The following is a 72,089-nucleotide window of genomic DNA, read 5'->3' on the forward strand; positions in this document are numbered from 1 at the left end:
ATTCTCTTGTAGTATTTGTCTTCTGATGCAGGAGTGGAATGCAAACCTTCCATTTGAATGGACCATCACTTCTTGGTGGCAGCGCAAGTTTGAGTGGAGGTTCCAACATATTGCTTTCTCTGTCCTTGTCTTGGCAGGTGAGAACAAGGGCAAAGGAAAAGATAGGGAAAAAGCATGATATGAGATACCTTTGCTTTTGCCCTTGATGATATGAGATACTTTTGCTTTTGAAGAAGCAGCGAATGAATCAGCACATATATTTGTTGTGCTTGTCTCCACGTGCTTCGATTTACCGTTTCTTCCTGCCTCATCTGTACTCCAACCATCTGGTATCTTCTTTGGGGAAGAAGAAAAATTGAGTATTTCGAGAGGCTTTGCTGGGAGTGCGCCCTCAGAGGTGAGGAAGAGTTGGGCATTTGGTATCTTCTTTGGGGAAGAAGAAAAATTCAGTATTTCGAGAGGCTTTGCTGGGAGTGCGCCCTAAGAGGTGAGGAAGAGTTGGGCATTTTTTTTTTCAGGTCTGCCTTGCCATAAAAGATGAAGGTCGACATATATAGGGATTTCCCAACAGCAAGTGGTGGTACTATTCTTTTACCCTTGTCGACAAACGTCTCTTCGATTTTTGAACAAGCGTCTCTTCGATTTCTGAGCGAGCGCCTTTTCGAAAAAGTAGTCACGGGTGCGGCTCTGTCACCACGCTTGTTGGCAAAGGCTCGTAGTTGGGATGATAACCTTCACGTGTTTTCAACTTTGTCAGAGATCTTTTGACAAAGTTGAACGCGTTATCTGAAAAGCCGCGAAAGCGTCGCCGAACTTCACTCAGGAAAATCCGGTTTTTTGAATCGGTGGTCGTGTCGCCTTGGCTTTTTATAGAGGTATCGATCACCTCCAACATGCACACTTTGAAGATCGCCCGTTTGTGAAAATCGTCTTCGGCCCTTTCTGATTTTACTCCATCCACCTTTCTCTTTTAACCCTTTGACAATGGCTAACCCGTCTAACATTTGCTTAGATTTGAGTCTCAACAGTGATCCGAGTGCGCCGCGTCAGGTAAATGTATGGTGCCCTTCTTTCTTATCTTCTAATGGCCCTTTGACAGGTGAAGATTCTGTGATGAAGGACGCAACAACAACTACGATAGTAGCTAGGAACCTCCTCACTCCTAAGGATAGTAGGCTGCTTTCAGGACGGTCCAATGAGTTGGCCGTTCAAGAGTCCCTGGCTCTTAGTGTTCAGTGTGCGGGCTCTGTGTCCAACATGGGCCAACGCCTACTTGCTCGCTCCCGTCAGGTTGAATCGTTGATGACCGAGGTGGAAAATCTTAAGCAGGAGATCAAACAGCTTAAGTACGAGAATAGAAGTTTGCATGTGCTTGCCAACAACTATTCGACGGGCATGAAGAGGAAGCTTGATGAGCTGCAAGAATCTGAAGGTCGGATTCAAAGTGACCGTCAAAGGCTTGCTGCTTATCTCCAGAGGCACCTTTTTCCTGGGTCATCCATCGTTCCACCAAGTATTGTGGCCTCGAATGATCTAGCTCCGATGCCTCCCGCTTCGATGCCTTCCGCTCCGAGAGTTTTGCCAAATAATGGGGCTTCACGTGAACATCCTTTGTGAAAGCTCCATCTTTTTTTTTTTTTTTTTGTACGCACTTGTCTGTAATTTATCCGAGATATCAATAAATAAACTTTATTTTATTTAGCGTAATGTGCTAAATACAGTAGAGCGTATATATATATATATATATATATATATATATATATATATATATATTTCACATGGTGCCGGTGCACCAAGATCCCTTTTTTTATTATTATTATTATTTTATTTTTTTTTATTTTTTTACCTTCATCATTGCTTCCCAACATCATCATTGCTTCCTCTTTTCCTTTTTCTTTTGACTTGCTAATAGTAGCATGCATCATTTTTTATTTATTTTTTATTTTTTATTTATATATATGGTGCTCTGCAAGGCTAGGTTTGTGGGTGAAAACCCAGGCCGAGTTCGAGAGAAGACGGAGGAGGAAGGGGTGTCCGTGCTGCTGAAGCTGATCGGTAGAAGGAGAGGGCTCGCAGAGGAGGACGAAGACGGACAGAGAGCTGGAGTCGATCTCGGAGTAGTAGGAGGTAAGAGACGGAGAAAATCTTTGGGTGTGAGTTGACAAACTTTGGTTTTGTCAATCACATTCAAAGGCAGCAGCAGAGGCAAGCAGATGTGAGTTGATAAACTTTGTTTTTGTTAATCACATTCACAGGTAGCGCCATGGCGGAAGTGCAGAAGCAGCCAGAGCTTGAAGTAGTGCAAAGCGTCGAGCTTCACGATCGGCTAGTCGTTTGACAGCGGTCACTGAAGTTCTTCGCCGATTTTGACCACGGTGGCCGGAGTGAGGAGCTCGAGGTAGTGCAAGGCGTCAAGCCTGAAGTGGATGTTGTTGCTGCGGCTATGGAGTTTGGAGAGCTGAAGCAGCGGAGTTCGGAGAGTTTGAAGATGAAGCACAGCCGTGAGGAGGTCGATGATCGAAGGAGGAGTGACCTCTCGGACTCCCAAGCCACGCCCAGCTTCCTTTGCAGCTCCGAAAGTCGGAGCTTTTAGTCCGAGCCGTCCCTCAGTGTGTAGCTTTTGCAGGACCCTTCAACGAAACAAAGTAGCTATGGATGACATTGTCAGATCAGCAACAAGTAATGCCTATTGCTCCATGTTCTGCAGATCTCAGTAGGATTGCTACCCTTAAGAAAGATGTGGTTTAGGAAAAAGATTTTGAGACCCTTTTCTATATGCACTGAACCACTGATTTCTCCAATTTCCCCTCTTATCATTCGTCGCCCCCATCATCGCTAATGCTAGCCACCCGGCTTTCACCATCTGATGCTCCCCAGCGATCAGAGGAGTGGTTTGCCCTACGCAAGGATAAGCTGACCACAAGCACCTTCAGCACCGCCTTGGGATTTTGGAAGGGGACCCGCCGCTGTTCCTCAGCGAGTTGAGTGCCACCAGTCCTCCGAACTGCTTCTCGTTGAAGAAAATCTGAGGTACAGACGAGCTACCCGTCCTTTCCACCAGCTCCTTCTCGCGATTCGGATACACGTCGATGTTGATCTCCACAAATTTCAGCCCCTTCTCTCTCAGAAACCTCCGCACCGCCGTGCAGTCCCTGCAGTTCGACCGGGAGAAGAAACTGATTCGACCTTTCAGCGCCACTTGTCCCTGTGGCTGCTGGTGGTCGTAAGACTCGTTCTTGAGCTTGACTGTCACCTTGAGGCCGGAGAGATGAAACTCCGTCACGTCTTTCGATTTCAGATTTTATTCTCCGTTGCTACTGAGGTGCTGGTCCTTCATGCTCATGGTGACTCTCGTCTGTCGCTTTTTGTGGGATTTTACTACGGCGATTTGGAGTGGCGGGGTGATGAATGGGGAGGATTTGGAGGAGAAGAAGACATTGGAGAGGAGAACGGAGGAAGAAGAGAGCTTGGAAATGATGGCGGCGAACTTGATGTTGCTATCGACGGAGAAAATCTTGGTCTCACCGCCGACGTAGCAGAGCTGGTTGTCGTGCGGGCGAAGGAGGATCTTTCCGCCGTAGCTGCATATGAACTTGGCCTTGTATCTTTGGGTCTGAGGATTGGCTGCGTCGACCTCCCATGGCGGAGTGTTCTCGAAATCGATATCTCGGGACCGTGGGGACGAGTTACCGGACTCGGGATTGAGAAGCTGAGCATTGGAGACGTTCAGAGGCTGCACTGGGAGAGGAACCGGATCAGGTGCTCCATGCTCTGCAGTCTTTGCGATGCGGCTTCCTGGATGGCCTTTTAATCCTCCATCTTCGGGAAGTTCATCAGCTCCAAATACTCTCCGGCGCAACGTAACGGCACGACGTTGGAGGAGCTCAGGTCGATCTTGACGCCGTAGCAGAACTTGGCGGCGATCTCGAAGGTCTCAAAACCGCCGGGGAAGTCCGAGAGCGATATTTGGCACTGGACTTCTTCGATTTCGTCGTCTACGTCGTTATCAACTTGCTGGGTTCCTCAAATTGAAGCCGAAAGCTTCAAACTTTTAGCAGATAGGAGTCCTTTTGCTGGGTTCTGGATGCATATCAGTTAACGACGTCGCAGCAGCTGACAGTAGGGGGCTTTCAAAGTGAAAGTTTTGCAGGGAAGAACGAGGAGAGAGAGAGGAAAGGCAAAGACTTTGGGGAGTTTGTGGGGGAAAAGAGAGAGACGATGTTGAGATGCAAGTCACAGAAAGAAATGGAAGGAGCAGGGATTTGGAACTTGGTGTGCAACATGTGGGCCTAGCTATTGGGTTGTGTTCCTTAGCTGGGGCTTGTGTGCGGATGGGCTTCATGCGAGGGACACACATAACACATATACACATTTTTTTATTTTATTTTATCTTCTTCTTTTTTTGTTCTTTTTTTTTTTTAATACAAAGTAATATTTTTTTCCTTGTAATAAAATTGACTTTTATTTGTAAGTCTTTAATAAAAACCCTTTTTAATTTTTTTTTTTATTTTGATGTGACTGTACTTGAAGTTTTGAAGTTTCAAGTTGCCTACGTACTCTTCCAAAAAAGAGATCAAGTCATAACGTTGTTCAAATGAGTGATGGTTTTGATGATGATTTTGCCGTACACAGTTTATGCTCTTGCGGGCCAGGAGCGTTTGGTTATAACCTTTTAGGCTCGTGCGAACGAGGAGCTTGTGGTGTCGTTTGCAGTTTCAACTCGTGCAGACAAGGAGCTTTTGGTGCCGTTTGCAGTTTCAGCTCATGCAGACAAGGAGCTTTTGATATCGCCTTTTATGCTCGTGCAGACCAGGAGCATTTGGTGCTGTTTGCAGTTTCAGCTCGTGCAAACAAGGAGCTTTTGGTTGTTACCTTTTAGGCTCGTGCGAACGAGGAGCTTGTTGTTGTGGATTTGTCAAGCGGTCTGGGAGAGGCATTCCTTGCAATCTTCATAGAAAGGAGTCTTGACTGAGTGATTGAAGAAGTCTTTGGGGAAGAAATCGCGCATCGTGATGGCAACGGACGATCTTTGTGTCATAACTTCATCATCCTCAACACTTTCATGTAGCTTTGAAGGTTGACGGTAGCTGCTTTGCCCCCTTTCCGATTGGTGAACTTGTGGAGGAGACCTATGTTTCTTGTGCATTTTCTTTGGAGTGACATAAGTCCATCCTTCAACTTCACTTGACTTGACTGACATGGTTTTGGAGCATGCCCCCAGCGGTTGAGGTGAAGATTTTGAGTTCAAAGAGCCAGAAGTGACGGTGGTATAGTTTGACTTCACCACATCATTAAGATCTAGCTCGATGATCCCTTTCTGAGCCAACTTCATGATGAGATCTTTTAGCACAAAGCACTTTTCCGTCGGATGACTAATGAAGCGGTGGAATTTACAGTACCTTGGACTGTCAGTACGGTTCATATCTTCTGGCCGTTTGCACTCAGGTAGGTCGATCACCTTTTTGTCAAGCAAGTCTTTCAACATGGCAACCACGTCAGAGTCGGGGAATGGATAAGTCTTCTCCTCAAGCTCCTTCAAAGTGCGTTTACGTATCTCTTGATCACGAAAAGCTTCGGTTTGAATCGCCTTGCTTCGTGTATGGATTTTGACTGGAGTTGTGTTGACCGTCATTGTTTCCTTGGTGGGTTTCCACGCAGCCTTATCCACCTTTGGCCCCAAAACTTTGTCATTCTTGTAGTCGGCGATCTGTTCTTTCTTCCTATGATGGGTGATGCTTAACTCCATATCATGGGCGCGGGTGGCTAACTCCTCAAATGTTCATGGTTTGATGCCTTGAAGGATGTAGTGTAGTCCTCACTGCATGCTTTGAACGCACATCTTAATGGCGGAGGTTTCAGAAAGCCGATCTTTGCAATCCAGGCTTAATGAACGCCATCTATTTATGTAGTCGACGACAGGTTCATCTCTCCACTGTTTCGTACTGGTCAGCTCTAGCATGCTTACAGTACGACGAGTGCTGTAGAAACGGTTGAGGAATTCCCTTTCTAGTTGGTCCCAACTGTTGATAGACTCAGGTTCGAGGTCAGTGTACCAGTCAAAAGCGTTACTTTTCAGCGAACGCAGGAACTGTTTGACGAGGTAGTCTCCCTCTGTCCCAGTATTGTTGCAAGTTTCAACGAAATGGGCGACATGTTGCTTCGGGTTGCCTTTTCCATCGAACTGCATGAATTTTGGGGGCTGATAACCCCTTGGCATCTTCAAAGCATCAATCTTGTTGGAGTAAGGCTTTGAGTACAGTACAGAGTCATGCGAGCTTCCTTCATACTGTGTCTTGATAGTGTTTGCGATCATCTCCTGTAGCTGCTGGATAGAGAGAGATCCCATGAATGCCGTTGCTTGGTCTAGCTTCGGCTTCTCTTCAACTTTCTCCGCTGGTGGCTCCTCTTCTTCGTCGACTTCTTTCTTTAATAGGCCAACATTTGGGTCGACTTTCACGTCGGGCAGCGCATCTAGTTGGTTGACGAGTGCGGCAATCTGCAAGTCCTTCTCTTCCACAGTCCGTGTGAGCTTTGCGATTGCTTCATTCATCTGAGCTAGCTGCTCCTCGATTGAAGTTGCTCTAGTGGTCATGACTTGCATGGTTGTACTGCCGCTCGGATCAGCGTCGGAGAGTAGGGACTCTGAGTATTTCCTCGGGCTTTCGTCTTCTTTACCTTCTTGAACCGTGATGTAGAAAACATCTTGGATCTCTTCTTCAGTGCCGTTCTCTTGAGTTTGTTGGCATGAAGATTTGCCAGTGTGGACGATGATGCGCCTCCTTACCTTCAGTGGTCCTTTTGTGTCGACCTCTAGGATTGCTTGGCGCTTCATCCTTGAAGGAATCAAGCTTCGAGCGTCGTCTTTTTCTCCTAACTCATCGAGCTTTTCTTCCTTTGGTGTTGTCTTCCTCTTTCCAAAAGGCTTACCATTATCTTCAAATCTTTCTGAAGCTGATCGTCGCAGAGGAGAGATAGTTGTGTTGCTTTGTTTCTTAGGCTTTAACAACCTTTAAAAAACAGAGCTTTGGGATGTCGGCGCGTTAAGCCTCTTGAAGACAGAGGTTCGGTCTTGACCACCAATGCGATTAAGCACTGAAGTTCTGGAGCTTGAATGGCTCATCCTATCGAAGACCGACGTCCGAGGGGAAGGTTTAGGCTCTTCTTGGTCTTGTTCAATGCTCACGCTGATGTGTTGAGCGCTAGCTTTCTTCACTTTGCTTGAAATCTTCGCAGGTGCATTTTGTGTGAAGCCAAGTCCAGCTTTGTTGTTGTCAACTCCATAATCATGCTCCTTCAACTTCCTTTGAGTCTCGGTGAGGTCGCGATCTTTGTCGTTGACGGTGTTTGAAACCTTCTTTCCAAGATTTGAAGAGGAAGCAAAGTCATACCTAGCCTTTGACATGAGTTCGTTGATAGGAGCATATTTAGGCGACTTACTTTGCTTGTTCTCGTGCATTTACGTTGTGTTTCTTTAGTTATTTTAGTCCTTTATGCTTCTTTTGTGTGTTTTCAGGATAATAAGACGTGTTTGACGAAAGGATGCATTGTGGAGTGTTTTGGAGCACTATTGGGCTAAGGATGGATAGCTTATACTTGGAGCCCAAGTGTTGGATGAAATTGAAGGCCTTGTATGCACTTGAAGACACAAAACAATGGCCCTAACCCAATCACATAACACCTTGCCATGGGCTTAACACAAACACCATTCCTTGCCATGCAAGGATGAGCAATTTGGGTCCATTTCATGTACTTAAACTCTAGCCCAATCCACAATCACTTCAAAGCCATGCAAGACCTTTCAACACCCTTTAATCATCCCCCTTTAAGTTATGATTTTATTTCCTAACCCTACATGCATTATTTATTAGCATCTTCACATGCATTCACACACACTTTACACATTCAAACACTAGCCAAAACCGTGAGCTCCCATTCCCTTATGCCATTTTCAGATTTCCACCCACTAACCTAGTCATCAACACATGCATTCCCTTCACATTCACCCACATGCACTCCCACTCTTTAATCATATGCACTCCCATCATAAATCCATCCCATTTTCAGCCATTACACTTCATCATTGCAGCCACATTTCCAACCCACATGCACATTCAATCATTCACACTTGCACCCTTTATTCTTCATCATTTCAGCCATGTATAAGTAGTCTTGCATTTGCAGAAAATCCACTTCCTTTACACATGCATTCACCATCATCACTCTAGTTTTAATTCACATGCAAAACCATCAACACATGCACCCATCACCAAAACACTTATCTTTGCCGTGAGTTCCCTTGAAATTCCAGCTTTCCCATTCATCATTTCACCAACAATTCAGCCACATTCCACATGCATAACCAACCTAGTGTCACTCCCATTCATTCCCTTTAATCATTCAGCCACCATCATACATTTATTCTCTTCCCAAACACATACACAACCTGCCATCATTCCAGAAAACACACTCAATGCCGTGGGCTTTCAATGCAATTCCAGCATCTTCACATGCAATTCCAGCTTTCACATGCTTTCCTAGCTGTTTGTTCATCATTAATTAGCCACTTGCATGCTTAAACAAACAGCCATTTACACCTTCATTCTCCTATAAAAGCCCTTGCATTCACTCCCCATAACATCTCATTTTTCCATTGTACATACCACAACACAAACACACACCATCTTCACATCCTGAAATTCCCTTCCTTGCCGTGGGTTTCTTTCCAATTTCTACCATTCCTCATCCATTTCCATAATTCCCCAATCCATTCAACACACCAACAACATCCCTTAGACCTTGTGCTACAATAAAGAGGAAGAGAAGAGGGCCTAAACGTTCATACAATTCAAGTTTGAGTTGTAGGAATGTTTAGGTGTTTCTTTGATTTCAATGTTTAAATTCAATTCTCCTTGTTTTGTATGTTTGAGGAATGGAAGAAAAGAGTGCTTAAACATTCATACAATTCAAGTTTGAGTTGTTGGAATGTTTAGGTGTTTCTTTGATTTCAATGTTATGAAGAACTAATCCCCCTTTAGCTAGGGGGTAATTCGAAATAAATGTTTATGCTTGCATTTTGATTTGATTACTTCTAATTGCATTTCATAAGTTGTGGATTCAATTCGTTTAACTGTTTGATTGATAATTTATTTATGTATGTTTATTGAGAGTGCACACTTAATTTTCATGCATGAATATGACGCTAGACTATAAGTGAGTTTCACCTAATAGTTACGAACTTATATTCACAAGTAGTGGAGGTTGCTTATAAACAATCGCGTTAAACGAATTCTTGGCATAAGTTTCATGCAATCATAGTAACGAATGCCTCGTCAACACTTATAATCTTCATAGAGCGTAATGATTCTTGCTTGTATCTCTATTATGCAATCATGTAGGGGACTTGTGGGGAATGTTTTGGGTTGTCGTATGCAATCATCCAATTCAATAACGTTAGGAAGATTTGAAGGTTAATTAGTGCATCACGGTTAACTTGGGGAGTTGAGAATTAATGATTTATTGAAACGCAATTGGAAATCGTTTTATTATGCAAGTATAACATATGTGGAGATGACCCCCTTAGCTAGCATTCATCCATTCTATTTCATCAATTTCATATTTACATTCTGTTTTAATTTGTTCATTTAATTGAATTTAGTATAAACTTAAATCCCCCTTTACTTTAATGTCAATTTAGTTAGAAATCATTTTAGTTTGTGTTTTTAAAAGCATTTTGAGTCTTTGGTTTGTCTTAGTGTTTTAAAGTTTAGTTTTACATTCTTTGAGTCTAGTTTAGTGTTTTATATTACGTTTTTACGTTTTTGAGTCAAATCCAAGTGATTAACAATCCCTCCTAATCCCCGGTCCAGAACGATCCCTACTTATACTTATACTACAAATCGACAAAAAGAGGGTTTAATTTGTATGCGTATAATTATCGCATCAAATTTTGGCGCCGTTGCCGGGGATTAGAAAATTTGCTAATCCCTTGGATTGTTTTATGTTTGTTTGTTTTTATTCCAGATTCTTAATCTTGTTTTGTTTCTTGTGTTAGGTACTAGTTTATGACTCGGAGTTCTCATCCGATTCGTGAACATATCCTGGAGTGTTTGGGTTCTTCGTCCGGCTGCAAGACGTAAAAGAAAGCGCTACTTGGGAGGCAACCCAATGCACTGAAAAAAAAAAAAAAAAAAAAAAATTTATATATTAAATAAAATACTAAACATGGAGAAAGATGGTGCTTCACAAAGGTTGTTTGCTTGAGGCCCCACTACGTGGCTTTACTCTTGAAGCGGAAGGCGTAGGAACAGAAGGTGTCGGAGCGGAAGGCATCGAAGCGGGAGGCATCGGAGCTAGAGCATTCCAGGCCTCAATACTTGGCCAAGCGCTCGATGATCCAGGAAAAAGGTGCCTCTGGAGGAAAGACGAAAACCTTTGACGGTCACTTTGAATCCGACCTTCAGACTCTTGCAGCTCATCAAGCTTCCTCTTCATGCCCGACGAATAGTTATTTGCAAGCACATGCAAACTTCTATTCTCGTACTTAAGCTGCTGGATCTCTTGCTTAAGTCTTTCCACCTCTGCCATCAACGATTCCACTTGGCGGGACCGAGCAAGTAGGCGTTGGCCCATGTTGGACACAGAGCTCGCACACTGAACACTAAGTGCGAGGGACTCTTGAACGGCCAACTCATCGGACCGTCCTGACAGCAGCCTACTATCTTTTGGAGTGAGGAGGTTCCTAGCTACTATTGTAGCTGTTGTGGTGTCCTGCATCACAGAGTCTTCACCTGAAAGAGGACCGTTAGAAGATAAAAAAGAAGGGCGCCATACATTACCTTGACGGGGCGCAACCGGATCGCTGCTGAGACTCAAATCTAAGCTAAGGTTCGATGAGTTTGCCATTTTTTTCAAAAGTGTTCAAAGAGAAGGGGTGGATGGAGTTAAAATTTTTCAAAGGGCCGGAGATGATGTTCAAGAATGGGAAATCTTCAGACTGTGTATGTTGGCGGTGATCGATAGCTCTATAAAAAGCCAAGGCGACGCGTCCACCGATTCAAAGAGCCGGATTTTCCGGCGTAAGTTAGGCGACGCTCCCTCGGCTTTTCAGAAAACGCGTTCAACTTTGTCAAAAGATTTCTGACAAAGCTGAAAACACGTGGAGGCCATCATCGCAACTACACATCTTTAGCCGACAAGCGCAAAGTTCGGCGACGCTTTCTCTGCTTTTCAGAAGACGCGTGCAGCTTTGTCAAAAGGAGCCGCATCTGCACTACCACGTGTCGTTCAGAAAGCGAAGGGGCGTCGTTCAGAAATCGAAGGGGCGCCTGCTCAGAAATCGAAGAGGCGTATTCAAAGATCGAAGAGGCGCCACTATTTCAAAAAGCCGGATTTGCGGGATCAAAATATTTGTCGACAAGGGTAAAAAGTACCACCACTTGCTATTATCTCTATATATGTCGACCTTCATTTTCTTATGGCAAGGCAGACCTGAAGAAAAAGCCCAACTCTCCCTCACCTCTGAGGGCGCACTCCCAGCAAAGCCTTTCGAAATACTCATTTTTTTTTCTTCTTCCCCAAAGATGATACCAGATGCCTGGAGTACAGATGACCCAGGAGGAAACAGCACAACAAATACATGTGTTGATTCATTCACCGCTTATTCAAAAGCAAAGGTATCTCATATCATCAAGGTCAAAAGCAAAAGTATCTCATATCATGCTCTTTCCCTGTCTTTTTCTTTGTCCTTGTTCTTACTCGCATGGCAAAGTAAAAGAAGCAATCAGCCGGCACTTGGAGTCAGTCTTCCGTTCTGGAGCCAACTGCCTGGAATCTATCCCTGATTGCTTACCTAGCGTTGCTCTCGAGTAGTCATCTTCAACGGTTGATACACTTCCAGAGAAGGGACCACTCCTGCAAAGATTGAACAAAGAAACAGACAAAAGGGGTAAGCTCAGACCTTCGGGGGAAACCAAAAGAACCATCCTGCTGCCCAGTTCAAGAAGTAGCACAAAGGAAAATCAACGATGGGCAGAAACCAGTTCAAGAGTAAGCCTGTGGAATCACAAAGATCAAAGCCTCAATGCAATCACCAAAGAGAAGATGGAATTTACACTCCATAACCAGATTTGCATCTCTAAACTCTTCTCTTTGTTAGTTACATTCTACCATGTTTAGTATGTTTAGTGTTGTTTGTGTGTTTACTTATGTTTTGTGTGAATCTATGCTTAAAACATTGAGGACAATGTTTGATTTAAGTGTGGGGGGGGGGGGGGTAACTAAGTTTGTTGATGTAAATTCGTTGAATTTTATCACCCATAACTTCAAGTGTTGTTCCTTGCTGTTTTAAATGTTTTTAAGTTGTGTTTTAGTATGTTTTGTTTTTATAACTCCGAAAATCACATAAAATTTTGAAAAAAAAAAAAAATGTTTTGAAAAGCCTAAAAAGAGTGTTTTGAGTCGTTTTTGTGTGTTTGTGTCTTAGGGTACCTTCCAACAAAATGATAAGGATTTGGTTTGTAATTGCATGACTGTTAAAAAAGAGTTATGAACATAGAGAAAAGTTTGATTTACTCTTGGTATATGCTTGGTTATGGTTATAATGTATGACTTCACATGCAATCCAGATGATTAACTTTAAAAGCATTTTGAGTCTTTGGTTTGTCTTAGTGTTTTAAAGTTTAGTTTTACATTATTTGAGTCTAGTTTAGTGTTTTATATTACGTTTTTACGTTTTTGAGTCAAATCCAAGTGATTAACAATCCCTCCTAATCCCCGGTCCAGAACGATCCCTACTTATACTTATACTACAAATCGACAAAAAGAGGGTTTAATTTGTATGCGTATAATTATCGCATCATTCGTAGGCATTTGGGTTGAAGCCTTCTTCGGTCCTCTTAGTTGGAAGAGAGCTTGGTTTCACTATGACACCATGTTGCGCCTCCAGACGGTTGATGAGTCCGGCGGTTTGCAAGTTTTTCTCCTCTGCAGTTTTCATCAGCCTTGCAATTGTTTCCTTCATCTGAACCAGCTGTTTTTCAATGGAGGTAGTGCCGATAGTCATGACTTGTTCTTTGTTTGAAGCCATGGACTGTGCTTGAATATCTTGGACGGAGACAGAGATGAGAGGTAGAGATTGTCCCACTGGGCGTGCCAAATTTGTAAACACGAAAAAATTCCTGCAACAAGAAACAAGAACAACGTGTACAAAATATATTTTTTTGTGTTTAATGATTTTGGGGTTAAAATCTCTTTGTAATTTGATCCTCTGATTCTATCTTCGTAGGGTGTAGGTTTGTGGATGAGCTGTTGATCCAAAGGGCCGTCGGGGCTTGATCTAAGGATGAACGGATGATGAACGATGAACACTTTCTTCAAGGGCCGTCGGGGCTTGATCTTGAATAATGGTTGTGTGGATTTCTTCAAGGGCTTTTGGGCTTGATCTTGAAGAAGGATTTGACGAAGAACGAAGAGTGTTTTCTTGAGCCTTCGGGATTTGCTTGAGAGCTTTAGAGTTTCAAAGCTTCAAGGTTTTGGTGTGATGTAAATTCCTTTCCTTCTCCTTCTTTCTTTTCTCCTCCAAAATGAATGCCTTGGCTTCCTATTTATAGAATTCCAAAACTTGATTTTTGGATTTAAATAATCAGATGAAATAAATCATTTCTTCCATGTATTGACACGTGTCCTATTTGATGACTTTTCCAATTTATTTCGATTTTTTTGTTGAGTCACACGCTACATATAAAATTTATGTGATACGTGAGCGTTGAAATTTTAATTATTGGTCAACATTCATTCCACCGAAATTTTGATGTCTACAGCCACACAGGACTCTCATTGACCTAGGACACAAGTTTGGCCCTGTAATTTGGCTCACACTTGCTGTGAGAAACATTGTCAATTCAATCTGCCAAGGCAGCTGCAGACTTTTTCAAGAACCATGACCTCTCATTTGTAGAGCGCACAATAAACGAAACCGCAAGAGTTTATGACTACCTCAAAGGTTCATTGAGCTCGGTACGGCACACACTGGCGCGTGATGAGGCGGTTAGTGACAGTGGAGATGGTGGCAAACAAGCGCATCAACGAGACTGCTTTCATACGAAGAAAGTGCATAGAAAACATGCAGCTGTGCGTTGAAGAGGAAGCCTCCAAAGTCAAAGAAGAGCGTGGCGTTCACGTGGTGCGTTTCGTGTTTCTTATGACTTTCAACCTTCTTGGCAACCTCATGTTGTCTAGGGACTTGGTGGTTCCGAATTCGGAAGAAGGGTTGGAGTTTTTAAGGCAATGAATGGACTGATGGAATGGAACGGGAATGCCAGCGTGGTAGATTTCTTTCCATGGCTGAGGTGGCTTGATCCGCAAGGCTTGAAGAGGAAGATGAAAAGGGAGCTTGGAAAAGCTATACAAATTGCCTCTAAGTTTTTCAAGGAACGCATCCAAGAGAGGGACGTAAGTGGAGAGAAAACTATGGACTTCTTGGATGTGTTGCTTGAATTTGAAGGAGACGGAATTGACGAACTGGCTAAAATTTCTGATCATGATCTCATTATTTTCGTACCGGTAAGTTCTCTTTTTAGCCCCTAAACCTTCAAATTTCTTTAAAATGCTGTACTATTCATTAGGTTGATTCTTGTGTTAATGTGCGATCCAGATTCACAGTTTTGCAATATACATACTCGTCATCAATTGTGACGTAACAAACATATATCTCGCAAGAGAACAGTAGTTACCCTTCACATTTCACTTCTCAAAGCCTGAATAGTGAAAAATTGAAAATGTGTGGTCCGGTGCAGGAAATATTTCGGGCTGGTTTGGAAACAACAAGCAGCACCACAGAATGGGCATTGACCGAGCTGTTATGCAACCCAGCAACGCTAATTGAGGCGAAAGCTGAGCTCACTCGAGTAGTAGGTCCGAGTAATGCATGACACCAGCAATGGCTCATAGAATGCTGCATCTTACATTGGGGATGTTGCTTCACCGATTTGATTGGTCACTTGACGCAAATGTTACTAGAGAAACTATGGATTGGAAGGACAAGTTGGGGATAACAATGATAAAATCTGAGCCATTGCTAGCAGTGCCTAGGAAGTTGGGGATCCAAATGTTAATAGAGAAACAATGATTGCTGCTAGACAACAATTTGGTGTTCTTGAATGAGTTATCTTAATCGACTTGTTTAATATTGAAATATCATACTGAATGTCAAATGTATTCATTGAATAATGTGACATTGTTTCATTGATTCAAATTACGTAAAATACTGACGCAAGCATTGCCCCACCTAATTTGATGATTCAAACGATAATACTGATAGTATTATGTCAAATTGTTGCTCAACTATGTGCTACAACAACGCTAGCTATAAGTTTTTTTTTTTTTTTTTTTTTTTTTTGGGGTTTTTGGTGGGGTGGGGTGGGAAGTCTTAAAGAAGTAAGTTGTATGGCATTACTGAAGAATCATTGGGTAGAAAAAGAAGATCAATCGATTGATCATGCATGGTTTTTGATTAAAAATTTACATAAGAAAAAGTTAATCTTTTTTTTTTTTTTTTTTTTTTTTTTTTGGGTTTTTGGTGGGGTGGGGTGGGAAGTCTTAAAGAAGTAAGTTGTATGGCATTACTAAAGAATCATTGGGTAGAAAAAGAAGATCAATCGATTGATCATGCATGGTTTTTGATTAAAAATTTACATAAGAAAAAGTTAATCATCTGGATTTTTCCTTGTAGTTGGTATGATAAGGGGAAAAGAGGGGGGTGGGGGGTGGGGGTGGGAAGTCTTAAAGAAGTAAGTTGTATGGCATTATTGAAGAATCATTGTGTAGAAAAAGAAGATCAATCGATTGATCACGCATGGTTTTTTTATTAAAAATTTACATAAGAAAAAGTTAATCATTTGGATTTTTCCTTGTAGTTGATATGATAAGGGGAAAAGAGGGGGGCCGCGGGGGGGGGGGGGGGGGGGGTGGGGTGGGGTGGGTGGGGTTGGGGTGGGGTGGGAAGTCTTAAAGAAGTAAGTTGTATGGCATTATTGAAGAATCATTGTGTAGAAAAAGAAGATCAATTGATTGATCACGCATGGTTTTTGATTAAAAAATGTACATTAGAAAAAGTTAATCATTTGGATTTTTCCTTGTAGTTGGTATGATAAGGGGAAAAGAGGGGGGCCTGGGGGGGTGTGGGTGGGGGTGGGGTGGGGTGGGAAGTCTTAAAGAAGTAAGTTGTACTTCATTACTGAAGAATCATTGTGTAGAAAAAGAAGATCAACTGATTGATCACACATGGTTTTTGATTAAAAATTTACATAAGAAAAAGTTAATCATCTGGATTTTTCCTTGTAGTTGGTATGATAAGGGCCCAAACAATAGGGACAACGTGATCAGCACAGTCAATTTCTGACCGTTGATACATATGAAGAACATAATTCATTGATACTATTACAAAAAGAGGAGTGATTTCCGCCCTTTCACCTCTTTGACTCCCCTTTTTTTGTGATCATTAGATTGAATATATCAAATGAGAATCAATTGATAAAATTAGGAGTGCAGGAGGTCAAAAGGGAGTGCTGCAATCATTTACCCTTCCGAAAAACAGAGGACAAAAAGAGGAGAAAATAACTAAAAAGAAGCAATCAATCTAATTAAATGAACGTAGCTACGGATATGTCAAAAGATCGGTGCAAATATACCTATCCGTGATGCCACTGAGTTTCGTATTACAAGATAAGCTTTACAAGAAACTGACCATAGGCCACCAGTTCATCCAACATATGAACAAACGAATGAATCGTTGAGTTCCTTTGAAGAAAAACTAAACAGCAAAACAGAAGCGAAACATGTTAATTTGATGCGTTAGACATCTCAAGAGTGGAGTAATTCGATTTCTGATCACTTAAAACTATTTCTTGGAAGTGTTGTCTAGTAACTCATGCTTCTCTAAACCACTTTATTGATGAACATCTCCATGTTATATACCTGTGCAAGTCCAAAATCCGCCAATGCCATCTGCAGAATTTGTTAAGCAATTTCATCCCGCTTGAGGATATAATCATCGTATGGCCAGCTGCCACCAGCGTCTCGCATAGCCTTCCTATTAAGTTCGTCAACCATGCACATATAGTTCAGACCAATGAGAAGCTCTGTAATTGCATCTTCAGTTTTAGCCTGACTTGCAAAGTAAAGGGTCTGGACCAGAAGCACATTTGTCTTGGAAACTTCCTGCTGCTTCACAATATTGTGGTCAGAATGCCACCGTATCATGTTATGGGCGAGTGGAGCAAGCCATCCCAAGATGTGCTCCATTGCTCGATTCCACTCTCCTGCAAGGGCAGGATTATACACAGACGAGCCCATAGTTTTGGCATATGACTTTAGTCTAGCTCTCAGAGCAGCTCTTATGGTTGTGGTCAACATATTGTAAAGATCAGATCTTACGTCAAGGCTGATCAAGTGAGGTGATGAAGCTATCTTTTCAATCAAAACTATCAAATATGCGTAATGGAGAGCTAGAGCAGCATCGCCAAGGGTAGATGGTGGAGCATTCAATAGTGTGCATTTTGAACTAAACAGGGACAGTTTAGAATAGATGCCGTGGCTGAAAGATTGAGATCCCATATGTGTGTACTTTAAGTTATCAAAATGTTTGATACCGGTAATTCTCAACCTCATAGAACCACCCATATCTGGCTTGCAGCTCTCAAGAACAGGAGAATTGCTTCCACCCGTCACACATTCTTTAAAAGACCGAACATGAGCAAACCGTTTGGGTTTTAGATGGGAATAACTTCCATGTTGGACGGATGACTGGTGATGAGCTTGCTGCTGCTTGTTTGTTCTATTCTTGCCAGCATTAAGCCTCGGCTTTGTAAGCGACCTCCCAAGAGGTCCAGAATAGAAGCCACATGGATTACCATCAGATGGATGAACGGAAGAGTGCATAAGAGCAGAAAATGAATGACTGCGGGAAAGACAAACAGAATTGATAACTTCAGAGCTATCCATTCCCTCTCCCAAAGCCATTTGATTAAATCCAAAGACCAGCTTTATCCTCTCTAACATTGTAAAAAGGGATCTTGCCAAAAGTCGGACAATGTAATCATACGTTCTACTCCAAGGAGACATATCTTGTAAAATTTTCACTTCTTGATGCCGCCACATTACCTTCTGTTGAAACTCAAGCAATTTTACCCGATTTACTTCAGGATTAGCACGCATTCTCCTCAGAGTTTGCTCAAGCTCTGCCAGCACTTCCAGCTCCTGCGATAATTGCATTGTAGCCTCAACAAATTTCTCCATTTTCTTCACTTTCCTCTCCATTTTGCTCCAACTGTAAGCCCATCCAAGCCACTGAAAACCATTCTCGACAGGGTCCTCGAAAATTTCTTCAAAACGGTGATACACAGGGTCAGTGCACTTCTTCCCAAGCCTGACGACAGACATTGCCAGATATCCCAAATCCTCAATTATCTCATTCAGTGCAAGTTCCATCAAGTAATCATCGTTTTCAGACACGAGCCTTCTGACCCCAATCAAGTTAACAATCTCTTCCCTCAACCTAAGCATCTCATTCTCACTCACACTATTCCATAAATTAACCATCTTTAACATCAACCCCGCAACTTCAAATGCCAGAATTCCAATCACCGGCTTGTCAGCCTCCGCCAAACGACTCCATGAGAACCTCAAATTACCAAACCAGGACCCAGACACTATTTCACCCCCCATTTAAGCACATACACCGCAAAGTGCGAAACTAACCCTAAACAGAAACCTCAGTAGATCCCTTTCCTGTCCCAGAACAAGAAGTACAACTATATTATATTGTTAAACACGAAACAAAATCACAATTTCTTGACCCCGAAAAAACACAGAAATTTCATGGAATTAACCCTAAATCCCAAAATATATCTTAGCTCAATAGTAAAACCATACACAAATATAAAACAATCATGGCTCTAACCCTTCATTTGGTTGCTCGGATAGACATTAAATACCCAAAAATCAAATAAAGAAATTGATAATTTCCCGGGTCCAGAACACAAGAATTACAACATTTTCTTACCAACCAAACAGCCCTCACAGATTCAAACAACAATACACTAACACAAGCATATACACTGGTACTAACGCTGTTCATACCTACAGTTACAGTAGGAAGAACACTCACCGTTTTACTCGAACAAGGTGGAAGCTTGACATTGATCTGAAGCGCAGAATTAAACAAACATGGCTGAGCTACAGAAAGAGAGGAAGGAGGAGGAAGGTTTGAGCGTTTGGGGGTTGGAGTGGGAGGTAGTGCGTAGGTTTTGACCGTACGTGCCACCTGCGTACAAATAGCCGCGCCCGCAACGCGGAGAAAAACAGGGGAGACAAATCTTAAGTCGAAAAGAGTCCGAAACGAGTCGTAACCGGTCCAATCGAGGTGAAAAGCAGGATATTACGTCGCCCCTTGGGGAATGCCAATGGTCCGGTTCTTTACATTTTTAATATTATTTTTATAACAGCAATTCCCACTTAAATACTCTGTAGGCCGGAGGTAATTCAATTCCTTCAAGTGAGCGATAACTGTTTTTAATAAACAGTAACTAGCTAAGTGCATCTCTACTTCTAAACTAAATAACCTTGAATGTTGGTATAAAAATATTACTATGATTTAGTACAAGATAATTTTATTTTTAATTTCGAATAATAATAAAAGATTGGTTGGTTAAAAGTATTTGAAAATATTGAAATATGGTGTTAGGTGGAAAAACATGGTTAGGTATTTATAAAAAAAAAATACATATATTTAATTTTTTGTATTTTTAATTATGTTTATATAATTTTTAATTATTTTTTTATTTGTGGTTGTCAGCTTTGCGTCACATGGCCTAAGGGCTGGCCCTGTCGATTCTTGGAGGAACTACATGGAGCCCAGTGAATATTTTGTTTTTTAATAAACAATATTATTTACCTTAAGTGGGAGTGGGCAGCTTGAAGGGTTTTTAGGTGGGGAAATGGATTTAATTGACTATCCCCTAGGGGAGTTTTTTTGGGCTAGTGCTCAAAGGGAGTTCAAATTTTTTTTAACAAACAATATTATTTACACTAAGACCATCTTCAACCCTTAGAATTTTAGGTTTTAAACTAACTCAATCATTCTCCAATGGTTGAGCTTAAAATAAGTTTTTTTTTAGTTAAAACATTAAAATTTGAGCAAATATAACCCATAATTTAAACTAGGGATAAAATTGCATGCATTAGCACTCCTAAACAACTCTTATATTAAAAGATTAAAGGCTTATTCTTAAACCATTGAATGTGCCCACAATATCAAGAACCGAAGGATAAGTTGAACAGCCTAAATATACCAAAATACGTATCCAAAATTTTAGATACTTGATGTTATCTTTTATTCTATGATCCTAACATATTCTTATTTTTTATGAGGAAAAAAATAAAAACATGTATGTTATTTATATAATAAATGTGACATTGTCAAGGCAAATTAAGTATATTTTTGGATGATTTGGTTGGTGGGTTGATAGGGACGTGTAGTTGCGAGTGGGTGTTCTTGGACATGGGTGGTTTGTGGTTGGCAAGAGCATTGGGCATTTCACTGTGGGATTGCGTTGGGTCGCCAGTGATCCAGGCCGACAACAACAAAGAAGAAACAAAGAAAGGGTGACAACAACAAAGAAGAAACAAAGAAAGGGTGTTTTGCATTGTTGAATGTTGAATGTTTTTGTTTGAGTTACTTTGCTGGTTTTGTTGTTAGTGAATTGTGTTTGGGGTATTTCCAGGCGCATATACTTGTCACCTAAGATAAAATTTGATTAACTCTCCTCTTCTAAACGGGAGATATTATAAGGATGAGAATCTTCTCCGGATCCTCTTTGTGAGGATTTTGGGGATCACTTCATCGTGTTTTTTCATCGTACATTATGCGGCTAGTTTTCGTCAGGTACTGTTTGTGTTAAATTTTAAATAAAAAAATTCAAAATGATTTATGGCCGTATAATGACAGATGAACGGAAATGATGAAGTGATTCTCAAAATCCTCACAAAGAGGATCCGGATAGAATCTTATTCCATATTATAATGATAGGGTGTGCAATGGATTTTAGAGAGAGAGACTTCTCATATCAGATGGTACATTTGTTTTGTTCTACACTTGGTTTAATGAGGGATAATCGACTGAATTTAAAGTTAAAGGAGAAATGGGCAGGGCCTTATAAATTCAAGATGAAAATCAGCAAATACCTCTTTTTAAAAAAACACAAGTTTTGTCTAGATTTGGGAAACTTCGACCCTTCTTTCATAAGCCTTTCCCCTATGTTTTATTGTTTTGGTACTCCTAGCATGGTTCTTAGTTGAAGTACCATACCAACTAATCATTTCTCAAGGAATCAACCCATAAACATAGCCGGAGAAAGCTCAGTTTAAAACACAACACTCTTTGTTTCAACCTTGTCACTGTTAAAGTGATGCGTTTGGCCTTGTTTTACACTTACATGTATGATTTGATTTACCCTTTTACATTTCCAAATTGTATAAAGTTCATATTATTTAGTTTTCTTTTTGCGTCATCGTCATTGATTGATTGCACTGCTGTAGTGAGACAACGACAGAAGCAAGGGTTACAAGAAGATTTTGTAGCGGAGCGAGTTTCCGATCGGATCCATCATTTCTCTCATCTCATTGCAACTATATCCTCCATATCGCCATTTCAAATGGCGCTCTCACATCTGTATGAGTCGCCATCGTCTCTGTCCTAGGTCTTCTTCCACAGGCTTTTCTTACTTCTTGAATCGGATCTACGGCCCCAAATCCTCTGTATTAACTACACACATCCATGCTGATATATAGTTTTTAGTGGAGACATAAATTAATCACATTGAATAGGAGAATGACACATGGAATTTTTGCTTGATATGACAACTTTATCCTTGACATTGTGAGCAGATTGATAGGAGCATATTTGTGCGACTTTGTTATCTTATTTCTTTGCATTTACTTAGTTAATTTCCATTTATTATAGTGATTTAGTTTATTTTCGTATTATTGTAGGTTCAATTGGTAAAGATGACAATAAATGGCCAAAATGAGCAATTTGGAGCAGTTTTGGACTTGGATTGGATATCATCTGTATGGAGCATAATTGATGGACGTTTTTGGTGACAAATGACGCTAAAAATGTGCTACAAATCTGGAAGAATTAAATTAAGGCTTGGAAGACAAGGAATCAGCTGAAAACAAGGAGATCTTATCCAACCTTATCCTATCTTATCCAGTCTTATCTTATCTTATCTCATATTATCCAAACATTATCCTATTTAATCCAACATTATCTACACTTATCTCCAGCTGTAAAAGGAGTCCTTATCCTATCCTAAATACTTCCCATCTGATTCTAGGAGTCCTAATCCATCCAAACAACTCAATCCCTTTCCTCCTTGGATTCAGCCATTTTAACCATATATATATATATATGAAGTTCCTACAAAGATATGGAGAGTTTTTAGAGAGAATTTCAGAGAGAAAAATACAAAGAGTACCGCAACTTTGCAAGGAAGGAAGGAGAAGAAGAAGCTTCGAGCCGTGCCTGCCATCTAAAGCCTTTTGGATTGCTGGAGTGTTTCTAGGTGTATTTTGTCCTTAGTTTTAGTCCAATGTTTGTTTTAATTTGGTTTTCAATTATGATGAACATGTGGAACTAATTTCTTTTTAGCTAGAGGTGAATTCAAAGCCATGAACATATATGTGATATGAATTGATTACATCCAGTTATTGTTTCATAAAACATGAATGTGATTTACTTATCTATTTGATTGATAACTTATTCTTGTATGTTGATTAAGGATGCATACTTAGTTTGCATGCATGAATTTGAGGCTAAAATATAAGGGAATTTCACCTAATTGTTATGAACTTATAGTTACAAGTAGTGGAGGTTGCTAGTCACGATCGCGTTAAGTAAATTCCTAGCAGGAGTATCATGCAGTTCATAGTTACGAATGCCTTGTCAATGCTTATGATTTTCATAGAACTTAATAATGTTTGATATGTATCTCTATCATGCAGTTCATATAGGAAACTTGATAAGAATAATTTGATTGCGTTGCTAAGTCCAATTCAATGAATTGAGGAAAATCTGATGGTTAATTTGTGCAGTTCACAGTTAACTTAGGACATTGTCATTCATGGTTTATTGGAATAATAATTGGAAATCGATTTGTATGCATATGTGTCATGTGTGGAGAAGGACCCTCTAGCTAGCCATTCACGCATTAAAACACCCAATTTCGTCCAAAGTTGTTTAGAGTCATTAAATATGTTTGCTTTTACTTTAAATTCGTCAAAAACCACTTCCCCCTTTATATTTCATGTCTTTTAGTTATAATCTGTTCAAACTGGTTTCTTTTTAGTGTTTTGAGTCAACATACGTTAGAATTCATCCATACACATTGTTTTGAGTCAATTTGTTTGTTTTGTGTAGTTTTGAGTAGTTTGAGTCAGTCTTGAGTCGTAAGAGTCTAGTTAAGTGTAATTGAGTCTAATTTGAGTAGATTAGCATCCCTCCTAATCTCCGGCCTAGAACGATCCCCACTTTCACATACTACAACTATCTAAAAAGGGTTTAATTTGTGTGTTAAGAAATATCACATCACAGACCACACCAGACCTCAAAGGGCTAAGCATTTTCCTACTTTATAAGTCTTGGGGCTTCCGTCCCACACACAAATCAAGGTGTTCTTCGAGCCCATGTGTTAGAAGTACGCTCATAAAGCCACTCATTTGATGCAATAGCTTTTGAAATACTTATGTTAATCTATATATTTAGTTTAATGGAAGAGCAATATTTTGTTGTTAATCACTACTTGATGTATTATGTGTTTAATCAATAATGGAATCCAAGGAATGTAATCAACGTGAGAGATAAGTAATCTAAACATGTTAGATCAATGAGAGCCTTCTCTTATATTCATTCCCAAACCTTGCTAGCCATAGGATTGTTAATTACGCATTGACAATCCGCTAAGGCTAGTATGTGTGATGTCAACTCAATTGAGTGTATGACTTGTCTCAAGTCAATAGTGTTAGACACTAAGACAAACACATAAGTTCTCAAAAAGTTGTTGAGTACACTGAACAATGATCAACAGAGAGTTCTAACAAATTTTTCATGTAAGAACTCATAAGTTGTAATTAAATAGTTTAATTGTGTGATTTAGTTGGCGATTACAATTAAATAGTTTATTTGATGCATTACGAATGTGACACATAAATTAAACCCTATTTGTGACAATTGTAGTAATGATGTAAGTAGGGATCGTTCTAACCGGTGATTAACTAGAGGTGCTAAACACTTTAAACTGACTCAAATAAATAAAACTAACCTTTAAAACACTTAACTTGCTTAAAAAAACTCAAAACAAGTTCACAAGACTCAAAATAAGCTAAAAACACTCAAAACTGCCTAAAAACACAAACTGGGCAGTTTTGAGCCTAAACACAAACTTGGACGAAAATTGGTTCTAACTTGACTCAAAACTCTTAAAAACACAATCTAAAACATAATTGAACCCATTAGACACTCTAAGACAATTGGGGATTTGGTTTTGGAAGAAAATCAAACAAACAAAACAATAATGTAAACTAGGCAGATTTGGACGAATTTGAAGGTGTTTGTGATTCCAAATACTTAAAAACACAAAATAAGACAGATTATAATGACTAAGACTTAACAAAATATGGGGGGATTGTGTTTGGACGAAATTAAATTAAATGGACAGATTGTAAAACAAATTGTGATGAATCAATGGATGATGGAATAGTTAAGGGGTTTTTCTCCATACATGAAATATATGCAACGTAAATCAATTTCCAGTTATCAATTCAATAAGTTATGAACCTCGACACTCCAAGTTAATTAGGTCCGCTTAAATTAACCTTCAGATTTCCCTAGAATCATTGAATTGGATGAATATGCATCGCAAACAAATTATTCCTAACAAGTTCTCTATATGAACAGCATGATAAAGACACAAGTTAGAATCATTACGTTCTTTGGAAATCATAAGCATCGACAAGGCATTTGTAACTATGAAAAGCATGATACTCTTGCCAGGAATCTACCTAACATGATCGTGACTAGCGACCTTCACTACTTGTGAATATAAATTCATAACGATTAGGTGAAACAAACTTATATCCTAGCACCAAATTCAAGCATGCAAATTAAGCGTGCACTCTCAATCAACATACAAGAATAAGTTCTAAATCAAACGGTTAAGCAAATTGTATTCACGACTTATGCAACGATAACTGGAAGTAATCAACTTATTTCACATATATAATCATGGTTTCGAATACACCCTTAGCCAAAATGAATTTAGCCAATCATACTCAAAGCAAAACAAAGATTACATGAATTAGACATTGAAATATAAGATAGAATACACCTAAAATTGTTCAACAACTCAGAATGAAGAGCCAAACAATTACGTGAAACTGTCTCATTTCTCTTGCTTGCGGCATATTGGATGGGATGATTTCTGGGCTGTTTTGATGATGTAGAATGGATTCTAGGGGGTGTAGAGGCACGACAAGGGGTCTAGGTTGGGTGTGGATAAGTGTTTGATGGTTGGAAGGTGGTGGAGAACTCAGCAAAGAGGGTGGAAGAAGGTGGAGCGGCAGGTTGTATTTCTGGGCAGCAGAATGGTGTTTTGGGATGAATGGATGTGTGTGGGAGTGAATGGACGAATTTCTGTAGTCAATGATACTCTAGGGTTTGGCCAAGGGCTGATTAAATGTGTTTTGGGAAGTTAAAAACATACCTAATTAAGTTATGATTCATATTTCCTAGTCTAAATAGAAAAGGTAAGTGAATAAAGTCCAAATAAACTCAAAAAAAGGGGATGCACGAATTTAAGCAAATAAGGAATGTCCTTGCCTTGCAAAGAATCAGGAATTAAACCCCTTGCACAACAAGGAAAGGGAATTTAAGGTAAGAAACGAAATTGGTGCAAAAGAAGGAAGGAAAAGTCAATTCCTTGCAAAAAATCAGAAATTAGGACTTTAGGGAAAGTTTTAGAACTAGGAAAGTGAATTAAACTAGGAAATAAGAATTTGAAATCAGGAAACACAAGGGGAGGTGCGGCATAAAGTTTAGGGAAAGGTAAGGCACAAAGCAAGAGGTATTAGAATAAGGGAAAGGTCCTAACACATATGAAAAATAGGGAAGTTTACACAAAGAAAGGGAAACAACCTTCCTTGCACGGCAAGGAAGGGAAAGTTGCAAAGAACCTTTGTTTGTTGTCCAAGGGTGCTCGGGAGCCATCTTAGTTGCTAAAACTTAGAGTGTTCTTGATTTAGGAAAGGTCAACCAAAATAGGAAACTTTGGCTTAACTTTCCTACTTCAAGTAGGAATCCTTGTGTGATTAGGAATCCTCGTCCAACTAGGAATCCTCATGTGAGTGGGAAACCTTCTTCAATTTGGAAACCTTCTCGTAATTGGAATCCTCGTCGTAGTAGGAATCCATGCGACATCAACTCTTCAATTTCATCCATTCCTTTTGCTCCAAGCATAAGCTATCCAATTTGTGCCCAAAAGTGCTCCAAAAGGCTCCAAAATGCATCCTTTCGCCAAATACGTCTTCTGAACCTGAAAACACACAAAAGAAGCTTGAAGAACTAAAATAACTAAGAATTAATAACATAAATGCACGAAAACAAGCAAACTAAGTCGCATAAATATGCTCCTATCAATTGTGCATAGTTAAGATTAATTAATCATATGAAGAAATTCTTATTGGGCTTTAAGTTAGCTTCGGGTTTTGTGGCCAAAATAAATTTTGGCCCATAAAGCCTATTATGCTAAAGTTGTATGACAACTTAAACAAAATGACAATTAGCCCAATGACTAGAGGGAGGCTATTTATGCAAGGAGGGAAGGCTAAATCTCAAGTTTGCCACTCATTTGTGGGTGAGTATAAAAGTGAAGTTAAAGCTTTAACCTCATTCGGATTTTTTTTAAGACAAATAATGAAACATTTTCTCTCTTTTCTTTCTAAGGAGGCTAGCCGCTTAGAGGAAGTATAGCTAGAAATCTTTCTTCTTCCAACTGATTCCATGTCCTTTTCACATCTCACCTTGGTGTGGAAACTTAGTGACTTTCAACCTTCGAAGCTTTGGAGATCATTTTCACCAAATCCTCATAAAGCAATGAGGAAAGAGGCAAGGAGGAAGGAAACATCCAATGACATAGGAGTGAACTTGAAGGTCATCCATTTGCATGATAACTTTGTAAATAGAAGGATGGGCTTCAAGGGTGTGAAAGTTCATATCCTTCTATTTAACTTTGTAAACAATCTTGGTTCACCATTCACTAGGCTTTGAATTTCAAGGGACTTAGAATAGTTTTTGAGTTCTTGCATGCTTTAATAGTTATTTTGTATGCTTGTATACTCAAATGCTCTTAGTAAGTCAAAGTTTTCATTCACCATGATATCTCACCGCTGCCACTGTTTTTTCCCGGCCTAAGGAGGCGGGGGTTAACTTTTCAAAGTCTTATTTAGGTGTCTCGCACTCTAGCGCCACTATATACCAGAGTCTTCCTAGAGACTTCCAATATCTACCTGTGGGGATTCGTCTCCATCACGCTAGCTGAACATAGCGATCTGCCTAGTATGGCCTGAAAACTCACCTCCCAGCTACCTGGGAGGATAGTCTCTCCTATAAATAGCCAAGTCTAATACAAAAATTGGTTATCACCACTAAGACCCTAAGGCATGCTCTAGTTTTTCTGTATGATCCAATCGAAGCTTTGCATTCTCTATGGTTTAGTTTCTCTTACTTTTTGTATTAGACTAAATAACCAAGTCTAATACAAAAGTAAAGAAGAGCTTATGCTCTTTTACACCACATTTGATCAAATCAAATTACAACCAAATCTAATCTACACATATTCATGGTTCAAACAAATTTGAGAGACAGCCAATCACATAGCTCAATTATCATAGGCGTAGGTTCATAATCACTCTTTCTTTAATTAATCAAACACTTTAACTAATTAAACTACATTGCAATAATGTCATTTGGTTTTTGTATCCATATAATTTATTTAAATGGAGCTAAATGAAATGAAAATCTAATTCTCATTCAAAGAGGAAAAGCTATTTTTTCCTCTAGCTAATTTGGGCCAAAATGCAAAATACAAACTTTTGCGGGCACTTTGTAGAAACGCAAGAGTTCATGACTTCATGTAATTACAACTAAAACCCAAAACTTTCAATAATTTAAAAAACTTCATTAAAGGAACGAAACAATTTGTCCTTTAGTGAATTTGAGCCTGTATGCAAAAACATAAACTTTTGGGTCAAAGTGAAAATACACAAAAGTATCAAAACTTTATGTAATTGCAAAAAAGCCCCCAAAACACCCCACTTGTTGGAGTGGCCAAATTTTGAAGAGAGTGTATGTCAAAAATTCAAAAAATTTCAAAGCGTGAGGAAAGTGTGACAAGTGTAAAAGTACTAATCTAAACACACGAACCAAGACAAACAAAGACTAAACAAAACTCAAAGTAATTTTGCGTCAAAACTTCCCAACCTTTTGTTCTTGCTGTGAAAATGAAGAACACAACAACAACAATGAAAAACATTCATGAAAACCCATAAAAGCTTCCTGCAAAATTTTCACCCACAGACACCCAAAACTATCTTAAACAAAAGGGGATTAACTTATTAACATACTAGGGTACTTAGGTTCCTAATGTCACTTAAAAACTCTTTTAACAAGACAAACATGAACCCAAAAATCCACCCATGGATTTGGTTGAATTTCCCCAAACCAAATGCTCCAACTTTTAGTTCCAAAACTTATGCCTATTTGAACTACATCCACAACTTTTGAGATGACAAATTTTCATGCAAAATTTACATTCAAAGAGACAAGAATAAAGCTTGTAACTATTACAACATTCAAATCTTAAGCTATGAATAACAAAACCCAAATGGGTTCATCAACTAGACCTAGGCTCTTATACCAATTAAAGGAGAATATTTGATAAACTGAGTTAATTAAGCAACATAATGCATGCATTTAACAATTCAATGGCAGAAGCATGCACTTTAAATTAAAACTTAAACCATAAAATTCAAAGTCTAGTAGTGACGGTGAACCAAGACTTCACTTAAATTGACAGACCCTGACCTAGAATGTCCACTTGGACTCCAAATCGAGCTATGGTGGCCGACACCAGGAAGGTGGCGAAGCCATTAAGGGTGCGTTTGTTGCATCAAACTATCTTGAACTGGACTAGCTTTAGGGACTAAGATAGATTGGCTTAGAATAGACTAAGTTGAACTGATTTAGTGAAGCGTTTGGTGCAATGTCGGACTAAGAAGTAGGATAATGAACATAGTATTATCCCCAGTTTGGTATTTGCTCGGACGAGGACTAAATTATTATTCTATTTAAAATTTTTAGTTAAAAATATTTTATAATATTTTTGATTTTCATCATAATAAATATCCCATTCAAAACCCCCAAAAAAAAAAAAAAAAAATTCCCAAAGATCCTAATCCATCACTGCCTTTTCTCAAAACAAAATAAAAAAATAACTAAAAAAAACCATCACTGCTATACGAGTATTTGCTTTAAGAGGGGAAGCTCCAGCATGCTTCTCTGCGCCTTCAAAACTAATAGAGCAGAATATCCTCTTGGAGATTCCCTTAGGGGAACTAATCCTAAATCCAAAAACGCGTATTGAAGGCTGAATCTTCCTCCTCATGCTCGGAACTATAGGAGCAGTGAAGAACCCAGATGCATTTTTGGCCATTTATTTACCCACAAAGCAAAGAGTCGCAGAGAGGATTGAATTCAGCAACTATATGAGAACAACCAGTAAGTACACATTCCCGATCCTTTTCCAAATCAAATTTAGCAAATAGAAATCATGATCCAAAAATAACCCATCCATATTCTCCGATTCAACAGCAGGATCATCACCGTCAGCCTTGCTGTCGTGAATCTACCAGATCCTATATCGATCAAAAATGGAGGGAAAGAGAGAGAGAGGGAGAGATGATGAGAGATGAGACCTGTCTGGATGAAGCTCAGTAGAGGATTGCTTTGCTCTTACCATGTCACGGGAAAAGGCAGCGTAGTAGGGAATGCACTAGTTAGGTCCTTAGCAATCCCATGCTTTAGCGCGAGATACGAGTCCAAGCTAGTCCCATTTAACTTAATCGTTGAACTTACCAAACATGGGATAATAATCCTATCTAGTCCAGTTACATCTAAGAAAGTGAAACAAACGTGCCCTAAGTGTGGTGAAGTGGAAAATTGTGAATAAATTTAAACCTAAAAATGACTAAATATAAGAGTGCACATGTGAGTGGGAATGAACCCATTACACACGTGATGTTAGAGCATAAGTAAAGTACAGTAAAAGTAAAATAAGAATTATACCATCGGAAGTAGTCTCCAATATCAACATTTGCCAGGAATCCTTGTCGTCATAGAATTCGGCCACTAAATCCTGGAGGCGCAAAAAACAAGGGTGAGTGAGCTTGAAAATAAAGTATTGTAAAAACCTTTTTGAAAATGTATAACCCTTCGTTGTAAAACAAGTATAGTTTCCAAGTACATACATTGCATATAGTATGAAAACACTTAACGTAAAATGAACATATAATATCAGGTGCTTATCGACATATGTTGACATATGAGTTCATGTAGAGGTATTTTGACATGAATAGGATTGGGTGTAATAATGATTTACGCTCTAGTACTACAATCATGTGAAGATTGGAGTTATGCACGTCACATACGAGTCCTAATTGCCTATAGCAATCTAGGATAGGACTAGCACCTACAATGGATCCAAAGTGCGCGTATCCATGCGATGTGAACATACACTTGAAGGTTAGGCCTAGGCAAGTATTAGCACCATTGTAGCATGCACAATAAGCAGTTAACATAAATATGATCATGCAACGACAATTCGATAATTCAAGTCAATAAAATACTATTCATGGCCACAAATATAATTAAAGCATCCCAGAATAGTACGTTATGCATCCTGAAGGATTTACGATGATTTCATAATTCACATCATTACGACATTACTTATAAACTTTAATTTAATTATGCAATGCGTATAAAATTCATTATTAAATGTATATGGAAACTAAATAAATATATACTATTTAAAAAACAAAGACCCACTCGCAATCATGTTGTCGGGGTCATAGCCCACCTCACAAACTCAGAAAATTCTTGCGCTATGTTTCACCTAGAAACGAAACCATTTACGTAAATATATAAAGTATTAACGTAAATTCGCATATTCGTAAAAAGTACGGCTAATAAAGGAACTATTTTAAAACGATCAAATTCTGGAAAATGGAGGGTGGATTCGGATTCAACACGTCGAGAAACCTAAAGAGGGACCTTAGGTTCTTCCACGCACCGCCACATGTGCCGAGCATTCACATGCCTGCGACTACACCTGTACTCGCCTCCTTCACGAAATTTGCTGTTTTTGCAAGTTGCAGGGCCCACTTCCAAAGCTAGATTTGAGTTCATTTCTCAACTAAAATCAACGATTCAAAAACCTAAATGAAGTTAGAAATGTAAGGAATAGATCTATACCTATTTGAGGTCGAGTTGTGGCTGAAGTTGGTCGAGGGAATGGCCTAAAAGTGGTTTGATGTTCACGATCCAATTTCAAGAAATCTGGGGAAACTCTTCCCCGAGTTCATTTCGTGCTAAGCCTTTACCAAATCCTGTATTCAAGGTCAGAATTGAATCCAACAATAAAAAGGGAAGTGATTTATGAGACCCTGAGGCTTTCCTTAATTGCAAAAGTCAAGAATCTCTCCAAAAAAATATGGAAGTTCCAGGTCCTAGTTCTAGGCTAGAAGGCTAATAAACTTCATTGATGAGGCGAAATTAGGTGGTGGTAGTTTGATTTGCTTGCATGATCGAATAGTAGTGGCTGCAGTGGTTAACTCACTACCTATGTGCACAAAAAGCGACAACAGAGTTTGAGACGGAGAGCTTAAGAGAGATGACAGAAAAGAGAGGGAAAATGAGAGAGATGAGAAAAATAAGAGAGTCCCTGATAGTTCTGGAGGAAGGGGACACGGGGACAAGGAAAGAATGGGGTGTGGGCCCTACTTAGCACACAATCCAAATCCATAAAAGGACGAAACAGAAAAATATCTCACGAAAACATAAATTTACCAAAATGCCCTTTACGCTCTGTAATTCATAAAATTGTCGTCGTAGTTCTGAATTTAGTTTTGATTTCGTATCATCAAATACTTTGAGAATATGTGTGTGTGTGTGTGTGTGTGTGTGTGTGTGTGTGTGTGTGTGTGTGTGTGTGTGTGTCTTTGGGTTAAGCCTAATCGATAATTAATTAAGCATGAGGCCTAATTAATAATAGTAACGTAAACGGGCCTACTTGGCTACTTGCTTAACAAACCAAGTGAATAAGCCATCAATATTAAAGTCTCCAGCCTGCAATATTAACAACTCATTGTTGTCTCAATAAACAAGTAATAAATTCCTGAGGTTGTAAAATTACCATTTTACCCCTCATTGGAAAACGTGCATAAATCATCTCATTTATGCTCGTTCATGCTCACGTGTTAGTAGGAACACGTACCACCTAGAAATATGTGCCAAGGAACAAAGAGTGATAAGGACTCGAATGTCCACGAAGGATTCCCACCTGTCAGAGGCATTTTTGTAATTTCTCAAAGTTAGGCAATAAAATAAGTATAAATTCGGGATAGGGTGTCACACAAATCACAAAGAATATTGAGAAACTTTAAACATTTGAAGCACCTTTTTGCTTAGCAAAGGTTAATCGCCCATAAGAGTGCCTTCATTCCATTGCATCCTTGTTCCTTGGTTCTAATGGATGGATGAACATTTTTCTTGGCTCCATGTTTTCTTGGATTTTGATGGAAGAAAGGATTCTCCAAAAGCCACCAAAGTTGAAGGCCTGTAAGTTTCAATACCAAGGATGACGGAAGGAAGAAGATGAGTGAGGAGGAAGAAAATTTTAGCTTTCTTCTCCCACATGGCCAGCCTCTCTAGAGAGGAAGAAAGAGCTTGTGTTCTCTCATCTTTCCTCAATGAAACGATAAAGAGGTTAAGGCTATAAAGTTGCATTTAGACCTCTTTCCAAGTGAGTGACAAACTTGCAATAAGTCCACCATCCTACTCCTTCTAGCATAGACAGTTTGGAGATTATTTTTCGATTAATTCCCATTTAATTTTAGTTGTCATAAATCTTAAACTCAATAGGCCTTGTGGACCAAAATCCATATGGGCCTCGAAACCCAAAACTAACTTAAAACCCAATACGAACTTTTTCTATATTAATTAATCTTTTCCATATAGAATTAAAACATTTAGTTGTTCTTAATCAACTTTGTTATATCCCTCAATCATGACCTTACATGGTGTGCGATCCAAAGGGTTCCTTTAGGCTAGGCAGTTGACCATTAGAACTCTTACTAATCGATTGTGAATTGAAACTTACTTTCAACTCTCCCTTTAGTGATTATTCATCTTTAGGGCTTCCACAAACTATGAGTGACACTAGCAGTAATTCATGACTACCCAAGCTAATCAGAAGAGGTTGGAGAACGTATTCAGTATGGGATTACAATGCAATACGGTCTTTCTTTAGTCCAATAATCTTGATCATATTGTTTTGTTGGTAGTTTATTCATGTCTACTATCCAATGTGATTCTCTTACTTATATGATTACATTGAATGTGATATGGAACGAATTCTTAAATCTCATTCATACTTTGGCTAGAGATTCTTAATCATATCAATCAAATGTTTGAAGGTTTGTAATCCCTTGTTGTACATTCACATGCCCACATGATTAAGTAGCTTAGCCTCAACTATTTCGTGGACACTCTCAAATGGAATGCCCTTAACACAATCAAAGATTAAGGATCTAACTACATGACAACTATGATGCCTTAGGTCAAAGAACTACTTTGCATTATCCCAACGATGAATTCTCATGTGACATGAATATAAAAGCTCCTTATTGATCGCGTTCAATGGACTCACTCTTTAATAAGCACCTACATACTTGTCTTGGTGTCATTCACACCAATGACTCAAGACTAGTCACTCTCCTTGGAGATAATACATAGCATGTACTGATCTATCTGGATCGTCAATGCTCAATTAGAAATCTTTTGATTAGGAACGTTTACGATATGTATATGAAAGAGAAGGGTATCATGAATCTAACTTCCTTAGATTACATTCTCTTAATTAAATATTCTTTGGACTTATTATTTAAGTGTATAACATTTAATGAGACGGCTTTAAACAACAATCTTTGCCCTTACATTAAACTAGATTAGTTTAATATGTGAAATGTTCGTAAAGTATCATCTTATGATTGTCTTTAGAGTACATTTCCAACACCTACCTGACTACTGCAAGGTAAGTTCAATATACAGCAACTTTTGATATGAACAATAATTTTATACAAGGAACCTTCACCAACATTAGGTCTAATGAAGACTGGCTACTCCGTTTGTCTTAATCTGGGGTGTTCAGCTATTATGCCATCCAAAAGACAAATTGTTATTTGAATAAAATGGTAAGGAGATAACTCAAAAGAAGACATCTTTCTCCCTAGTCAAATCCCACCAAACTATGTGTGGACCACTACCTCCTTATGTTGAAGTCCTAATTGGATGGAGAAGAAGCCCCAACATGACAAGAAGAAGAAAAACTTCAGCAAGTGGAAAAGGTAAGGCTTTCCCAAAATTTGGAGACCAAGTCACATGTTTTTCTCCTTGGAGGTGGTATCCATTGAGTGACGCATGGGCTTGATATGCAAAAAACGCAATATTGTGAAGGCACTAGATCCATGGTGCACAATAACAAGTAATGAACTTGGGAAAATGAGCATCTTCCACTCTGACAATGACACAGCAGTTCCGAAAAGTATAACAGAGTTCCAACACGAGATGAAATCTATTGGGGCATTTCATCCTTAGAAAGGGCATAAAGTTCAACTTTGAAATTCTATGTCAAGTTCCATCGGGGTTCCAAACTTAAATATAAACCATGACAGTTTTACAACGCAACATCTTGCTACAACACAAAGACTTAATAAGGGAAGAATCTCACTTCTTTTTATTTATTTTTTATTTATTTTTTTTTATCATTATCATTACTTAATTATATCATAGCTTAGCTCTATTTGGTATGAGCCATGACCTGTTGATGTGTTCTTATTTACGACTTATCTCGTGATTCCAAGAGATGATGACCCCATGACTTAGGGAGAAGTGTTCTAGGCCAATTGGGCAAACATGGACCTAGTTCACAAAGAGTTTACAGGCCAGGAAGCGAAGGCAAGTTTGGCTCTGTGTAAACCAACACCTTATCACAAGTTCAACCAGTAGACCTCACGTCTGAAGTCTCCATGTAATTGAGTTTATGTCGTCAAACACTCCAACTGGGGCAGGTGCTCGCAAACTCTGGGCGCAATGTAATTATGCCTGAAACCCAAAATAGGCCAGTTGGATGAATTTTGATACAAGGCCAGTTGGAAATGCAAACTAAGACACTCAAGATCGCTATGTCAAAGTTTCAGATTTTTTTTACAAAGTTAATCTTCCAGGTTTTGGAACAAAGACAGCCAAGGCTACATTCTTATCAGAACTGTGTAGTTTTAGGAAAAAGACGATTTCAAGATCTTTCTGATTTTTTCCAGTGACACGTCATATATGCCTGGAAAAATAAGAAGTGTACAATATTCCTATTTTTTCCAAAATTTTCCAAAAGAAAGAACAGTCTCAAATATGGCACATAAAACAGTTGAATAGCAAGCTAACTTAAGCAGCAAGTCAAAGCAGCACTGTATACTTCCCATACTAAATGTTACCTACTTGGAGCACACTAGATTTTGTACCATATATCATCACGAATATACAAACGTCAGTTTTTTTTTATAGAATTTTGCGGTACTCAATTCCAAGCTACATGGAAGACGTTATCACCATTTTACCACTCAGAGTGCAGGCTATAATTCTATGTGGGATTCCTCAAGTTCTTCCTCTGAACTCATATCAAACAATGTACAATGTGTTGTAATAACGCATGAGTTCAAGATATGCACATTCATGATCAAGTTGATGGATAACCTAAGGGTTCCAGCCAATTCAGGTTCCAGCCAATTCAAGTCTACTTCAATGACCTAAAAACAAAAATCACCCGCAAAGCACTGTGTGACAACTCCACATTTGTCCTCCTCCACTACTAGCTTGGAAAGGAAAAAGACAAGGGCATATATCATATAGAGTAAGAAGAAAAATTTCATAAATCCAAATGACACCTACACTACATGGCAGTTATGGATCAGGATTCCTACATATGAAGTAGTCTGAATGACGATTTACCCGCATTACTCTGAAACTATTCGAAGTAAGGTGGATAGAAGTAATAACTCCTTCGTAGTCTGGTCATGGACTATATAGCTTTCGCCTTGAAGTTGCGTAAACAGAGTAGTGATGCCACCATTATCCTATTTTGGAACCTCACCAAGATTAACCATGCTTGTTTTGTAGGATATAAAGACCTAATCCAATAAAGAATTAACAAGTTTTCTATGATCTTGGAGCCTTTAAAATCTAAAGGTTGGCTTGCGTCGTAAGTAGTCACACTCCTACTAGGATGCAATATTGATTCCTAGATTCCTCTGGAAATCTCAAAAGGCATCATCGAAGACGAACAAGGAAAACAAGTTAAAGGCCCATCTGATGGATGAACAACCTTGGTCTAAACCATAGTAGTGCTCTAAGAGAAAAGTACTTTTAATTATTTGATTGTATACATGATTAAATACATGTCCAAGACAGAATATGCATAGATGGGAATAATCTTTTTCAGATCATTTCTATCGTTTGTTCTTTCTTACATCATTCATGGCAGTACTTGGAATACCCTAAATTCCAAGATTGTGAAGAGCTTTGAAAATTTGCATAATTGCAAGTGTAAAAATTCGAAGTAATAATGTCAGAGTACAGTTAAAAGATTGAGAAGCTTGAGCCATAATAAGTGTGATTACAATTAGTGGCCTATGGACATGAGTACATGGCACCTTAATATGGAAGTCAATGCACCATCGGCCTCCAAAAAGATTATAAAACCAAAAAGATTGTGCGTAATTGATGTGAGAATTATACGCACACAAATTAAACCCTTTTTTAATCAATTGTAGTGAAGAATGTAAGTAGGGATCGTTCTGGACTGGGGATTAGGAGGGATTGTTAATCACTTGGATTTGACTCAAAAACATAAAAACACAATATAAAACACCAAACTAGACCCAAAGAATGCAAAACTAAAGTTTAAAACACTAAGACAAACCAAAAGACTCAAAACAGCAAGAAAACACTCAAAACTGCCTTAAAACTACTTTCTGAGCAGTTTTGAGCACTAGAGAAGAATTTGGACGAAAATAGTTATAACTTGACTCAAGATACTTTAAAAACACAAACTAAATTGATTTCTAACTAATTTGACACTCCAAGTAAAGGGGGATTTTGATTTTGACGAATTTGAAAGCAAAACTTAAAACTTTGTAAAACGAACAGATTTTAAAACGAATTTGGATTTAATGAATGGAATGAAGGCTAGCTAAGGGGTTCATCTCCACACATGCCATACTTGCACACAAAACGATTTCTAATTGCTTTTCAATAAACCATGAATTCTCAACGCCCCAGATTAACCGTGAATTGCACTAATTAACCCTCAGATTTTCCTAACGTTATTGAATTGGATGATTGCAAACGACAACCCAAAGCATTCCCCACAAGTTCCCTACATGAATTGCATAATAGAGATACAAGCAAGAATCATTAAGTTCTTTGAAAACCATAAGCATTGACGAAGCACTCGTTACTATGAATTGCATGAAACTTATGCCAAGAATTTACTTAACGCAATTGAGATCATCAACTTTTACTACTTGTGAATATAAGTTTGTAACGATTAGGAGAAACTTCCTTATATCCTAGCATTAGATTTATGCATGATTATTAAGCGTGCACTCTCAACCAACACACACAAATCAGTTTAATTCAAATAGATAAGTGAATTGAATTCACAACTTATGAAACGCAATTAGAGGTAATCAAATCATATAGCAAGCATGATCATGGTTTCGAATCCCCCCCTAGCCAAGGGGGGGTTTAGTTCCTCATACGTACAAGACAAAGAAAAGTAAATTTAACCATTGAAATTAAAGGAGAGGAAACACCTAAAAATTCCAGCAACTCGAACTTGAATTAAATGAACGTCCAAGCCCTATTCTCCTCCTCTTTGTTGCGGCACAAGGTCTAAGGACAGGTTTTGGGTGGTATTTGTATGGAGGAATGGATGTGTGATGGTAGGGTAGTGTTTAGGAGGGATGGGGAGTGCGGCAAGGTGGGAAAATATGGAGAATGGTGAAGGATGGCTGCGGCAAAGGGTTGGGAATGTATTTCTGGCAAATTTCTGAATGTGGAGGAGTGAATGATCAATTGGTGCGGCAAGGGGGTCTATTTATAGTGCAAAATCCCTCTCAATCAGCAAGGAAAAAGACTAAGTATTTGAAGATGACAAGGAAATCAAAACCCATCAGGAATAGGCCATCTAGAAGGTAGGAAACCCCAAAGGAAAAGGAATAGAGGCGCCATATGTTTAGGGTTCTAGAAACAAAGTGTTTTGTGGCAGAAATTGGCACTTCTAGAAGGATTTGGGGCGCCACCTTTGTAGGAGATAAGATAAGGTTTCTAGAATCATGATTTAAGTGCCAGATTTGTAGGGAAAAAGAGATAAGGGTGCGGCACCTTCTTAGGGATAATGTTAGGGCTTCTAGAAAGCCTAAAAACTAAGGGGAGTTGGATAAAACCCACGGCAAAGATAGGATAGGGCATCTAAGGCTTCTAGAAACCCTCCAAGATAAGGTAAAGTGCATGGCATCCCTATAGGATTAGGATAAGGTGTCCTAAAGTGTTTAGGACTCCTCTTTGTGGCTGAAAACCTTGTGCATTAGGATTAGGAAAGCTAATCCTTCTTCATCTTGGAATTCTTCTCCTTCTTGGACTTGGAAAACTTCTTTGTTGCTGCAACTTGAGGCCATTGGGATTTAACTTTCCTACTTCAAGTAGGAAACCTTGTTTGAGTAGGAACCTTTGTTCTTCTAGGAATCCTAATTCAACTAGGAAACCCATTTTAACTAGGAATCCTAATTCAACTAGGAAACCATCTTCCATTAGGGACTTTCCTACTTCAACTAGGAAACCTTGCTCAAGTAGGAATCATCATCTTCAAGTCTTCAATTTCGTCCATCCTCTTGGCTCCAAGCATATGATATCCATTCCAAGCTCTAATTTGCTCCAAAAGGCTCCAAAATGCATCATTTTGCATACTTTGCCCTTAAATCCTGAAAATACATAAAACTAGGTTAAAAGACTACTTTACTAAGGAAAAACACTATAAATGCACAAGAACAAGCTAAACTAAGGTGCATAAATATGCCCCTATCAGTAATAACATTCAGACCTGAGCTTTAAACCATTTGAGGGAATAGTTGAAACGGCGATCTGACATTTAGATGCATGAAAAGAATGATGGTTGAATTGACGAGTAAAAGAATGTAATGTCTTAATTTAGTTCATGTTGGAACCAAATGCCGCCTAGTCTCCCCTTATTTCTTTTATTCCATCTATATCGGGATAGCTAAGCAACTGGTGGTATGTTGCAAGAATGGCTCTAATCTTATGTAACTAGTTTTGGCCGAGTACGGTGTTGTGAAGAGTTGGGCAGTTCACAATATAGAAAGTCACTAGGTGGTTGTATGGCACTGCCTGAACTGCTAGTGTTCCCAGAGAACAAATATTTCCCTTGTTGATGTTGTCGAGAATGCCCATCTTCTTTGCTGCGTCTTTGAAGATGACATATACTCCTAACCCATCATCTACCAGAAGTCAGTTAACCATGGCGTGAGAGATTTGCACCTTGATGACAAGGGCGTCATTGAGGCAAGAGTGAACATCTTCTAATTCTCAAGAAGAAGCCATTAAGATGTTACAATCGATGAGTAATGGTTTTTTTTATCAAAGCCACCATTCGAGGCTTCTTCTATGCTGTCTTCCTTTCATTTCAAGTCTTCCTAGATACTTATGTTCTCTATATATGTATTTGATTATGGGAAGTGTTTCTTTTTTAGAACACTTAACTAAGTGAAGGTCTCAACTCTTTTTAAATTTTCTGACGTGGGTAGGATTAATGAGGGTCTACAGCGTCTCCAGCTTGGTCGAGACCACCTTCGAACAACGCAGTTTGCGGTCGCCGCTGTTGAAGCTTCTAACCGGATCTCGACACCGGCGTGACATAAGTCTTCTTCTAGAGGTGGGGTATGGGTATGGGTGTGGTGTGTCTGTGCTCCGAGAAGGAGAGTTGCAGAGATGGGGGGAAAAGAATGAGGGAGAAGGTTCGAGAGATTGGGGGAACAAAAGAAGTGGGGTGTGTGTGTGTGTGGAGTCTGGAATGTTCTTGAGAATGAGAACTGTCACAGGGAGGAACAAAAGGAAATGGGCCTGGGAGACAATACCCAACACGAGGGTATTTTTCCAAATGGGCCAGTCCGGGTACCCGTTTTCCTATAATTTTGGAACTGACATGAACCTAAAATTTCAAAACCGCGCCCCGCCCCGCCCCGTATCTCTTTTCTAAAATTAGGAACTGGCCCATACCCGCCTAGAACCTTGATTACCCGCCCTGACTTGCGGTTCCTGTACCCGTTCGCCCACCCCTACTTGGATGCATAAACAATATTACTTTCCGTCACTGCATTAAAGCGTCATATGCTCTGAAATTTATTCTTTTAAATTTATTTTCCAAATAAAATAGAAAAATAAAACTTCAAAGTTGGAAATTACAATAATATGGTAATCGAAGGTTTTATTTCATTAAAAAAGAAAAATTGTATACCTTATCAAATGTATCAAATCACGAATGTTTACTCAAAGTTTTGTTTTGATATGCACCAAAAATTAATAACATGAACATAAAAAAGTAAAAGAAAATTTAAAATAACCGAAAAGCAAAAAAAAAAGAAAGAAATTTATATACTGTCTTAAAATGTATTAAAAAAAAAGAGGATAAAACCGTAATCACATTCTCATATAGATAAATAGAAGAGTATTTATCAATTATAGCCAAAATTTAACACTCATATTCATAAATGTCATTTTTTATAAAATATTTCAAATATAGCTGAAAAACCACTTAAAAAGACCTAAATACCTTGAAAATTAAAACCAAATAAACATAAGAAACAACCTTATTAGAAGTTCAATCGTTCCAAAGAAATCCAAAACTAAAATTGAATTTCCAATATGATCAGAATAACAGACTTGTATAAGAATTGGGACGAGTTAAGATCAACAATTTAGAACTTACAAATTCGTGTTGTAGATTAATTAGATTGGCAGGGAAGAGAAGAAAGGATAAAGTTGGAATGATCCTCTTCTGAATGATCCTTTCTTCTGAATTAGATTGGAATTTGAATCCAATGAGTTAGAAGCCTCAACTAGTATCATGTCTGCTAAATTGATTGAACAAAACACACTCTTTTAAGATGATCTTGTATCAACAGTAATAATTAAGTTTCAGACATGAGTGACAAAATTTCAAGTCCGTACTCCATTAGTTGATTGTTGAACAACACCTGCAATTGCTCTACAACATTTATCAACTCCCCTTGCAGCCTCACACTTTGAACAATGATGTAGAGGAGATCTATTCAAGGGTTTTGGCTTTTTGTGTAATTAGGTTTTAGATTTTTAGGGCATTTAGGTCTATTCATGGGTTTTGCACTTTAGTTGCTGCTCACCGTTGCACCGACGAGCGACGACATCTGTGGTGAAAATCTATCACCGTTCTATTGTTTTTTTCTCCGTGTAAAAGTTGTGGTTCAGAATCTAGTCCTCTTCTTCTTGGTCGAAGAGGTTTGGACTCTCCGTCCAACTGCTAAGCTTTTAATCAGGTATTACTATTTACGATAAGTGTTTTCATACTATACGTAATATGTTATATTTGAAAACTATACTTGTTTTATGGCGAGGGGTTATACGTTTTCGAAAAGGTTTTACAAAGCTTTATTTTTTTTAGGCCCATTCACCCTTATTTTTTGCCCCTCCAAGATTTAGTGACAGAACTTTTGTGTCGACGAGGATTCTTGCAAATGTTGACATAGGAGATTACTTTCGATGGTATAATTCTTATTTTACTTTTACTAAACTTTACTTATGCTCAGACATCACATGTGAACTAGGTTTCAATCTTACTCACATGTGCACTCTTGCATTTAGTCACTTTTAGGTTTAAATTTAGTCACATTTTTCACATCACCACACTTTGTGGCTTTGTCACTTTCCGAGTGTCGGCTAGCACAACTCGATTCAGAGTCCAGGTGGACATTTTGGATTGAGGTGTGTCATTTCAAGTGAGGAAATTAGAAGAAATATCAATGTGGAGTATGCCTCTTTTTCTATGTGCTTGAGTGAATTTGGAGTCGTCGATGCTATGAATGATAGGTTTCATTTGGAACCAGTGATGTGGTGGATTGTCCATGGAGCTTCTGCACTTGGTCTCTAATACATAGCATTGAAGCTACATGAACAACCTTGTTCCTCCTCGTGTTGTGAAAGAAATTGGAGCACATATAGCTTCATTCACTTTCTAAGAAAGAACAAGATAATAACACAAAGAATCGAGGATTTGGTGTTTGTGCATAATAATCTTTGTCTTTTATCAAGGAATAGTTCAACATACAAAGAAGGTATTACTCAACTATGGGATGTTGGAGGAGAAGGCTTTGATAACTTGGATGAAGAAAGTTTCGAGATGCAATAAATTGCTACCCTTTCACTTGATGAATCATCATTGGAGAATACTTTGGTTATTGGGGGAGACATCATGAATGTGGAATGAGACTCTTTCTTTCTTTCTATTTTTTTAAATTTTCGTTAGATGTTATTTCTAGCTTTTCAAGTTTGGAGACTAGTTTGGTTATTTGTTGGATTATCTTTTTAAATGTTTGGAGTTTATTGAAATAAATTTGAAATTGAGTAATTAATTTGAATGCTCATTTGATAATGCTTTAAATATAATTATTTATTTATATTTTTTTTTAATTGTCGTATCCATTTTTATAAATCTACCGTATCCATGTGTCTGTGTCTGGGTCCATGTATCGTAGATTTTAGGGTTCTTTAGATATAGACCCTTGCAACTCTTATTTCCTATATAAAAACTCACCTAATTATAAACATCCAAATAAAGCTCAAATTTAAAAGTGATTGCCATGTAGGAAAGTAATTGACCTATTAATACAAAATATTTATAACTTGTACCACAATATTCAATGTAAGATTCCACATCGCCCAGGAGAGTGGATCCTGTAAGCCTTATATGTGTATATTCTCATCTCTACCTAGCACGAGGCCTTTTGGGAGCTCACTAGCTTCGGGTTTCATGGGAACTCCGAAGTTAAGCAAGTAATGCGTGAGAGCACTCCTATGATGGGTGACCCACTAGGAAATTCTCGTGTGAGTTCCCAGAAACAAAACCATGAGGGCGTAGTCGGGGCCCAAAGTGGACAATATCGTGCTACAGTGGTGGAGCGAGCCCGGGATGTGGTGGACCCCAGGCCAGGATGTGACATTCAAAATAAATCAATAAATATTATTACTCACCTTAATTACAATGAATAAATAATTTATTGCATATTATTACCCCTAACACACACATATATACACATATATGTTCAAATGTATATAGTACTACCATAAACTCAATATATATAGTTTACCTATATATCTAGTACTACATATATGAAAACATATTATACTAATTAATCTACCTATATGTAAATTTATGATGAGCAAATAACATATATTTTGTAGGTATCATCGTATATATTGAGCACATTTTATTATTATGTGTACAAACGAATAGGTAAAATAGTATTGAATAAAATAATAATTTTTTTATTTTTTATGTAGGTACATTATTTTGCATACATTGGGTTTGCTTTATTATGTAGGTAAATTATTTTGTATGTATTTTACATATAATGGGGAAATTATTTTGCTTTTTTTTAAGCAATCTTTTAAAATTCGAATAATAGGTGCACTGAATCAAATAACATTTTTGTAGGTAAATTATTTTGCATGAATTTTTACGTATACCAGGCATTTTTTTTTTTTTTTGGTTATATATAGTTATGTGTGTGAAATAATTTACCTACATTTATATGTAAAATATAATATGTTGACTTAACTAAGCATGTATTATTACATATGTTAGGCATCTTTTGTTGTTATTATATATTAGGCAATAAATTTATTATTTATTATTTTCGTAAAATCATTAATTCTCTCTTTCTAATTGTGTACATCAAACATTCAAATAGGGGTATTTTGGGCATTGAAAATTTTTAAATGTGTAAAGTCAAATATATTAATGAATTTATTTATGTGGAATCTAGTTAATGGGTTTTATTTGAGTAAAAAACTTATGAATGGTTTTATGTGAAGATAATTAAATTTCAAGGGTTAAAGTCACATTTTCAGTAGATTTTAATGCTTTTAATTAATTAAGGAAAGGTTAACATAAATAAAAAAATGTGCATCTAATAAAATTATCACATAAAATCGTAAAAATTTCAAATTTAGGAATTCTACTATAAGGACTCTCCCATTGGAGGCAATAATCCTTTAGGGACACAAGTATTCCCTTGAAGTCCTTAAATAAATATTAAAAGTGGTGGTGGGAGTCCCTAAATAGGGACTTCCATTGGAGATAAAGAAATGTATTGTACGTTTATGCACAAATGGAAGCGAATTATAACAAAGTACCAAATATCAACATTATAGGTGAAAGCTAAAACAAACAATCTCAAAAATAAGAACACAAGAGAGTAAACATGGTTCGGCATAAAGCCTACGTCCACAGGCAAAGCATAGCGAGAAATTTCACTAAACAAATGAAGATTAGAAACTAGCGTTCAAACTCTCACAGCCCAATTACAAACCCTAAACCAAACAAAAAGAGAACCCAAAACTAACGGAGAAGATTCTTCCAAGTTACTCTCTAATGCACAAATTCACAAATTGACTCTCCCCAAATTGCCATATGAATGAGCCACAAAAATAAATAAATAAATAAATAAAATTTTAATGTCCTATTTATAGAGCATAGGACTTAGGTTTACATTGGAATCCTATTAGGAAGTAAATCCAAATCCTAATCAAATTGGTAATTAACAAAATCTCTCCGACAAGCAAGGAATCCAATCAAGAAGTCAAATCCAAACCCAAATAGAATACCGAGCAAAAATAGGTAACACAAACCTAATTTCTACATCATCCTAATTTTGAGCCGCAAAATCCAACAATCTCCACCTCGGTGACAAATTAGCAAACTTCCAAATCAAATACAAACTTCAAATTTGGGATACCAAAATACAAATGCAAACGTGCACCAAATTCTTTCGAAACTATTCTCCCTCATGACTTAAAAAATCCAAAAGTCTTTAAAACTTGAAATTTCCTCCAATTCCTTATCCAACAAATCCCACTGCGGAAATAACAAATAGAAACAAAATCCAAACAAAAGCTCAAACATGCGAACCAAAAGTGCAAATTGCACTCCACCAAAAGAGCTTGAGTACCAAACTCCACCTCCTCACATTAGTTGTAGTAGAGTTCAAAACAACCTTCTGCAATGTTGCCTCAACATTAGCAGAAGACTTATCAAACGACTTCTTATGACAATAGCTACAATTCTTTCTAAGTTTGCCCCTTTCCTTATTCCTTCCTTGAACTACCAAGCCATCTTGTGTTAGACATCTTGTTTTTTAGCTCTTTAGAGTTCAAAGCAGCTTTGACATCTTTCAAACTAAAACTTTCTCTACTAAAGGCAACGACAAAGTGCTCATAAGAAGGAGATAAAGAACACAACAAAGTTTTCGCATAATCCTCATCACTAATTTGGTCGTCCACACTTTTCAAATCCATCTTAAGTTTATTGAATTCATTAACATGCTTATGAAATGACGGACCTTCATCCATACAAAGAGTATGCAAATTTTTCTTCAAATATAACCGTTTAGCAAAGGATTTGGTCATATACAAGCTCTCAAAGTGCCCGCTCCATAACGTCTTCCTTTTCCTTAGCAATCTATGATTTTGACAAAGCCTTCACACCCTTTAGTGTTTTCAAAAGCCCTTGTTGAACTAACAAAGCACGCATCTTCAATTGCTAAATACCAAAGTTATTGCCGTCAAACTTTTTGATATCAACTTTCGCCGACAATACAGAATGCTTCATAATGACTGGCAAGCAAAGCCCAAGCCGAACCCTGAGCTCCGATACCACTTGTTGTACTTATATGCACAAGTGGAAGCGAATTACAACAAATTACCAAATATCAATGTCGTAGGTGAAAGTTAAAACAAACAATTTCAAAAATAAGAACACAAGAGATTTAGCGTGGTTCGACATAAAGCCTACATCCACGGGCGAAGCTGATGTGAAATATTCTAACACTCAAATCAAAACCCTATGATTGTAGTATATGAAAGCATGGATCGTTTTAGGTCGGGGATTAGAAGGGATGCTAATCAACACAATTAAGACTCAAAAACACTAAACTAGACTCTATAGACTCTAAACTAACTTAAAACACTCAAAACGGCAACAAACACTCAAAAAGACTCAATTTTAGACCTAACAAGTGTTTTGGACGAAAATAAACCTTAACTTGACTCAAAAGACTCAAAGAAAACAGAATTTGATTCAAATAACAAGACTAAATGATTGTTTTTGATGAATTTAAAGCTTAAACAAAAACTTTGTAGAAAACGCTTTTGGAAAAATGAATTTAAGTGAATTAAATGGGTGAAAGGCTAGTTAGAGGGTCCTTCTCCACACATGATATATGCATATAAACCAATTTCCAGTTATTTTTCCTTTATACTATGAATGACAACGACCCAAGTTAGTTGCATCGCACAACTAACCATCAGATTTTCCTTATTTCATTGAATTAGATGGAATACGCATCTAAACCAAATTATCTTTCTCAAGTTCCCTATATGGAACGCATGATAGAGATACATGTCAAAAGTCATTAAGTTCTATGAAAATCATAAGCATTGACAAGGCATTCATCACTATGAAACGCATGAGACTCATACCAAGGATTTACTTAACACGATTGTGACTAGCAACCTCTACTACTTGTGAATATAAGTGAATAACTATTACGTGAGACCCCCTTATACTCTAGCATCAAATTCATGCATGCAAATTAAGTGTCGACCCCCAACCCACATACATAAACAAGTTTTAATAACTTAGATAAGCAAATCACATTCATGCCTTAAAAAACAATAACTGGATGGAATCAATTCATATAAAACATATAATCATGGCTTCGAATTCACCTCCAACTAAAAAGAATTTAGTTCCACATGTTCGCAAAACAAAGATAATTAAACTTAAACATTAAAAACAAAGATAGAATACACCTAGAAACACTCCAGGTGGCTCCTCCTTCCTTCCTTGCTGCCAACAATGGGGATTTGTGTGAATTTAGGCTCTTGAGGTGTGGTGGATGGTGTGGTGTGAATTTGGGGTAGAGGGTGGTGGTTTATGGGTGTTGCGGCATCATCTATTTATAGGGTGAAGGGAAGGCACGAATTTGGGCTAAAAAATGAGAGGAATTAGGACTCCAAATCACCAAAGAACAAGGACACTTTCAATCAGATTCCAAGGAGGACAAGGAATGGTCCTTGTGGCAGATTCTAGAACTTCTAGAAGGGTTACATGTGGCATAAACTTAATGCACAAAAATAGGGCTTCTAGAACTTGATATTTAGGCGATTTAATGTGAAAAGGAGTCCTCTTTGAAGTTGGAATTAAGGTAGGGAAAGATTAGGATAGGATAAGATAAGATAAGGTTGGATAAGGTTTGGATAAGATAAGGAAATTTGGATAATATTCCTTCTTTGTAGCTGATTCCTTATCTTCAAAGTCTTCAATTTAATTCTTATAGATCTTAATCACATTCCTAGCTTCTCTTGATCTTCAAATTCGTCGATCCACCTTGCTTCATGCATGTGCAATCCATTCCAAGCCCAAAACTGCTCTAAAATGCTCCAAATTGCACTTTCTTGCCAACTTTGTCAAGTGAACCTAAAAACACACGAAAATAGCTTAAAACACTCTAACAAGTAGAAATTAGCTATGTAAATGCAAGAAAACAAGCTAACTAAGTCGCATAAATATGCTCCTATTAGAAGCACGGCTAGAAATTTGACTAAACAAACAGAGATTACAAAAGAGCGTTTAAACTCTCACAACCCAAAATCCCACAAATTACAAACCCTAAACCAAATAAGTAGAGAACCCAAAACTAATGGAGAAGATTCTCCCAGGTTGCTCTCTAACTCACACAAATTTACTCTTTACCAAATTGCCACAGGAATGAGCCATACAAAAAATAAATAAACTAAACCCTAATGTCCTATTTATAGAGCATAGGACTTAGGTTTACATAGGAATCCTAATAGGAAGTAAATCCAAATCCTAATCAAATAGGTAATTATCAAAATCTCTCCACCAAGCAAGGAATCCAACCAAGAAGTCAAATCCAAACCCAAATAGAACACCAAGCAAAAATAGGTAACATAAACCTAATTTCTCCATCATCCAAATTTTGAACAGTAAAATCCAACAAAACGTGGATAATGGATATAAAGGATTGAGTCCCTTATCTAGATTTTTCTAAGGTATGAGAAGATATGAGATACCTAAATTAATTTATTTTTTCCACTCTTTGGATGCTAGTAAACACATGAATCGGATTCTTACTCATTACTTTCAAATCTTTGAAAGTCAGTAAGCAACAGAATGAGATTAAATCCATTTCTTACAAATTCATTTAGCAACAGAATAGAAATTCTTTTTACAAATTAATTAATTTTATTAATGATGGTAAAATATATGTGGACTAACAAATGATTATAGCCAAAAGGGAGGAAACTTATAGGATCTAGACAGAACAGCTGAATACATAAACGATCCCAAAATTAAATTCAAAATAAAATAAATTGAAGAGCCATAGATTGAGAGATCACCTTCTAACACTCAAAACCCTAGATGACAAAAGATATAAGCATTTGTGCATATTACACTCTATTCAAATGTTGAATTTATGGATTTATTTGTTCTTATGTTATTGTTTGTAATGAACTAGCTAAGACTAGAACTAGCTCATAGGCTATATAAATTACAACTGTTATAGTAGATGTGTGTTTTAAGTTGTGCACATGTTGTGCATGTGAGTTGAGTCATGTTGAAAGTGTTAGTGGGTTTGCAACGGTTATCTTACTCATTCCTATTTGCTAAGTAATTGAATCTAAGAGGAGCAACATATTTCATCTTCCTTGATCAACTAATTCAAATTTGCATCGATTTTCAGTTTTAAATTTATAAAATCAAAGCCTAATTCGAATACAAAACACTAACACCTTTTGGTAGTGGTGCAGTTCCAAAAATCAAGATGACAAGGTTTTGAGTTTAGATGTTAATTTGATGCTCCATGAATTGTTTTTGGCTTTGAATCACTAATGAGATAGAGAAAGTTTAAATTTGAAATTTTTAGAAAGGAGGCATTGTTTATTTACTAATCTTCTTGAAAAAGGGAAAGATTGTTCATTTGTTTTTAATAAATGGACTAAAAATAGTTTTTCTTAAAAAAGGCATTCGCTATTTTTTTTTTCGTTTTTAATATATATTATGGACTAAAAATAATGGGAAAATAGTTTCGTGTCCTTAGAAAAAAAAAATGCATGTGTCTGTTGAATAATTTAAAATGACAAAAAAAGGAGAGACATTACTAGGAATTGAACCCACAATCTCATAAATAATAAATACCACTGCTACTAAAGAAACAATTTGATAATTAATCAAACTATTTACTATTTACACAATGTAACATAAACTCATATAAAAGTACCTTAATATTTTTGGTGTCTCCAATTTTTTGGGGCTCGGACAGTCGCCCTGCCCGCACTGGGTGATAGGAGCATGTTTATGCGACTTAGTTAGCTTGTTTTCTTGAATTTACATTGTTAGTTTCCATTTATTATAGTGTTTTAAGCTATTTTCGTGTGTTTGTAGGTCCTAATGGCAAAAGGAGCAAGAAAGTGCATTTTGGAGCTATTTGGAGCAATTTTGGGCATGGAATGGATAGCTTGCATATGGAGCAAGGTGGATGGACGAAATTGAAGTCAAAAGAGGCTAGGAACATGCTACAAATCTGGAGAATCAAGTTCAAGACAAAGAAGATAAGGAAAGAACAAGAAACATGGAACATTATCCAAACAGCCTTATCTTATCCAAACCTTATCCTATCTTATCCTATTCTAATTTTTTTGCACCTTAATTTCAGTTGCAAAGAGGATTTAATTTTACATTTATACACCTAGATATATGGTTCTAGAACACCTTATCTGCTCTTAAAAATGAGCCGCACCCTTCCCCTTCTAGAAGTCCTAATTTCTGCCACAACACACATTGTTTCTAGAAACCCTAGAAAGGTGGTGCCTCTCCCTCTTCTAGAAGCTCTAGAACCTGCAATCCTTTTCCCTTTCCTCCTTGGTCTTTGCCGTGTAACCCTAGTCCTTTTCCCATGGGATTGTGCAATCCTTTTCCCTTCAGAAATTGTGCAAAACCCTAGCCTATAAATACACGTCTTTGCCGCATATATTAAACCATCCATTCATTCATTCATTCATTCATACATTTATCCATAAAACACCCTAATTCACCTTAGTGCCGCAGCAAGAAAGGAAGGAGAAGAGGACTTATACAATCTGCCACCATCCAAAGGGAGTGCCGCAAGCTTGCCATTGGAGTGTGGAGTGCTTCTGGGTCCTTTCTATCCTTAGTTTTAGTTCAATGTTTATTTTAATTTGGTTTTCAATTATGATGAATATGAGGAACTAATTTCTTTATAGTTGGAGGTGAATTCGAAGCCATGATTATATGTTTTATATGAATTGATTACATCCAGTTAGTCTCTTAAGTCTTGAATGTGATTTACTTATCTGAGTTATCAAAACTTGTTTATGTATGTTGATTGAGGGTCGACACTTACTTTGCATGTATGAATTTGATGCTAGAGTATAAGGGAGTTTCACCTAATCGTTATGAACTTATATTCACAAGTAGTGGAAGTCACTAGTCATGATTGTGTTAAGTAAATCCTTGGTATGAGTATCATGCTTTTCATAGTTACGAATGCCTTGTCAATGCTTATGGTTTTCAAAGAACTTAATGACCTTTGATATGTCTTTCTATCATGCTTTTCATAGTTAGGGAACTTAATAAGATAATTTGGTTATGATGCGTATCCCATCCAAATCAATAAGTTAAGGAAAATCTGAAAGTTAATTTGTGCTTTTCATGGTTAATTTGGGGCATTGTCATTCATAGTCTAAAGGAATAATAACTGGAAATTGGTTTATATGCATATGTCATGTGTGGAGAAGGACCCTCTAACTAGCCTTTCACCCTTTTTAATTCACCAAATTCGTTTTTATAAAGTGTTTTATGCAAAGTTTATGCTTGAAGTTTTAAATTCGTCAAAAACATTCCCCTTTTCATTTAGTCTTGTTATTTGAGTCAAAATCTGTTTTCTTTTAGTCTTTTGAGTCAAGTTAAGTTTTATTTTCGTCAAAATCACTTGTTAGGTCTATAATTGAGTCTTTTTGATTGTTTGTTGCTGTTTTGAGTGTTTTGAGTCTATAGAGTCTAGTTTAGTGTTTTTAAGTCTTATTTGTGTTGATTAGCATCCTTAGTTAATCCCCGGTCTAGAACGATCCCTACTTACATATATACTACAATTGTCAACAATAGGGTTTAATTTGTGTATCAAGTTAATTTTCACATCAAATTTTGGTGCCATTGCCAAGGATTAGCAAACTTGCTAATCCCTTTTGTTTGTGTCGTGTCAAGGTGTGTCTTGTGTTTCTTTATGTCTTTCTGTTTGTGTTTGCCGTGCCCTTTAAGAGTTGATAGGAGCATATTCATGCGACTTAATTAGCTTGTTCTCGTGCATTTATGTTGTGTTTACTTAGCTATTTTAGTGTTTAAGGCTACTTTTGTGTATTTTCAGATTATAAGGCCAAAGTGTGCAAGAAGATGCAAATTGGAGTATTTTGGAGCGAAAGAGGAATGAATGAGTTGAAGATTTGAAGAAACGACGAATTCTTACTCCAACGATGAATTCTTACCAAAACGAGGAATCCTACTCAAACAAGGTTTCCTACTTGAAGTAGGAAAGTTAACCCTAAGTTTCCCGTTTTGGTAACCTTTCCTAATCTAAACGTCCGTATTTTCTAGCCACTTTGTAAACCTTGTAGGTATTTTAGGACACAAAATGAAGGCCCTAGGCTCCTTATCCATCCTTGCCGTGCCCTTTTATTTTCTTCCCTTCCCTTGCCGTGCAAGGGAGGGCAATTTTGTCCTAGGGTTGCTCTTAAAACACATGCTTTTAAACCCTAGCCGCACCTTTATATTTATGTTTTAATTTCCTATTTTCGTAAGCCTTTGATTTAATTTTAAATAAGCTAGGGTTAGTTTTCTGAAATCATACATTTTCCTAACCCTAGCCGCACCATCCCATAATTTCCCACCCAGCCGTCACTCCCATATGGATTCAGCCATTCACCCTAATCCTTGCTCCCAAAAAAAAAAATACATCTTCACGCAGCCACCATTTCCTATTTTCTTTTAAGCCGTGCCCCCCCCATTGACCATTTTCAACCTAATAAACCAAAAAGAAAATCTGCCGCAGCCACCATATCCCATTTATTTGATTCTTTCCACCCGTGCATTCCATAATCATTAAACCTAATGCTCCCAAAAATAACATGCTGCCGGGGCCTCCCATTTTATTATTGAACCCTTTTTCCCATTCCAATATTTTTCAGCCACAAAAGAATCATTCCAGCCGCACTTTCTCCCCACCAATTCCAGCACTCATCCAACACAGCCGCACCTTTCCTCCACCCTCGCAGCCACCTTACACACCTTCCTCCATCACTCCACCACCTTGCCGCACCACCACACTTCCCTAAATCCATCCCCAATCCAAAATAACATCCAAATCATCCATTTAACCTCACTGCCGCAGCAAGGAGAAAAAGAAAGAGGACTTAGACGCGTAGAAATTCAAGTGGATTCGTTGGGCGTTCTAGGTGTAATCAATCCTTTGTGCTTTATGTTTAAATTCAATTGTATTTCTCTTTTTGTGAACATGAGAGGCTAAACCCCTATTTAGCTAGGGGGTGATTCGAAACCATGTTTATGCTTGCAATATGATTTGATTACTTTTGGTTGGAATTTCATGTATTGTGGATTCAATTTGTTTAACTGCTTGATCGATAACTTATTTATGTATGTTTATTGAGAGTGCACGCTTAATTTTCATGCATGAATATGACGCTAGAATATAAGTGAGTTTCACCTAATAGTTATGAACTTATATTCACAAGTAGTGGAGGTTGCTTATAAACAATCGCGTTAAATGAATTCTTGGCACTAGTTTCATGCTCATCATAGTAACAAATGCCTCGTCAACACTTATAGTTTTCATGATGCTTAATGATCTTTGATTGTATCTTTATTGTGCTTTTCACGTAAAGGACTTTTGGAGAATGTTTTGAATTGTGTTGCGCTAACCCATCCAATTCATTAACTTAAGGAAAACTTGACGGTTAATTTAAGCGGACCTAATTAACCCGGGGTGTTGAGTTTCCTAATTCATCGAAAGACCAATTGAAAATCAAATTGTATGCAAGTGTAACATGTGTGGAGAAGAACCTTCTAGCTAGCATTCATCCATATTTTCATCACATTCATATTTACATTCTGCCTTTAAATTACAATCTGTGCATTTAGTTTAATTTCGTCAAAACCTCAATCCCCCTTTACTTTAGTGTCTAATTTAGTTAGAAAGTGTCTTAGTTTGTGTTTATAAGTGTTTGTATTCTTTGAGTCTTTTGATTTGTTTTAGTGTTTTATTGTTTAGTTTTGCATTCTTTGAGTCTAGTTTAGTGTTTTTAATGTTTGTTTTACGTTTTTTAGTCAGTTTCCAAGTGATTTAGTAATCCCTCCTAATCCCCGGTCTAGAACGATCCCTACTTGCATCTTTACTACAATTGTCAAAAGAGGGTTTTAATTTGTGTGCTTATTTAGTTTGCATCAAGAGTGGTTACTGATTTGTTTTGATTCTTTGTTTCAGGTACTAGTTTATGACTCGTAGTTCTTAACATATTCGTGCAAACATCTTGGAGTTTAACGACGATTTTGAACGAACTTTGAGAAGAAAGAGGAAGCAACCAAAACCTAATCCACCTAGTTCAAGTTCAGAGTCCGAATCTGAAATGAGTTTGAATTAAAGTCTAGCTTGTTGCATCACATTCCCAAATACCATGGGCTGTCCATGGAAGATCCAAACAAGCATCTTAAGTAGTTTGAAGTGGTATGTTCAAGCATGACACCTATTAATGTCGATGGGAACATTTTGAAGATGAAAGCCTTTCCATTATCTCTTTTGGAAAAGGCTAAAGATTGGCTATACGAATTGGCACCCGGAACTGTCACTTCTTAAGAAAGCATGAAGCGAGCATTCTTAAAGAAGTTTTTCCCAACTTTGAGAGTCATTCTCTTGAGGAAGAGAATTAATGGCATTCAACAAAACCAAGGGGAGTCTTTTCCAGCGTATTATAAGCGTTTCAAGACTCGAGTTGCATCATGCCCTCAACATCAAATGAAGCAAGAGCTTTTAATTCAATATTTCTACGAGGGACTCCTTCCAATTAAGAGACAAATGCTAGATGCCTCGGCATAGGGTGCTTTGGTTAACAAAACACCGGTGGCTGCCAAGATCTTAATTGCAAACCGAGCCTTGAATGCACAACAATGCGAAGGTGTTGGACAAAGAGACATCCCACAGCAGCAAGTTAATGAGGTAAGTTCAATAACCGAATTTCAATCTCAATTAGCTAACCTCACTAAGTTTGTATCTTAGGTTGCCGAAGGATGCAAAATGCAAGGAATTACACCAAGTGTGTGTGGCGTGTGCTCTATGCAAGAGCACTTCAATCATCAATGTCCCCAATTGATAGAGAATGGAAGATGGGAAAGCGTCAATGCCATAGGTTATCAAGGCCAAAATTAGCAAAGGAATGATCCATACTCAAATACATATAATTCGGATAGAGAGATCACCCAAATTTCAAGTGGAGAGAACCTCAACAACATCAACAACAAGGAGGATTTCGACAGCCACCCCCTGGGATATATCAAAGGCCATTCGCACAATCTCAACCTCAATCACAAACTGCTCAACCAAACTCAGGTTCGTTATTTGATAATGATCAAGCTATTCAATTGCTAACTTCTATATCACAAGGATTACAAAATCAAAATAATAGAATAACAAACCAAGACAAGGAGATGAATGACATAAAGAAGCAAATAGGGCAGATTTCAGAGTTCCGTGGGCAGTTTTGAGAACAAGGCAAACTTCCTAGTTCAACTATTGTGAATCCAAAGGGAGGCTTTGAAACCACTAAGGCCATTATGTTGAGAAGTGGTAAGAAGCTTGGAAATCACCCAAAACCATCCAAACAAGGCCTTGATGAGGAGGAAAAGTTGCTGCAAGAAGAAGAACAGGAAGCAAAGGCCATGGTAAGGGAAGACAAAACCTTGCCGTAGCCCCCTAAGGCCCCAAAACCGTCATAAACCACCAAGGTAAGTCCAAATTTGAATTCTTCTAGTTCTATTCCACTAAATATGCCCTTTCCTAGCTGGTTTAAGCAATCAAGAAGGAAGAGAATGAGAAAGACATTCTGGAAACCTTTAGGAAAGTTCAAGTCAATATCCCGCTCTGTGATGTAATCAAGCAAGTTCCTAAGTATGCCAAATTCTTGAAAGAGCTTTGCACAACAAGGAAGAGGATTTCGAACAAGGAAGTGGTCTAGGTAAGTGAGAATGTTTATGCGGTGTTACAAAGGAAACTACCACCTAAATGCAAGGATCCGGGTAGTTTTACAATTCCTTGTGTTATTGGCAATACTAAGTTTTAACATGCTATGTTAGACTTAGGAGCTTCAAATAATGTCATGTCTTACTCAATTTATGCATCTATGAACTTAGGAGAGCTTAAAAACGACGGTATGATTATTCAATTGGCTAATCGTTCTAATGCATATTCGAAAGGAGTTTTGGAAGATGTGTTCAAGGGGACGTTAACAATGGAATTTGAATGGTGTGATTATTCAATTGGCCGATCCTACTTGGGAGACCCTTCATGAAAACAGCTCGCACCAAGATAGATGTGTTCAAGGGGACGTTAACAATGGAATTTGATGGGGAAGTTATTGATTTCAATCTTTTTGAAACTATAAAATATCCTAAAGATGATCATTCTTATTTTTCTATTGATATATTTGATTCATTGGCGCAGGACTATCTTGACTCCTTGGAGAGTGATCCCCTTGAAACGACCATTACAAAAGGAATGTGACTCAAAAACCAAGGGGCAGGAAATGACCACACCGATGGCATACATGAAGAGGTCTTTGCCGTGCCTACATGTGAAGATGAGGCCAAGATGGTTGCTGCACTTAAGTCATTGCCACAACACCTTGGTAAGCCACCAATCCCAATTCCAATTCCCATTTCTACTAACAAGTTGTTACCTTCAGTGATTCAAGCACCCATTCTTGAGCTTAAACCCTTGCTAGATCATTTGAAGTATGTCTATTTGGGAGAAAAATAGACGTTGCCCGTCATTGTTTCTTCATCCTTCACGGCAATGGAGGAGGAGAAATTGATTCAGGTGTTAAATGAGCACAAAACAGCCATAGGATGGGCCTTGGCCGACATTAGAGATATTAGCCTTACAACTTGCATGCATCACATACTTCTAGAGGAGGGGGCCAAACTAACTCAAAATGCTCAACGCCGACTCAACCCTCCAATGATGGAAGTTATGAAGAAGGAAATTATCAAGCTTCTCGATTGTTGAGTGATTTGTCCTATCTTGGATAGCCATTGGGTTTCGTCGGTTCAAGTTGTTCCAAAGAAATAAGAAGTTACAGTGGTGAAGAATGCCGAGAATGAGTTGTGCCAACTCGCATCCAACCAGGTTGGAGAGTTTGCATTGATTATAGGAAGCTCAACACCACCACTAGGAAAGATCACTTCCCTTTGCCGTTCATTGATCAAATGCTTGAAAGGTTAGCCGGTCATTCCTTTTATTGTTTTCTTTATGGTTATTCGGGATATAATCAAATCGTCATAGCTCCGGATGACCAAGAAAAGACCACTTTCACGTGCCCCTTTGGTACTTTTGCCTATCGTCGCATGCCATTCGGTTAATGCAATGCACCTGCCATATTTCAAAGATGCATGGTAAGTATCTTTTCAGATTTTGTGGAGAAGATTATTGAAGTTTTCACGAATGATTTTAGTGTTTTTGGTGATTCGTTTGATGATTGTTTACATAATCTCACTTTAATCTTGAAAAGATGCATTCAAACTAACCTTGTTTTAAATTGGAAAAAATGTCATTTCATGGTAAAACAAGGCATAGTTATAGGTCACATTGTTTCGGCCAAGGGTATTGAGGTTGATAAATCAAAAATATATCTTGTACGCTACTTACCCTCTCCTACTTCGGTTAGAGAGGTTCGTTTTTTTCTTGGACATGCAGGATTCTATAGGTGATTCATCAAGGATTTTTCAAACATTTCCCAACCCTTATGTCGACTTCTCCAAAAAGATGTACCTTTCAAGTTTGATGAAGCATGTGAGAAAGCCTTCAAACACCTCAAGGAGATGCTTACTTCGGCCCCCATCATTGTTCCACCAGATTGGAGTATTCTTTTTGAGCTTATGTGTGATGCCTCAGATTATGCATTAGGAGCTGTTTTAGGCCAAAGGAAGAACAAGCAACCACATGTCATCTATTATCCATCCCAGACCTTAAATGATGCTCAATTGAACTACTCCACAACGGAAAAAGAACTTCTTGCTGTTGTTTTTGCTTTAGATAAGTTTTGTTCTTATTTACTTGGTACTAAAGTTATAATCTACTTTGATCATGCAGCGTTGAAGTACTTACTTACGAAGAAGGAGGCAAAACCAAGGCTTATTCGTTAGATGCTTCTTCTCTAAGAGTTCGATATCGAAATTCGGGACAAGAAAAGAAGTGAAAACGTGGTGGTTGACCACTTAAGCCGTATGGTGCATGAAGAGGATGCCATGCCTATCCCAGAGACATTCCCTGATGAGCAGCTATTGTCCATTGAGGTAAGTGTGCCATGGTATGTCGATTTAGTGAATTATTTGGTGTCTAAACAAGTTCCACGCACTCTAAATAAACACCAACATGATAAACTTAAGAAAAAGGCTCGTTTTTATGTGTGGGATAATCCTTATTTGTGGAAATATTACGCTGATCAAATCATTCGTAGATGTGTGCATGATTCTGAATTTCATTCAATTTTAACTGTTTATCACACTTATGCATGTGGAGGTCACTTTGGCACTCAAAGGACTACACGTAAAGTACTTGAATGTGGTTTTTATTGGCCTACTATCTTTAAGGATGCTAGAACTTTTTGCATAACATGTGATCGTTGTCAAAGAACCGGAAATATTGGTTCAAAAGATCAAATGCCGCAGTCCTCCATCTTTGTTGTCCAAATTTTTGATGTTTGGGGTATTGATTTTATAGGTTCTTTTCCTTCATCTTATGGTTTTGTGTATATTTTACTTGCGGTTGATTATGTTTTGAAATGGGTGGAAGCAAAAGCCACCTGTACTAATAATTCCAAAGTGGTTGCAGAATTTGTGAAAACTAACATATTTCCAAGATTTGGAATGCCAAGGGTTCTTATAAGTGATGGGGGTTCCCATTTTTGCAATCAAACCATTGAGGCGCTGCTCAAGAAGTATAATGTCACGCATAAGGTGGCCACACCTTATCATCCTCAAACAAGTGGGCATGCCGAAGTTTCTAATAGAGAAGTCAAGCAAATTTGGAGAAGACCATAGGGTCAAACCGGAAAGATTGGAGCTTGCGTTTGAATGATGCATTGTGGGCGTATCGTACGGCCTACAAAACACCAATTGGAATGTCCCCATTTCGGCTCATCTATGGGAAACCATACCATCTTCCTGTTGAATTGGAGCACAAAGCACATTGAGCCGTCAAAACTTTCAATATGGACATAGATGCTGCTGGAATTCATAGGAAGCTTCAATTGAATAAGCTTAAGGAGATAAGGAATGAGGCTTATGAGAACACTTGCATTTACAAAGAGAAAACAAAGGCTTTCCATACAAGATGATTCGCAGCAAGATGTTCTCTATAGGGTAGAAAGTGTTACTTTTCAATTCTCGCCTTCGATTGTTTCCTGGTAAGTTACGTTCTAAATGGATTGGTCCTTTTGTTATTACTAATGTTCTTCCTTATAGTGCAGTCCAAATTCAAAGTTTAAAGATCGGAAACGATTTCAAAGTGAATGGACATTATTTGAAGCCATACTATGAGCACTTTGAGGAGCATGTAGTGGAGGATATACCCGTCCATGCCGTGGGCTCCAATGAAGCTTAAAAGGAGGTCCGACTGAAAGACGTTAAAGCAAGCGCTTCTTGGGAGGCAACCCATACCAATAAAGAAGACCTAGGAATCTCCAACACTCCACAACCAGATTTGCGTTCCTAAACCCTACTCTTTATTGCTTTTCTTTTACCATGATTGTCATGTTTCTTAGTTGTGTTAGTTGTTTGTTTTCGTTTGTTTGTGAGTCTATGCTTAAAACATTGAAGACAATGTTTGGTTTAAGTGTTGGGGGGGGGGGGTAAACAAGCTGTTTTTGCTTGATTTTCGTGGGATTTTATCACCTATCACTTCTAATGTTGTTTCTCACTGTTTTTAAGTGTTTTTAGTATGTTTTGAAGTGTTTTTATGTGTCTTAAACAGAAAATCCGAAAATTTGAAAAAAAAATAAAAAAAGAGTGTTTGAAAAACCCAAAAAGAGTTGTTTTCAGAGTTGTTTTTGTTTTTGTGTTTGCTTGTGTCTTAGGATACCTTCCAACACAATGATGAGGATTTGGTTTTTAATTGCATGACTGTTAAAGAAAGTTACATAGATGGATGGAAGTTTGATATGCTCTTTGATTTATGCTTAGTTGTAGTTGTCGTTTACGAATTCACATGTAGTCAGAAAATGGAAAAAATCAGTTTTTGTAACATGCTTGAAGGAAGAAACTCAAACTAACGCTACAACCCTGAGAGACTTGAGCCTAAACTTTATTTGGAGAGTTATTAATCTTGATTTTTCGTTTTCTAAAGTTGTTGCATGATCTCATTATTCTTTGCTTGGTTGCTACTTAGAATGCATTTCATCACTTTAGTTCCAAATACTAGAACTTATGACCATTTCATTCTAAGCATGATATTGATTGCATAACATACAATAAGATGAAGTTGTTTAGTTAAAAGCAGAGCTAAAAAGCCTTACCCTTTGCATATGTATCGTAGGTTTAACCCCTTTGAGCCTTAGTTAGCCTATTTTCTTTGTTAGCCATATTATCCTTACCTAGCATAGAATAGGATTATCCATACCCTTGTTCTTAAAGTATAGTGGAGCATGACTTAGAGGGAATTTCTTTTGTTCTACAAATTGCAGAAAAACAAAGGTGGGGAAAGGTGTTTTTATGGAAATCTAGTAGGATGTACGTGTAGTGTGCCAAAGAAGAAAGAAAAGGGCACAGAAAAAAAAATATGTGAAAAAGAAAGAAAAAGAGAAGAAAAAGTTGAAGAAAAAGAGTTGAAAATAAGTGAGAATGAACTCACAAGTATTGGTCGTTGAAGAAAGGGTCCAAAAGTTTGAATCAGGCCCTAAGTGTTGTGTGAAGTTTCCCTTCGTGTTTAAAGTCGATTTCTGCATTCAAAAGTGAATTCTAATTGCTTACTTCATTACTTTGCTTACTATTGCTTTAAGAACTTTTGTTTATCCTAACATTTCTTTGTTAGCCAATACCTTAGCCTCGTTTCAACCCTTTGACTTCTATCTTGATTGTTATGTGTTTCAATATATGGAGTTTAAAATTGGTTTGAGCATATGGTATCCCTGGTTCTCGCATCTAAGTAGTGGCATTCCATTCATGAGATCATATACATGTTTATGTTAATAATTCCAGAAAGTGCCTTCTTTGATTATACATATGTGAGTGTTAGTCTACATGTTTACATCTATCTTGTCACATATACCTAGTGTAGGGAGTGCAGTCAGAAAGTCTGTGTGCAAATATAGAGTATATCTGGTAAGGAATTGAGTGAATTCTCTAAGGCATGTTACTACATTCAAAATGTTGTTTTAATTGATTAAATACGAGCTAGTAAGTGGTGACTACGGTTAAGTATATGCTCGAGGGTAGGGATAACTAAAATCTTTGGGGGTAGTGATTTTTAACATGTCATTTTGCATTGGAAATCCCTGAGGCAATTGTTGGAAGGTTTAGGTTATGTTTTGTTTGTTTTGTTTTGCTCGAGAACTAGCAAAAGCTAAGTGTGGGGGAATTTGATAGGAGCATGTTTATGCGACTTAGTTAGCTTGTTTTCTTGCATTTACATTGTTAGTTTCCATTTATTATAGTGTTTTAAGCTATTTTCGTGTGTTTGTAGGTCCTAATGGTAAAAGGAGGAAGAAAGTGCATTTTGGAGCTATTTGGAGCAGTTTTGGGCATGAAATGGATATCTTGCATATGGAGCAAGGTGGATGGACGAAATTGAAGTCAAAAGAGGATAGAAACATGCTACAAATCTGGAGAATCAAGTTCAATACAAAAAAGATAAGGAAAGAGCAAGAAACATGGAACATTATCCAAACAACCTTATCTTATCCAAACCTTATCCTGTCTTATCCTATCCTAATCTTGTTCCACCTTAATTTCAGCTGCAAAGAGGATTTAATTTCAGGTTTATACACCTAGATATATGGTTCTAGAACACCTTATCTGCTCCTAAAAAGGTGTCGCACCCTTCCCCTTCAAGAAGTCCCAATTTCTGCCACAAAACACATTGATTCTAGAATCCCTAGAAAGGTGGCGTTTCTCCCTCTTCTAGAAGCTCTAAAACCTGCAATCCTTTTCCCTTTCCTCTTTGGTCTTTGTCGTATAACCCTAGTCCTTTTCCCCTAAGATTGTGCAATCCTTTTCCATTCAGAAATTGTGCAAAACCCTAGCCTATAAATACATGTCTTTGCCGCATATATTAAACCATCCATTCACTCATTCATTCATTCAGCCATAAAATACCCTAATTCACCCTAGTGCTGCAGCAAGGAAGGAAGGAGAAGAGGACTTGTGCAATCTGCCACCATCCAAAGGGAGTGCTGCAAGCTTGCCATTGGAGTGTGGAGTGCTTTTGGGTTCTTTCTATCTTTAGTTTTAGTTCAATGTTTATTTTAATTTGGTTTTCAATTATGATGAACATGAGGAACTAATTTCTTTATAGTTGGAGGTGAATTCAAAGCCATGATTATATGTTTTATTTAAATTGATTACATTCCAGTTATTGTCTCTTAGGTCTTGAATGTGATTTACTTATCTGACTTATCAAAACTTGTTTATGTATGTTGATTGAAGGTCGACACTTAATTTGCATGCATAAATTTGATGCTAGAGTATAAGGGAGTTTCACCTAATCATACTTTACATAGTTACGAATGCCTTGTCAATGCTTATGGTTTTCAAAGAACATAATGACATTTGATATGTCTTTCTGTCATGCTTTTCATAGTTAGGAAGCTTGATGAGGATAATTTGGTTGTGATGCGTATCCCATCCAATTCAATGAGTTAAGGAAAATCTGAAAGTTAATTTGTGCTTTTCATGGTTAATTTGAGGCATTGTCATTCATAGTCTAAAGGAATAATAACTGGAAATTGGTTTATATGCATATGTCATGTGTGGAGAAGGACCCTCTAACTAGCCTTTCACCCTTTTTAATTCACCAAATTCGTTTTTATAAAGTAATTCGTTTTTATAAAGTGTTTTATGCAAAGTTTATGTTTTAAGTTTTAAATTCGTCAAAAACATTCCCTCTTTCATTTAGTCTTGTTATTTAAGTCAAAGTCTGTTTTCTTTTAGTCTTTTGAGTCAAGTTAAGTTTTATTTTCGTCAAAATCACTTGTTAGGTCTAGAATTGAGTCTTTTTTATTGTTTGTTGTTGTTTTGAGTGTTTTGAGTTAGTTTTGAGTCTATAGAGTCTAGTTTAGTGTTTTTAAGTCTTATTTGTGTTGATTAGCATCCCTAGTTAATCCCCGGTCTAGAACGATCCCTACGTACATATATACTACAATTGTCAACAATAGAGTTTAATTTGTGTGTCAAGTTAATTTTCACATCATTGGGCCTGGGCTGGCCCTGTACTTTGTGTTTGGTGAATCTAAATTACCATGTACGTTTAAGATATGGTGTTGAAGAAGAGGCTAGTTTTTGGATTTAATGGCTTCCAGATCAAACAATGATTCCATTACATAATTATCTGAATTTATTCTAAAGTATTTGTCTTCTGTATTTCTATAGTGATGGTTTAAGGGCTGTGATTAGTATTTTAATTATTTGTTAGTATGTTTTCTAAATAAAGAAAAAAAATTCCTAAAAAAAAAAAAAATCAAAATGTTCACTATTTGATTTTTCCACATGCTGTTTGTTTCTCAATATGTTACTATTTGTTAGTGTTTCAATATTTTTGTATTTAATTGATTAAGTTTGTGTCTTTACAGTTTTAAAAGGAAGTTTCAAGCGTTTTCAAATTCAGGACAACAAGCTATACACTTCAAGAAGCTGTTTAGAGTTGTGGTCCAGTTTTGATTATGCCTAATTTTTATTTTAAACTTAAATTTTTTTTTTAAAAAAAAAAAATGATTTGGGGTTACTAAAACTTCAAAAACACATCCTGCAATTAAATGCAGGGATTGTGGGGTCTAGGAAGAGAAGAAAATGGAAATGGTAGCGCAACACTACTACTACTAATAGCATCACGAAATTGACTTTTGGGTAAGCTTCCACTCTCTTCTACGTGTAATGGGTAACTAGAGTTGTAAACCCTACTGTTGAACACTTAATATGGTTGCACATACATATAGAACTTTTTGCGTGTTTAATAAGCTTTCAAACACCGCAACATCTTGCGGGGCACCTACTAGTGAATTGTGAAATTTGTTCTACTTATTGATGAACAAATTATATTTCTCGCAAGTGCAAGAATCGATATGATAGTATAGCAAGCAAATATGAGTGTCGTACACACAAAGATTTGTAAAGCTACCTAATTGAGTCCAATTATGCAATACCCACAAGAATAAAAATAGCGAAAACAACTAAACTACGAAATTCAAATAATTAACCAAAGAGAAGTTGATTTAAGATCAAGTAATCTAAAGTTCGATAAATTAAAAAGAGAATTTGGGTAATTAATTTCTAAAAACAAAGGTTGAAACACTAGGTATCCAACTTCACCATATCAATCCAATTCTATGTCATTAGATAACTTAGTAAGAACAATTCAATTCAGGTTCTAGGGTTCGTTCTTTCTTTATTATGATTGTCCGTTAGGCGTCCGGGTGTAACCAAGTACTTTTAATCATCAACTTAACCATGGCGTCTAGTTTAAGTCAGTAATAAAAAAAATCCATTAAGTGCAAGAAGAACAAAGAGAGCCAAAAAGTGTCTTAGCATGGAACAACAATTCATTCACCCAAGAGAGCTATCTCAAGGCTAAGCATGTGGCGTCTACTATAATCTTGTCTCATACGTCTAAAAATTCATATTAAAGGTAGCTAATCAATAACATGATCATAAAAATTCATACCAACACTAATTAACTAATTAACTTTGTGTTAAATTTGAATTTTGAATTGGTTTGTTTTTTGGAAATTGGAGACTAATACAAAACTAGTACAAATAAGTGATAGCACAACATTTATACATTTATATTACCTTTATTTCCTAAGTTTTATGCTATGTTTTCTTGTGAAATCGGTTGTTTGATATGTCTAGTGTGTATTTTGTAGATAATGGACCATAGAGAAGACTTTGAAGTCATTTGGTGATTTTAAGGCTAAAAAGGATCAAAGTTGGGAAGAACTGAAGTCAATAAGTATTCCAACGATCATCAGATGCTAATTTGTTCAATCTGCAATTTAATGGCTGCTATTTGAAAATTATAACTGGAGCTGGAAGGTGTTGCACAGAAGTGTCATATTCGTTGGGTGGTCAGAAATCCATCAGGACGAACTGGGTGTCTAGTTTCGGCAGAATTTTACAGATCATGATTCTGATGCTTCCAGAAGAAATTATACTTGTTTTAGTGCGAGAAGGTCAGTTCAGGAATTCTACATGATTCTGAATAATTAAAGTTCAGTTTGAGTCAGGAAATCAAAGGATAATAATATTGGGACTCCTATTTGGGCTGGAATTTAACAATTCGGCGAAGGCTAGCCTGAACTCTATTTTTCTTTTACGTTTATTTACATGAGGTCTGAGAATGAGCAGTAGCGTTGTGGGAAGGTGACTCACTTCATCAGATTGTTTTAGACGATTGACCTAAGGAGGAAATCAGACACCAAGGGTTCTCTAAGTTTACGTTTGTTTGGCTTCACTACCCTTCACTGAACTAGACTGGACTAGTTTCTAATGCAATCCCGTGTTTGTCTGCAGCATGGACTAAGTTTAACGGTATTAAGTGGGACTTGCGTCAAATAATTCCCTCGTTAAAAGGTCTAGCAAGGCCCCCCAAATACGAGAGGACTAGCTAAGACCGTTGTCATCTTCATGCTCGCTCGCTTTTTCCTGCTCGCTATCCTCGTCCTGCTCGCTTGCCACGTCCTACTTAACTACTTCGATTTCCCCTTCTGCTCGTCCTAATCACACGTTTTCCTTTTGATCTCCCTTTCGATTTCCCCTTCAATTTCCCCTTCTGGGTTGTTATGAAATCTAGGTGCGTTTTATACTATGAAATTTTCTTGTTCTTCAATGATTTCTCTTTCTAGGTATTTTATGATGTTGTTGTATGGATTTGATTTCCCATTCTAGGTATTTTGTGATTTACCCTGCTTCAGCTTTCCATGCTTAAAGTTATCTATGGCGAAACCCTAATTTCATAAATTGAGTGAAGCTGTGAAGAAGGAATCGAAACTTGCTACCCCCAAATTTTGTGGGGTGAGAGGTTTGAATTTTTAACAATTTTGGGACATTTGAGTTGTTGATTACATTTAAACAGTCAGGTCACTACTTTCAATTTAAATTCTCCAATTCAACTATGGAAATAAACCAAGACAAAAGGTTAACAGAAAAAGGGAAAAAAAAAAGCTAGAGGCATTCATAGAGCTCGTGGTGTGGAGTATAAGGTGAATAAAGAAACCCAGAAAAAGTATGAGATAATAACCTTTTGTGTTTCTCAACTATGAATTTTCATCTGGGTTTTTTCCAATCTCCCCAAAAAAAGCCTTCCATTTTCTTCCCCAAGTCATTATTTCTCAGCATTGCAGAATCTGAATTTTGTTCTTTATACTTTGTTTTGGTGAATTATGAAAAAAGAAAAATTCTAGATGGGTATTTGTTGCTATAGTGACTTACTAGTTACGGAGAAAAACTGGAGAAGGAGGATAATTTTTGTAATTTTTTGTGTTTCCATGGTAGCTTATGGTTGAAAGGGTTGTTTGTTTATGCAAATTGCAATGATACAATACACAAAAACTCAATATTTTCTTTCATTTCCAAGCGATTGCAATTAAGTTTGGTGTAATTTTATCATTTGATTTAATTGTGGGTATTGTGCAGTTGAGTTTGATGCTTCAATTGTTAATTTGCAATTTCACTAATTTTTATTATCCTGCTTCTTAGTCTGACACTGCATCAAACGATTTACTAAGTCAGTCCAACTTAGTCTATTCTACGCCAGTCCAGCTTAGTTCATGAAGCTAGTCCAGTCCGAGATAGTCCAGTGCAACAAACGCACCCTAAGGGTTTTTCAATATCATTTTCAAACTTTGTTTTTATGATTTTCATAACTATGACATTTTGTGATTTGATGGCTATGAGTAACTAAATTCTTTACTAGGGAGCCGATGTAGCCTTTATGATGATTCTCTATCTTAGTTAACTTTATTCTTTTATCAATTCAAAGGTTTCTATTTTCATTCATTGTGCTTAAATCATTCTTTATGATCATGTTATTGATTAGCTACCTTTAATATGAATTTTTAGACGTATGAGACAAGATTATAGTAGACGCCACATGCTTAGCCTTGAGATAGCTCTCTTGGGTGAATGAATTGTTGTTCCATGCTAAGACACTTTTTGGCTCTCTTTGTTCTTCTTGCACTTAATGGATTTTTTTTATTACTGACTTAAACTAGACGCCATGGTTAAGTTGATGATTAAAAGTACTTGGTTACACCTGGACGCCTAACGGACAATCATAATAAAGAAAGAACGAACCCTAGAACCTGAATTGAATTGTTCTTACTAAGTTATCTAATGACATAGAATTGGATTGATATGGTGAAGTTGGATACCTAGTGTTTCAACCTTTGTTTTTAGAAATTAATTACCCAAATTCTCTTTTTAATTTATCGAACTTTAGATTACTTGATCTTAAATCAACTTCTCTTTGGTTAATTATTTGAATTTCGTAGTTTAGTTGTTTTCGCTATTTTTATTCTTGTGGGTATTGCATAATTGGACTCAATTAGGTAGCTTTACAAATCTTTGTGTGTACGACACTCATATTTGCTTGCTATACTATCATATCGATTCTTGCACTTGCGAGAAATATAATTTGTTCATCAATAAGTAGAACAAATTTCACAATTCACTAGTAGGTGCCCCGCAAGATGTTGCGGTGTTTGAAAGCTTATTAAACACGCAAAAAGTTCTATATATATGTGCAACCATATTAAGTGTTCAACAGTAGGGTTTACAACATATATGTAGAATGATGTTTACAACTCTAGTTACCCATTACACGTAGCAGAGAGTGGAAGCTTACCCAAAAGTCAATTTCGTGATGCTATTAGTAGTAGTAGTGTTGCGCTACCATTTCCATTTTCTTCTCTTCCTAGACCCCACAATCCCTGCATTTAATTGCAGGATGTGTTTTTAAAGTTTCAGTAACCCCAAATCAATTATTTTTTTTTTTTTAAAAAAATTTAAACTTAAAATAAAAATTAGGCATAATCAAAACTGGACCACAACTCTAAACAGCTTCTTGAAGTGTATAGCTTGTTGTCCTGAATTTGAAAACGCTTGAAACTTCCTTTTAAAATTGTAAAGACACAAACTTAATCAATTAAATACAAAAATATTGAAACACTAACAAATAGTAACATATTGAGAAACAAACAGCATGTGGAAAAATCAAATAGTGAACAAATCATGATATTTTTTTTTTTAGGAATTTTTTTTATTTATTTAGAAAACATACAAACAAATAATTAAAATACTAATCACAGCCCTTAAACCATCACTGTAGAAATACATAAGACAAATACTTTAGAATAAATTCAGATAATTACGTAATGGAATCATTGTTTGATCCGGAAGCCATTAAATCCAAAAACTAGCCTCTTCTTCAACACCATATCTTAACCGTAAATGGTAATTTAGATTCACCAAACACAAAATACAGGGCTAGCCCAGGCCCAATGATGTGAAAATTAACTTGACACACAAATTAAACTCTATTGTTGACAATTGTAGTATATATGTAAGTAGGGATCGTCCTAGACCGGGGATTAACCAGGGATGCTAATCAACACCAATAAGACTTAAAAACACTAAACTAGACTCTATAGACTCAAAACTAACTCAAAACACTCAAAACAGCAACAAACAATAAAAAAGACTCAATTCTAGACCTAACAAGTGATTTTGACGAAAATAAAACTTAACTTGATTCAAAAGACTAAAAGAAAACAGACTTTGACTTAAATAACAAGACTAAATGAAAGGGGGAATGTTTTTGATGAATTTAAAACTTAAAACAGAAACTTTGCATAAAACACTTTATAAAAACGAATTTGGTGAATTAAAAAGGGTGAAAGGCTAGTTAGAGGGTCATTCTCCACACATGACATATGCATATAAACCAATTTCCAGTTATTATTCCTTTAGACTATGAATGACAATGCCTCAAATTAACCATGAAAAGCACAAATTAACTTTCAGATTTTCCTTAACTCATTGAATTGGATGGGATACGCATCACAACCAAATTATCATTATCAAGCTCCCTAACTATGAAAAGCATGATAGAAAGACATATCAAAGGTCATTATGTTCTTTGAAAGCCATAAGCATTGACAAGGCATTCGTAACTATGAAATGTATGATTAGGTGAAACTCCCTTATACTCTAGCATCAAATTCATGCATAAGTGTCGACCTTCAATCAACATACATAAACAGGTTTTGATAACTTAGATAAGTAAATCACATTCAAGACCTAAGAGACAATAACTGGATGTAATCAATTCAAATAAAACATATAATCATGGCTTCGAATTCACCTCCAACTATAAAGAAATTAGTTCCTCATGTTCATCGTAATTGAAAACCAAATTAAAATAAACATTGAACTAAAACTAAGGATAGAAAGAACCCAGAAGCACTCCACACTCTAATGGCAAGCTTGCGGCACTCCCTTTGGATGGTGGCAGATTGTACAAGTCCTCTTCTCCTTCCTTCCTTGCTGCAGCACTAGGGTGAATTAGGGTATTTTATGGCTAAATGAATGAATGAGTGAATGGATGGTTTAATATATGCGGCAAAGACATGTATTTATAGGCTAGGGTTTTGCACAATTTCTGAATGGAAAAGGATTGCACAATCCTAGGGGAAAATGACTAGGGTTATACAACAAAGACCAAGGAGGAAAGGGAAAAGGATTGTAGGTTTTAGAGCTTCTAGAAGAATGAGAGGCGCCACCTTTCTAGGGATTCTAGAAACAATGTGTTTTGTGGCAGAAATTGGGACTTCTTGAAGGGGAAGGGTGCGGCACCTTGTTAGGAGTAGATAAGGTGTTCTAGAACCATATATCTAGGTGTATAAACCTGAAATTAAATCCTCTTTGCAGCTGAAATTAAGGTGGAACAAGATTAGGATAGGATAAGATAGGATAAGGTTTGGATAAGATAAGGTTGTTTGGATAATGTTCCATGTTTCTTGCTCTTTCCTTATCTTTTTTGTCTTGAACTTGATTCTCCAGATTTGTAGCATGTTCCTAGCCTCTTTTGACTTCAATTTCGTCCATCCACCTTGCTCCATATGCAAGATATCCATTTCAGGCCCAAAACTGCTCCAAATAGCTCCAAAATGCACTTTCTTGCTCTTTTTGCCATTAGGACCTACAAACACACGAAAATAGCTTAAAACACTATAATAAATGGAAATTAACAATGTAAATGCAAGAAAACAAGCTAACTAAGTCGCATAAACATGCTCCTATCAAATTCCCCCACACTTAGCTTTTGCTAGTCCTCGAGCAAAACATAACCTAAACCTTCCAACAATTGCCTCAGGGATTTCCAATGCAAAATGACATGTTAAAAATCACTACCCCCATATATTTTCGTTATCCCTACCCTCGAGCATATACTTAACCGTAGTCACCACTTACTAGCTCGCATTTAATCAATTAAAACAACATTCTGAATGTAGTAACATGCCTTAGAGAATTCACTCAATTCCTTACCGGATATACTCTATATTTTCATACAGATTTTCTGACTGCACTCCCTACACTAGGTATATGTTAGAAGATTGATGTAAACATGTAGACTAACACTCACATATGTATAATCAAAGAAGGCACTTTCTGGAATTATTAACATAAACATGTATATGATCTCATGAATGGAATGCCACTACTTAGATGCAAGAACCAGGGATACCATATGCTCAAACCAATTTTAAACTCCACATATTGAAACACATAACAATCAAGATAGAAGTCAAAGGGTTGTAACGAGGCTAAGGTATTGGCTAACAAAGAAATGTTAGGATAAGCAAAAGTTCTTAAAGCAATAGTAAGCAAAGTAATGAAGTAAGCACTTAGAATTCACTTTTGAATGCAGAAATCAACTTTAAACACGACGGAAAACTTCACACGACACTTAGGGCCATATTCAAACTTTTAGACCCTTTCTTCAACGACCAATACTTGTGAGTTCATTCTCACTTATTTTCAACTCTTTTTCTTCAACTTTTTCTTCTTTTTTTCTTTCTTTTTCACATATTTTTTTTTTCTGTGCCCTTTTCTTTCTTCTTTGGCACACTACACCTACATCCTACTAGATTTCCATAAAAACACCTTCCCCCACCCTTGTTTTTCTGCAATTTGTTGAACAAAAGAAATTCCCTCTAAGTCATGCTCCACTATATTTTAAGAACAAGGGTATGGATAATCCTATTCTATGCTAGGTAAGGATAATGTGGCTAACAAAGAAAATAGGCTAACTAAGGCTCAAAGGGGTTAAACCTACGATACATATGCAAAGGGTAAGGCTTTTTAGCTCTGGTTTTAACTAAACAACTTTATCTTATTGTATGTTATGCAATCAATATCATGCTTAGAATGAAATGGGCATGAGTTCTAGTATTTGGAACTAAAGTGATGAAACGCATTCTAAGTAGCAACCAAGCAAAGAATAATGAGATCATGCAACGACTTTAGAAAACGAAAAATCAAGATTAATAACTCTCCAAATAAAGTTTAGACTTAAGTCTCTCAGGGTTATAGCATTAGTTTGAGTTTCTTCCTTCAAGCATGTTACAAAAACTGATTTTTTCCATTTTGTGACTACATGTGAATTCGTAAACGACA

At 37.4% G+C, this 72,089-nt stretch overlaps 1 protein-coding gene across 1 annotated transcript; it reads right to left on the reverse strand.

Moving 5' to 3' along the window:
* Window positions 1-16,611: 16,611 nt before the first annotated feature.
* LOC137745835 (protein PSK SIMULATOR 1) lies at window positions 16,612-19,486 on the reverse strand. Its single transcript, XM_068485858.2, has 2 exons — window positions 19,163-19,486; window positions 16,612-18,783 (listed from the first exon to the last, which is right to left on the reverse strand). Exon 2 carries the CDS (start codon window positions 18,718-18,720, stop codon window positions 17,014-17,016), a length of 1,707 nt encoding a protein of 568 aa, XP_068341959.2. The 5' UTR covers window positions 18,721-18,783; window positions 19,163-19,486; the 3' UTR covers window positions 16,612-17,013.
* Between the last annotated feature and the right edge of the window lie 52,603 nt (window positions 19,487-72,089).

The sequence above is a fragment of the Pyrus communis genome, chromosome 12 (assembly GCF_041283825.1).
Source record: "Pyrus communis isolate YQ-2024b chromosome 12, ASM4128382v1, whole genome shotgun sequence".
In the NCBI taxonomy this organism is placed as follows: domain Eukaryota; kingdom Viridiplantae; phylum Streptophyta; class Magnoliopsida; order Rosales; family Rosaceae; genus Pyrus; species Pyrus communis.

Coding starts and splice junctions, on each gene's coding strand:
- LOC137745835 (XM_068485858.2), bottom strand. CDS start 18,720: ATGGGGGGTGAAATAGTGTCTGGGTCCTGGTTTGGTAATTTGAGGTTC.